Source organism: Watersipora subatra, chromosome 2, assembly GCF_963576615.1.
Source record: "Watersipora subatra chromosome 2, tzWatSuba1.1, whole genome shotgun sequence".
Lineage (NCBI taxonomy): Eukaryota > Metazoa > Bryozoa > Gymnolaemata > Cheilostomatida > Watersiporidae > Watersipora > Watersipora subatra.
In genome coordinates this window covers 31,030,091-31,081,670 of record NC_088709.1, presented here as the reverse complement: position 1 = coordinate 31,081,670, position 51,580 = coordinate 31,030,091, and the positions used below count along the sequence as shown (strand labels likewise).

General features: G+C 35.4%; 2 protein-coding genes across 2 annotated transcripts; one reads left to right on the top strand and one right to left on the bottom strand.

The window, feature by feature from the left end:
- Positions 1-8,767: 8,767 nt before the first annotated feature.
- On the top strand, positions 8,768-19,914 carry LOC137387754 (uncharacterized protein C18orf19 homolog A-like). The gene is made up of 4 exons (XM_068074259.1): positions 8,768-9,195; positions 10,820-10,999; positions 14,990-15,071; positions 19,254-19,914. Exons 1-4 carry the CDS (start codon positions 8,834-8,836, stop codon positions 19,452-19,454), a joined length of 825 nt encoding a protein of 274 aa, XP_067930360.1. The 5' UTR covers positions 8,768-8,833; the 3' UTR covers positions 19,455-19,914.
- Positions 19,915-22,081: 2,167 nt separating this feature from the next.
- LOC137388795 (ras-related protein Rab-3A-like) lies at positions 22,082-45,267 on the bottom strand. Its single transcript, XM_068075245.1, has 7 exons — positions 45,190-45,267; positions 44,331-44,397; positions 41,140-41,397; positions 31,853-31,971; positions 29,054-29,178; positions 27,480-27,608; positions 22,082-23,842 (listed from the first exon to the last, which is right to left on the bottom strand). Exons 2-7 carry the CDS (start codon positions 44,346-44,348, stop codon positions 23,778-23,780), a joined length of 714 nt encoding a protein of 237 aa, XP_067931346.1. The 5' UTR covers positions 44,349-44,397; positions 45,190-45,267; the 3' UTR covers positions 22,082-23,777.
- Positions 45,268-51,580: the final 6,313 nt, after the last annotated feature.

Sequence of the window (51,580 nt, the reverse complement as noted above, 5' to 3'; positions counted from 1 at the left end):
AACACTAAAAGTTGAAGGCCAAATGAAAAAAGTTCTATTGGCACATGCTTGATAAAGAAACCTTTTTGTACTCGTATTAGATAAACGAACTTTTAACTGGTGTTTATCTTGCATTTATTCAATGAAGATGAAGAAGACATGAATTACGTTTTATTGCGTCGTAGTAGTTTTAATTTCGTCGTGCATATCCTATTTATCTCGCCGTCTTACAAAGGCGTCATGCGCTATTCAAGTTGCATCACCATTGTTAAGACAAATCAGTTTTTAACTTGAGCCTATTTATGCATCTGGGTTATTTTCATTTGTACGATTTAGTCAGTATCAGTAATCAGTGGCAGTCAGCATCTCAATATGTGTTTGTCACGCTTTGTGTAATAATGGCGATTTTTTTGGATTTGTGTTTTGTATTGGTTTACGTAGTTGGTAGTTTCTAAAACAGTAGTTATCTGCAGAAGCTGGCAGACAAGATCTAACCCACTGATCAACCTTTGATCTGATACTACAGTATCCACGCTGCCTATTTGGTATACCTTATGCCTAACTAGGTGGTCTTGCATGATGAAGGCATTGATGGAAGTCCTGAGTTCTAATCACATTTGAAAGCTGCATGGACATCTCACAAAATATATTTTCAACACTCGTGTTATTATTTAGCGTAGTTTTCATTGGCCACCTTTTTTATAAATCAATACTATTTCTACTTGAATGTTAAATGACAAAACTATTGTTGGATTAAAAGTAGCAGATAACATTACAGATTGAAATTGTATAGTAATTTTGTTGAATTTCGCCAAATATAAGGTTTTATCACAATTCTCAAATCAGGCAAATGGGCAGAACAGTTTGTGATCTCTGCAACAAGCCGACCAAAAACAGCAGCGACGCTAGCTAGCTTAAAATTGCTTGTTTTTTTGAGGAAAATGTAGAGTAACTGACAATCTTTGTTCATGAAAGCAGTGCATGCCTTAATGGGTTTTAAAGAAAGGACTTCTGGGGAAACAGTCCCAACATCGACAAGTCCGAACCTAGACAAGTCCGAATCTCGACAGAGGTTGGTCCGAATCTCGACAAAGGTTGGTCCGAACATCGACAAAGGCTGATGCAGTTTTACGATAATTTAATCTTCAACAAATAATAAATGTCTTTTTGCAGTTCTATCCTCACTTCAAAAAATAAAAAATCAAAGCTACTCACTGAAGTTTAGATTTCAAATAAAACATTTTGCTAGCATAGCAGTCAACCATATTTATGATTGTTACTTGTTTTAGCATTCGTTCTATATTTAGGTTGGGCAAAATATTGTTATGTCTACATAAGCTGGGGAGTGCTGCATCAAATGGATCACAAGATATTTTTGCGCAAATAAATCTTTTACATATAAATCGCTCATTGACTATGAAAATAGTAGATGGTAAAATAGTAAAACTTCTGTCGAGATTGGGCCAACCGTTGTCGATATACAAACTCGTCGAGTTTCAAACCAGTCGAGGTTCGGACTATAAACCGGATTTCTGAAAATAGCTTATTTTTTTACTATTAAAGAATATTTTTTTGCTAGTGTAATCCACAAGAGAAAATGCATAAGTGGATTGATATAGTTTTGTAATCATCATTGGAGAATTAATGTAGGACACAGATATGGTCTTTTGGTTTTTATGGAATCTGACTCGGCAGGGCGTTATAATTGTCTGCTATTTTGGGAAACCAAAGCATGTAGTGCGATGACTAGTGTATTAGAATGTAGTGTATTAGAATGGTGGCCAACAGAAGTGCTTTTGTCTCGCATTTATTCATCGGTTATATGTTCAATTTTTTCAAAGTTTACCTTTTTTGTATCACAGCTAAGAGCTTGCACCGTAAGTGTTTTTATCTCCAAAACTTGTTTTAGCATCTCTAACATCAAAGTCATTGCTAAAAACAAAAATATAATATTTATATTAATATAAATGGATGTAATTTTAAAAGTAACTTTTAACAATCAATCGGGAAAACCGGTCTCCACCTCATTAATGTTAGAAAATTCTACTAATAACTTTGTCTCCTGGTAATTATGCAAGTTTTATCCAAGCATTTTATCCAATTATCTTTTAAAGGTTGACTTGCAACAAAATTCACATTACAGTTATTTGGTATCAAAAGATTCACCATGTCTTACTGTGTTGTGTTGTAGGTGCCAAATATGTGGAAATGTGATTACAAGCTCTGAAAAGCTCAAAAATGAAAAGCGGCCGTAGATTGGAATCTCTTTATTTCTCTGACGTAGCCATGAAATTTATTTATTGTCTTGTCACGTGATGTTCTCACAGGAATTGAAAGGCCAATAAAAAGCTCAATATAAAACTTATCGTAGCACTAGTTTATGACAAACACTCCGGGTTTTATCGAAGACCCCGTATCAAATATAGATGCTCGCTACTTTACAGTTTTGTTTCGGTTTGGTCTAATCGGCAAGTCGTAATCCTATCATGTGACCCAATACTTTGCAAATACTTTCTGCAGCACTTTTCGATTATCACAAGTGACCAACAGGCTCGTCATGATTATCAGACAATGATATGTACTCCTTCAAACTAAGGCTAAAAAATTAAACGAATTTTTACGGTAAGTTTTAAGATCTCACTGCTAAAAGTGACAGCATTACAATGACGATAAAATAGACGCGTAAGAACAATAGACATGGTTTTATTGAATGCGTGAAGTATATTTGTGAAAATATTTCGGCGAATAAGGTTGCATGAAAGTGTAAACAGAAACCATCTTGTAACAACTACGTTCCATTTGAGCCGTTTTGGAAAGAGAGTCCAAACTACGGCGGTCTCGTGTGGCTGCGATTAACTGTTCGTTTTTTAGCTTTTAAGAGCTTGTTATCACATTCCCACCTATTTTGCACCTATGACACAACAGAGTAGGATATGGTGAATCTTTTGATATCAAATAACTGTAATGTGAATTTCGTTGCGAGTCAACCTTTAAATAACCTGACATATATTGAATCCCCCGACTTCTAAGACCAGTCTATTTGCCAAATGTATACTAAAGATACATTGTTTCGCATTTTCAATTTTTGATGGTGTTTCAAGCTTCAAGAAATTTAAAGGACATCAGACACTTTTTGAGTATTCAATTATTCATCGCTAGCAGTTTGTCAAATCAGGAAATTAGTCTGAAGTTTCATAATAAAACAGTGAAATCCATACTCAACCGTTTTGGCAGTCAACTAATATTTTGTACAGACAAAGTGTGAACTCCAGCTCAGTATAGCACATTGGTTCAAGGTGAGGCCCGCGATACGAGGCCCAATCAGAGAGATTTGGTGCGATCAAGCCACCAATTTTGTTGGGGCCATACCAGAACTAACACAAAAGGGAATCCTAGAGTTCAAATTAAATCCCCCTACTGCAAGCCACATGGGTGGTGTATGGGAAAGGAGGATTCGAACTGCTAGGAATATATTACAATCCCTTCTGAGAAACCATGGTGGGAGGCTTGATACCAGTGGTCTCCGTACATTGATGTTCGAAGTGATGGCCGTCATCAATTCTCGCCCACTCTCTACAGTTACTGAGGAAGACACACCTCTCTGTCTCAATCAACTTCTGACCATGAAATCTGACATCATACTTCCACCTCCTAGCGAATTCATTAATAGTGATATCTACAGCCGAAAACGCTGGCGTGCAGTACAATTTATAGCAAACAATTTCTGGCATCGCTGGAAAACAGAATATATTGCACAAATGCGGGGTCACCAAAAATGGGTGACCCCTCGATCTAGCATCAGAGTTGGCTCTATAGTACTGATAAAAGACGACAACACATCACGCAATGAATGGCCGTTAGCAAAAGTTGTTGAGTATAAATGCTCGGCAGATCAAATGGTGCGTTCTGCTAAACTGTTGCTAGGTAATCACCGAGGAAAATTCTGCAAGATATCTATTCAGACCAGTCTCAAAATTAATTACAATTATCGATACCTAACTTAAAACAGAATTCATGTAAAATTGGAAAATTTGCTGAAAATAACAATGAAATTTTAGGTGGGAGTGTAGCATTTCATCAGTTATAAAATTTCGTTGACAATATTTTTTGCTTTCAATAATCAACTTGCTTGCTCATTGTTACATTTCGACCAACTCAGCCATAACCACCATACAACCACACCATGAACTAACTTGTTTATAAAACTGAATAATCTTTTCCTATAGGACCTGTTTCAACCGCTATAACAACATTTCACCAGTGGAAGCAGGTATTGCCTCTATTCAAATAATGGAGGCTGAAAATGATTTTTGGTGGTCCGAAAACTTGAAACACCTGAATACTTAATATGACATTATACTATGGATACAAGTAAAATGAATAAAAAATACTAGTACATGTACTCATGAAATGAAAGCTGCAATATTGTCTCTCTCTAAAATCAATAATATCTCTTCAAATCTATTCTCCTAATCGTCACCTAGCACATACATCGAGTTACATGACTCCATCTTTTCAATCCGCATCTCAACTCTTTATCTACTTATTACATCCATAGCTCTTGTACTTTTGAGTTTTTCATATAGAGTATATTTGCCATTGTTTTACAATTTTCTAACGTATTTCTGTTGAACCCCCTCACCACATTACTCTTCATGCTTTCCTTCACCGCACTTCTTTAGACTTCACATTGACATATGTAAACTAAATACCGCATGAACAAAATGATCACTGCAATGCTACTACCGTGCGAAACAGTTCTGATACCACTTACAAACAAAAATGAGCCATTTTACAAATCAAGGCGAGTTATAGAGTACGGAAAAGACCAACTGCATTGAAAACTTGACTTCCAATTATATCAACATACAAACTTTTTGATATCATGTGTAAAAGATGGCAAATATCAGTCTCCACATTCAAAGTAATTTTCAACAAATGGCATCGGAAGTTTTTTGTGGCATTTTAGTGTTGTAATTCTATACCTATGTTTGTAGGTTTATTTCACATGTTTTGTTTCTACTGCGCATAAATCATATAGAACAGCGTTGTACACTTCTCATTTGGTTAGCATACTAATGCGAGTGGTGGTAGTTGTAGTTCGAACAGGAGTAAAGCATTGCTTTTTTTAGCATTAAATTACAAAATTACGGAGTACATTCTTTTAAAAATAGGCGAACACTCCTAGTAGTGAATGTGAGAAATCAAAGTGCAAGTCCCACAAAGGAAAGACCGCTGAAAAAAATTAATAGTAACGAGAACGTTGATGTCAATAATATCAAATCTAAAAACAAAAGAAATAATATACGTGAATTAGAGTAATGCTGTATTTCACTTGTCACTTTACTTACATGTCCCGCCTGCTGTATCACTGAGGGATCGTTTCAATTTATCGGTCTTTTGTATAAAGCAGAAGTAAATGTATACAGTCAAACATGGATAACTCGAACTTCAAGGGACCGAGCAAAAGTGGTCGAATTATCAGAGCATTCAAGTTATCAGAGCACTGTCACAAGTCCATATATTTACTTATTTATTAGTAGATACATGTACATATACAAACTATAATATGAATCAAAAGCACAAATGGCTTGTTTCAAATTAAATGCTTCTAATGTAAAGTTTAAAACGTTTTCATGAAAAAGTATAGAGATTTTTCTATCACTTGAGATTGGTTTGTTGTTTGAGGTGATGTTATTGCCAGGACGTTTTTCAGATTGACATTGGCAAAACTTGATCGTTGTTGAAATGCTCAAAAGAAAAGACATTTTTTTCTTTTGGGGTTTACCCACGATCAATTTTGCCGTTTTTTCTTGAAGTTTATGCAGATTACCTTACTTTACCTGGGATTCGTTAAGAGCAACACTCCGAGGCAGTTCAATTAGAAGTTTTACGAGGTTTTACGGTACATTTTATATCACTCACGCTTTTTCAATAGATACTTATTGAATGTACACACGTATTCTGTGTTTAGGTCAAACGATGAATAGTTTTTTGTAGCTCAGACAACGTATACGTTTAATTACAACATTTTTTAAGACGTTCTAAACATTCAACATTCCGACGTTGATTCAACACGGAATCAACGTCGGAAAACTATTCATCACGGGCTAGCCGAGTCACGCACTCAAGGATTTTCGCCACGCACATACAAAACAACATGCGATTTTTGTTTTGTATGTGCGTGGCGAAAATTCTTGCGCGCGTGACCCGGCTAGCTCGTGCTATTCATCGTATCGCAGTATAAATCAAATTTCACCAAACTTTTAGAAAAGTCGTTGACAAAAATATTTTGCCGATGGTGGTAATAACGACGCTTATGAATTACGAAAAGATGAAGTTTACCTCTATGGCTTTGAATAAAGTGATTTTCTAAAGCGAAAACAACCGTTTCGGTAGCTGTTGGGCAAAAAAACAGTTCGAATTAACAGTGTTGAGTTCGAGTTATCTATAGCAATTTATCATTACGTGGGAACGGACCAAAGGAAATGTTCGAATTAACCATGTGTTCGAGCTATCCGTGGACGAGTTATCCATGTTTGACTGTATATAAATCTCAGTGTTTGTCTGTCGTCTGTCTGTCCAGTTATAGCGATAAAATCATAGCACCTAAAAATTGCCGTCGTACCGGAATGAAGCTCGCGACATTCAAATAGCAAGTCTACTGAAAAGCGCTTGTAACCACAAGGCTAAGACATTCTTATCATTTCCATCGCTCTTACCCTCTCACCCATATACACGTACTCTATATCTTTTCGCAATTGCGCATGCTAAATGCGCACTTTTTATTATTAATTAATATCACCTTTTGTATTTGTTTAAAATTTTTTAAAAACTATTTTTTTAACATAATTTATTTTGTAATTTTCACTTTTACATGTGCTGTTTCGATTTCAAATTTGCCGTTATGCTCATATTTCCGGTTTCGGTAAGTCTGTCAAAAGCTAAATATTTTTCAAGTGGAAAATTGTATTATCTGGAGTAGGAATTGCCTTTACATTCACTCTCCATTCTGTCAGACAAAGTATTACAAAGAAAGTCTGATATCTCATTTTTACGGTTTTACGAGTAGCGAGAGGTGCCAGTATCGCCTATCAAAACTTTTATTACATTGTGCTTCTGCTGCAACCGTAACCTTTTTACACACCGACTTTCATGAACTCATTGTTTATTTTTCTCTTAATTTATTCAAACTGCATAAAAAACGCTTTCTTCAGGTTATGAAGTTTAAAAGTTAGAATAGTAAACGCTGTATGTGTTAAATAAAAACAAGTTTTTTGCGCAAAGGGTTTTTTATTACCCGGGCATTCATCCAGTATCAATATATTATTGGCTATGATTTATTGGTTTGAAATTGGTTAAAAGAATTGAATATGTGAAGTACAGTAGACACTCAAATAACGTGAACAATCTGTTCCTGGTACGTTTTCGTCGTTATAGGGGTTTTACGTGATTCGACCAGTAAAATACATGTAAATTGCTTAATCCATTCCAGCATCTTCATAAACTCGATCCCTTGGCTCTTCGAAAAGGAAAAAAACTAGACTTGAGTTTTTAATTCAGTGACTGTACAGTAACTGTAGTATTATTGGTTTGTATTGACAAGCTGTTCTTTTTTTTATCACTTTCACTTGGTTCATGGTCCATAAATACAGAAATTTTACAATAAGTTGAAAGGAGCGCACACTTTTAATGTCAGTTTACATAGATTTTTTTCTGTGTTTCCGGACTTCAAGGTCTATTTGGCAAAAAAATTTATATCTCTAAAATAACGTAAAAAAACATGTTTACTATAATAAGAGCGATGTCTATATGTTCATCTATCCATCGAAAGGGTTCAAAGTACGTAATTATAAAATATAGATTTCAACAATAGTCCAACATGTGACATTCAAGTTAGAAGACCGACACTCAAACACCTGCACTAATAGATCACCCGAACAATGGCGCAGCTACTTATATATATCAATCTCAAAGTCTCTATGTAGTTCCGTTTGTCCAGTTATAGCTATTAAAATATTGGAATGAAGAACCCATATCGCGGATGATTTGGTCTCGGAACCTCCCATGCACCAGGCGAATGCCTTACCAATGTAACTACGTGAGATTGGTGGATTCTTTGGGCGATGTATATTACTATGTTGGTGAAAATACGCTACCGCTCTCCGTTACGATGCAACGTAACGGAGAGCCAAATTGCCACATTTCATGCTTGCTCTGCCGTGAGAGCAAGCATGAAATGTGGCAAGAGGGAAAGCGATATTTTTAATGTTACCAACAAGATTCTCGTTGCTCAATTAGATTTCGAGAATTTGCGTCGACTTGACACTTGAGGTTATATGGAATTTTTTACGTAGTACAAACCAAATACTTTGTATGAGCTATATACATTTTGTGGAGTTTATGGTGTAGAAGTTTCTACTGCATTATCGTATGTGCATAACAATAGTGAAAGGGGAGTGTTGTTGATAACCTTGTCAAGTCAGAACAGGTTTAGTTTTCCATATCCTGCTTATTCTGCGTATTCTTTGACTGCTCGGTTATCTTGTGCAAGATTGCTCATATTGCTTTGGGGACCATGATAGCATTCCACATCTATTTTTAATGTTGGAATACAAGAACTATTGGAAATATAAACAAAATTTATCAAGCCTTGTTAGTATTAATATTAACATAATCTCTCATCAGCTACCTACAATCTTCTGGTAATGCTTGATCGCAATTCAAGATCTCCGAGTGTTATGTTGTTGGTAATTGCATTGCGTCCTTTATTGGCACTTTTTTGTAGATGCTTACGGGTTGAAGAGTGAAGATCAAGGCTGGCTGATCCGTCGTATTACTCCCATTTGCTTATATGGCGCTCACCACTTTACGTTTGACAGTCAGAGCTGGCTATCAGCTCTGTGCTAGAACTTGTCCTTCGCGACTTGTAACGACTAGAACTCATTGCTGCCCAAGATACTATTATTTTTCTCAGGGACTTTTTCATCCAACTAGTCCTGTCTCTAATATTCCTGCGCAAACTTTCTTTACATCATCTCGTCTTGCTTTTTCCTCTGACACCAAGCAATCGAAAGACGAACCACAGGATGAAAAGGGTTTGACAGTTTTTCAAAGGTTCACTCAAGTCTACAAAGAATACGGAAAGACTCTGATTGCTGTTCACTGCGTTACATCTTTGCTGTGGTATGGAGGCTTTTATCTTGTGGCTCAGAGGTCAGTACAGAAAACCTTCGCAAGTTCTGCTCGTATGTGTTCTTATGCACACATGCTGTACATTTGTGTTGAATGCCTTTACGTGTATCAGAGGTATGTCTCGGTTCCCTACGCGCATCTTTGAAGAAGAACTTACTGTTTGCGATTCACAACAAAAGCTCAATATCAAAATTTTACAAACTTCTTTATCAAAGGAATGAGACTACATCCTGTTTGTTTTACTACGTGAAGATGAACTTACGAAAAATTTTAGTAGATTTTATTAGAAAGTATTGCTATTTTTCTATCATTTGCAATCGTTTTTAATGTTTAAGGTGACCTGGCTGACAGGATGTTTTAAGATAAAAATCGACAAAACTTGATTGTGGTTAAAATGCCTGGATCAAGCGAAAGTGCGATTATGATGTCTATAGTTCAATAGGGACCAATAGGAAAGAGACACATAACGCCGTAACTTGAACGCAATAGCTGATGTCAACTACAGCAACTAATATACATCATTTCGCGCAGATTTTCCTGAATGTTTTACCCACAATTAAGTTTTGTCGATTGTAATCTTGATAATCAAAAACAATCGCAAAGGATAGAAAAATACCGATACTTTCCGATAAATTCCATCAAAATTTTGTGTAAGTTCATCTTTAAGGGCTAAGTTTAAAGTTTCGACCAAAAATGTCTATTGGAGAATGGGTTATACGGTGGTCATTCATTAGTGTGAGGCCTAGTCCTGACCTTGGAGTTATCTTTTACATGGCTCTTTTAATCATATGACAAATACCGTACTCTTTCGAAAACTCGCAAACTAATTCAACAGAGCGCTTTTAGATTACACCGAGAATGTTTATTATAAAGCAAACACTCCGTTATGACAGCTTTAAATCATTGAGGTCTTGATAAAGATCTCAGACCATGGCTTTTGCTGATGCACCACAACACGCTTGCTAATCCACTGTCAATACAACCTGCATGACTCGGCTGTTGGGTATCATTGTGTTTTCCAATCAAGGGAAACACTATTGATTTCTTCTAAAATTGTGACGGTGATGGAATTCGAACATTACACATATTCTCAACTTGGAACCCTTAGTTTCTAAACCCACTACTCCCGAGGGTTTGACTATCTTTCAGTTTGAAACTATCCACCATTTTGCGGTGATTTAAGATGTTACGAATTTTTGAACTTGTCGTTAATGTGACTATTTGTTGCGCCATGTATGGCAGTCATGTCTCCAAGTACGACATTGGTTTGAAAAATATTCTGTTGTTTTAATAAGTAGCATTCTTGCTTAGCACTCATTTTTGTTGCTGCCATACTCAGTGAAAATGAGTTTTTATTTTTGCTTATCTAAAGCATATTGCTTCCTTTCACCTAAAATCTTTTTTTAAGTACTTTCTTTGAGCAATAGTCTAATGATACAGTCCTCATTTTACTCGCAACATCTATAATGTTCATAGGAAAATATGTATGGTACGATTTCAGCTTTACATTTTTTTATCTGGATGTCCGTGGCGGTGACATGATGCCGGGATTTGAGCTGTTTACATTTATGTGAGAGTTGTTTTGAATGTGTGTTTTGCTATTTTGTGAAAGCCTAGCCTGTGGTTCAATGCCCTGCTATTTCAGCGGTATTGACTTACTGCCCTTTCTGGTAAAGATGGGCGCTAGTGAAGCAATACAGTCTAAATACTCAGCTGCGGGAGACTATGTGGTAGCGTACATTCTCTATGAAATAGCGAAACCCGTAAGGTACATCTCTACTCTCGCACTTACTCGTCAGGCTGTGGTCTACATGCGACGGATGGGGTGAGTCCATTTATCCTGTTAGCTGTAGTTTACTTCATTGTAATTGAAACAGGAAAGAAAACAATAATGATACTCTTTGCCATAATATTAGCTGTCTGTATGAAGTCATGAATAGATGTTGGGAAAAGTATAGAATTGTATGGGGTTTGAACTTGCAACACGGGGTTTGGATGCCCTGGATGGACTGCGCCAATTGACCATTTTGCGTGATCTTGGAATAACTGTTCAGATACTTGACGATCTATCACAGCACACTGGACTACCAGGGTACTAGTGATGACAATACAAACCTATAATGTCTTACTCTAGAAATCGATCAAATTTTGTGATGATCGGCTATTGGCCATAAACAATTTTTAAAAGTTAAAAGTCAATTCACTTTTAAGTTTTTGAACTGGAAAAGCAAAGTTATCTTTGCCTATCAAGTATCTTGATTAATAACAATATATCAAATCCTGCATGAACTGTTTCCATATTTGTCAAACTTTTGGATGGGCCGCTAACAGCTTTGGTAACCATATCAATTATAATGGCTAGAAATTCCACTGTCATACAGCCCACGACCAAAGTGATATTGGAAAAAAGAAAGGGTACTGATGGTTGAAAAATGCAATATTAACAGTCAAATGGCACTGCAGTGCAATAGGATAACTGCAATGGTAGCTGTAATGTACTGGGTGTGGGTGTTATTATATACAACAAATAGCAATAATGAAAGAAAAATATTATGTTTATATCTCTCCCCCTGCAATAGGAGAAATGCAATATTGGCCAATATTAGAAGTAAAATGCACTGATATTATTAGAATAACCAATATTATTAATATAGTAATGATATAAAACCAATGCACAATTTTGTTTACATTTCAAAACGTCATAGCTAGCAATATCAAGAAGTTGTGATATTTATATAGATTTTTAGAAAATCTGTACTACGTAGCCTAGTCATTGTTCTGTAGTCATCCAAACTTATAATTAAATATTGTAATAACTTCATAAAAATCGTTAGAAAAAAATATCATCGTCGTTTCCTTTACTTACACTGCGTTGGACATCAGTTAGAATACCAAAGTACTCAAAAGTGTCTAAAATGTCAGTTACTTTGAAATCGGCAAAAATGAAACGATTTCAGTACTCCTGCGTTAATTACAGAAACCTTCGGCAATTCGACAATGCTATAGACTGGTGAAATGTGCACGTTATTTTTTCGTGAAATGCGCATGACTTAATCGTTCTATTCTCTGTCGCTCGGCGTTTTAATTTCCGGTCTTAACTTTGATAAAAGTGAGGCTTAGCACGTTTTAATAACGATTTTTGGCCAAATAAATCTGTCTATTTATGTATAATCTGATCAGATGGGTTAGTTTTAGGAATTTGCGGTAACCTTTCAAAGGCTTGGTAACATATTTAAATAGGTTTATTTGCGTTTTGTATCATTATTATACTTAAACGACTTTACAGAAAAATAGTTAAATTTGTTGATAAGATTTCGTTACAAGGGATTGGTGACAGCTGTTAACGGATAATTTTTCGGGAGTTGTGTGCTCATGTGCATTTATCATAAATCTCCCAACCAATCGCTCCGCTCGTGTTTGATCGTGGGATTACAGGAAAGCTTATAAATTGATGTAAGGTTTTTCAAGGGTTTAAAGGATTTTAAAAGGTTTTAAAACGTTTCTACCAAATTGAAACTGATGGTCTAGTTTCTAAGATTTGGCTGCTCTAGTAAAACGGCTTCCAGCACACGATATGATTATCACAAACCCTAAATGGACAGCATTTCATTACAATTAGTTTTACATAATGTAGTCATAATAGTTGAATGAAGGCACAAATTTGAAACTTTTGCTTTGTGTGCGTGTGTATTATTATGCTTGAGCATGCCTGTGTGTGTAGACAACTCTGATGTTTGCGGTTTGCTATTACTGTAGTAACTGATACAAATATCAATTTTAGCTGAAGTCATACTATTTAAAATGTTTATGAAGTCATCAAAATAAAGGTAGTCATCACATAACTAGTATTTCTATAGTTGTTATTATTAGTTGTAGTCAATTAGACACGCTATGTTAGTTTTTTTAGGTTAAAACTGCTCATACGCAGCTCATGTGCACGGTCATATGCTGGAATAAATATCTCTAAAATAATTCATTGCAGTTTATTTAATTTGTACCACAGCCTGTAAGCGCATGAGAATCACAGTCTGTAAGTGTATGGGAATCACAGTCTGTAAGCATATGAGAATCACAGTTTGTAAGCGTATGAGAATCACAGTTTGTAAGCGTATGAGAATCACAGTCTGTAAGCGTATTAGAATCAGTCTGTAAGTGTATGAGAATTTGCTAATAAAAATTTTGGGCAGTTACACAGCGTTAAAACAAATATGTTGTATAAATTTTATAAAAAATAAATGTAAAAAAGAACTGTATTAGCAACGTAATAGTATATATAGTTTTCTATTGTTATTTTATGTTAGGAAAGTGTAGGCTTGATGTTGTGTACCTTTAAAGCAGAGATGGTGGGCATAACTTGCTTAAACGTACACTAGAAGTGTTCAACCCTATTTATTATTTCGACATATTTTGTAATAAAGCTTCAGCCTCATTTTCACTGTCATAAGCAGCACTTCCAACAATTTGAATGTTGGAGATGCTGGTGAGTACCTTGCTGGTGGAATTACATCTGTTCTAACTTTATTATATTAAGTTAGAGCAATTCGAGGTTGGACTATGGTACTATCGTATATACTCGTATTCACTACATTGCCATTACATCATGGGAGTTGTCCTTCCTGTGAAGAAGTGCTTAGGTGCGCTTTAGCTGAGTACTCAGAGACGATCCCATGTGGTCCATAGTCTAAACTTGAAGATAGTTGACATACTTTAGCTGTGCTAGTTTTATAAGTCAAGTGATGAATGAGTGGGTACAGCATGACATTGCATACCAATTTTGTTACTTATTTTCATTAAAATTCTCACTACGCTCATTGATTTGATTTTAACTACTTACATTTAACCATTTATTAGTTATTTGCACTTCTAGTGTTATCATTCTTGAAACAGGTTTTTGATGTTGGACAGTTATGGGCAACTGTGTCGCAATTTGAAAACAGTTCATAATTTAGAAAATACATCACTAGTATCAGTTGTAATCTTAGCTTATTTCCTTTTCCGTGATCTACAGAACCTACAGAACATGCTTTCCATGTAGTAACCGTTTTAAGAGAATTCTTCTACAAGCTCTAAAATCTTAGCTTTTTGGCCTGATTAGGGCCTACAGTTGTTTGTGGGATGCTATGAAGGACGAGTGTTTAATGCAGAGAGACAGGAAATGTCAATCGTTTAGAAATATTGCAGTCTTCCATGATGATATTTCCTTGCGTTGCCTTGTTCAATATTGTATATTTGGTTAAAGGAATTTGTTGTGTTTGCGAAAGTTAGCTACCAATTGTTATTTTCAGTTTGTATCATATAACACAAAAGTTTTATATTACATTATTTAAAAAGTTATGCGCTATATTTATAATCAAGTATGGCATTCGCTGGAAAACTGTAACACCAGTTAGTTGGAATTATTTTCTACAGGGTAGAATTGGTATGAGTTGCTTCAGAGTTTAGTATTTACGAGCTCTTCACAAGATCCCTCAATCCTTTTGTTTAATGTTCAGTTAGAAAATGGCTAATCTTAGTAGCTATAGACTATTTATACTGACTTGACAATGATTGGGTACTTAGACGCTGGCAATGATTATGAGAAGAAACTCCATGCATTGTCATGGACAGTGGCAACAGCTTCAAATTTCTCTAAATTATTTCTTTTTTGCAGTTGTCTTCCTAATACATGTAGATATCAAATTCACCACTACAGAGCTTCCACTTTCAAGAGTGAAATGCATTCAATGTCGCATTGAAATTTAGTTGTAAGCATTCATTATTGCTACAAGATCATTGATTGAAGTGAACTTTGGAATAATCTTTCCATGTTTTGTAGGTACCTTCCCCCTATTAAACCTGAAAACAAGCTGAGGAATTTGGCTAAGGATGGTCGTGATAATCTAAAGGACAAGTATCAGGTAGTGCACTGACATGGTAGATATTGCTTGTTAAGTTGCAACACTTACCAGATGCAAAGTTAGAGGTCTTGCCGTATTGCTAGATCTCTATGAATCTAGGATGCTATAAATCGACATTCATGTCAGGCCTAAAAACTTTAATTATTTGTACTTTAAAAATAAAATGCTTTCATAATCTTTTAATATAGGGGCTTACAAGCCCAAGTGGGGCTACAGCATTCATTTAGCCTTTCAAATGAGCTTGGTTAAAACAACTTAGGTTATAATATTGTCATATGTCATATTATATATTATAGATAGCAAAATGATAAGTTAAAAATTGTATCATTGCCATATATGCTCTAGTGGTAATGCATTGTAGCATTGGCATACGTATTGGAGTTTCGTCGTATCTGACAAAGCTATAATGTGCATCAATGTGTTATCATGTACACCACAACGCTAACGTATATGCGTATGACAATACTACAATATGTATCACAATGCTAAAATGCCCATAAAGCCACTATGTAGTATTTGTTGATGAAATTGGAGAGTGGTCAACCAGCAGTGGCTCTAGATTGAGTGCTATGCTGGTGATATGGCCGTTGGCAGTCAATAGACAACTAGAATATTCAAATCCACCATAGTCTAGGCTGTTTATTTTTTGTTGGCAGCAACAGAACAATTTGCATCTGTGAAACATTTCCTATTTTGCTGACTAGCCAGCCTAGATGTGTATCCCATAGCACTGGGTGTGTTGGGGTAGTCATATTCATAACTAGTTCATTGTGCCATTGTGCCAGATATTAATCATTCTTGGAACACTTGGAAACGTGACATTTCATCTTGGTATTGTGTAAGTTACTGTAAAACCTGTATTTGAATGCCGCCTCCATTTGACCGTCACTATTTACCATTCGTGATCTTTATGAACCCATAATAGCAAGTGATCAGTAGAAAAGTGTCCACAACATCGTACTAATAATGACTCGGATTCATCGATAACAATTAAATCTTTCATTGTTTCTGTTCGTATCAAAGTCCATTTTTCGACTCAAATGCTTTTTAGCTTTTCGTTAAAACTTTGGGAGCAGCACCATAGAAATATTTAATAACTGTATCAGGCTAATAGTAGTTTCTATTTTCAAAACGGTCTTGCTACTTTGATGTATATGAAACAGGTTTTGCGCATTCACAGTGGAATTTGTGCTACTACGTATTTTGAGGCTAAAATCTGAGGCTGTTTTGATTACACACGTTTTTCTTTATTCGTGCAAGAAGTGTATACATGTATTCTAAAGTGCATATTGCGTAAAAGTTTTGCCTTGCTAAACATTTGTTTGGACGCTACTATCGACTAGCTCACCTGTGCAGAAGAGGAGTTGAGGTCAGAAGACACTGTGGAAGGTATTGAACAGCCAGAAGAATATGGAATAGCTCCTAACGAAAACAATCAGAATCGTAGCTGGCTGAGTAAACGATGCCAATATGTTTATTTTAAAAATGTTAATTTTGGTTTTAAAATTTTAATTTTTTTTGGAATTTATCATAAATATGGTTTATTAATGTCAATTGTTTTTAAATATATATCTGTAGCATTTGATCGATTATAGGTCTACATTTGCAGTTTTATGGCATATTATTTGATAGCTTCATTGCAGTAATATGAACTCAGCTTACAATGGATCGACGCTCATAACTCCTTTTCTATTGCACATAAAAAGCCAATTTTTGCTGCAAACTGTAGAAAACATAAAAATGAGTGCATTGAGATTTCATGCAATCTTGTTAAATATATTTATCAAATGAAAGTGAGCCTTCAAATTTAGAATGAAATAAAAGACTTGAAAGCTTCAACAAATTGCATTGTAGGCTATAAGATCGTAGTAGGCTAATTGCAAGTAATAGATATCAACTGGTAGAGGTATCAGCTTTTATGTGCATATTTATTAAGAGATCTACGAAAAGTTGGAGGTTAGTTAGCAAATTTCTTGTGTCCAACAACGTTAATGTCATACCGCCTGAAGAAGAGCGTAAAATATAGGTGACATTAGATTCGCCTGTGAAATGGTTCAATTTTTTTTCTCAACGTTCGGATGCGGCGTTCAACAAATACAACCCCACTCTTTATTTGAACACCACTTCCAATAAAGCGCTACTTCTAAGGGAAGGGTTGAAATAGAGTGCCATGGCATTCAGATAAAGGTTTTACGGTAATAACCTTTCAGTCAGTGTAAGGCGCTGTCCTAGCCTTATGATATCATAGAGTCATACAGCTGTTGCTGCTGTTGTAGCAGCATTCTTGCCTTGCTATAACAACCTTGGGGATTTGTTGGTTGATTAGTTTTGAAATTGCAATTTGTTTTATTAGTTCTCCGAACAAAACAACTCTGTTGGCTTGAACATTAATTTACCATCCGTCGTCATTTAGGTCAATGCTACATATATATGAATTAATTCAGTTCCATAGCTGACGGGTAGGTTACAGGTTATATTTAAATCGCCGTGTCAGCCTTTTTCCGCGGAGTTACAATTTTACCTGTCAATGGATTTGATTTCGTTTGGATAGAATTTTGATTCCATTTTTTCCATATTAGCTGAAGTTTGTTTCCATTAGGCCATGCACTTATGAGTCATCGCTGATGTCAGCATACGTCTTCTTCATTGATTTGAGCTTAAAGTATAACATCGCTTGTACAGTGAAGCTTCACATACAGATTTCACTCATTTCGGCACTTTTGTAGTGTTAAAACTGTCATATGACGGATCAGTCATAACCATGAGAATCACTGTATGTCATTTAATTATTTCAACAACACAAAAACCTATCATAACTAATTAATAAGTATTGCAGACATTTGCGCTTACCAATAAATCAGGTGAACTCTGTTGGAGAGATGTAACGAATGAAATTATCAAAGGAGCAATCAATAATGTGATGGTGAACTGGAGGCGAATCGTAGTGTAGGCTCGGTGAAACGTAAGAATAAAATGTAGAGGTGGGGATAGAGATGTGCAGAGTAGCTCACTTCATTTCATAATTATATCATTAATTTTGATAATTTTCAAGTTTTTATGTTTTTTATTTCTAACTTAAACTTCTTTTTTTCACTTAATAAAATGCGAATGTCATATATTTGCTATTATGTCAGAGGTGGACTGAAATTAAATTGCACATTGTACATAGGAAGGTTTGTATGTTGGAGCAATGCGAAGTAGGGTTCCAGCTGTATTTGCACGAGTGCTACTGTCATTACTTCTTTCTTTTCCATAATAGAGAAACAATTATAGGAGTAACGTGTAAATCAGTTCAAATGTTTTACCAAATACAAACAGTTGCAAGGTACACTATAGAGGTCATGACCTTCATCCCATCACTTCTCGTTGGTTATTCTATCAAACAAGTGGCATGTCATTGCGTGTACACATAGTGAAGGTTTAGCGCTGGCTATATGTCTTGTTGACACAAATAGCTCAGGTTTTGCACAGAAATTTTTTTATCTAGAGCTATCTTATAATAAGGGCATTTGTGTTTCGCCTATCCAACGCTTTTTTGTAAGTTTAGGCAACAGTGCAGTGAGCAGGTTGCTGAAGTTGAACCTCAGTTTATGTGCATTGCTGACTCAGAGGCACAAAATTAAGCATTGTCTTCTCTTTTATTCTAAACAGCTACAGGGATGTAGTTGTGCTGTTCAGTGTACTCATATGAATCCTTGCCTTGGATAAAGTTGCGAAAATCATTCAAATAGTATTCCTGATAAGCGGGTCACAAACTGACTTTCACTCCATCTAGAGAAATTGATTGGGAAGTCTATCACAGTCCATAATTTATCCCAGACTTTATTCCTTCTGCTCAAAAAATCTCCACTGCTTCTTTTGTCAGAGAATGTGAAATGCCAAGCTAACGTGTCAGGTTGCATAGCCCGACATCGCTTGTAACTAACGCAATCAACTTCTACTCATAGCTTTGACAATCAACTTTTGGCCTTGTAATTGTTATCATTTTTTAATAGGTTTTTTAATTAATATTTTAATTTCATAAGGTGATTGGAGTTGTCCATGTCGATATTGTAGTTGAGTCATTTGACACTTGACGGCGGAGAATGGTTGTCGTACAGCCAGATGTTAAAGCGTAAATGATGTGATAATTGTGTCCACCTGCTACAAGGTGTCTGACCTTGTGCATATTTTCGCTTTCAGGAACAGAAAGATGACATGAAGGAGCGATATGCCAAGACCAAGGAGGTATACCGGGCAAGACTCACTACGTATAGCAAGAGGCGTACAAACCGAAAGCATTTCTATCGAACTCAAAATTCACATTTGCATAAGCCGAATGCAGGCTATCGACATCCTAAAAAGCACTCTGAAAGCCTGCGTAGCAAGTCTTCGACAAAGTAACTGCTCATTCTTTTTATTCCATGATTTTGCTTGATTTACGCAGTCGTTAATGCTCACAAGTCTACATTCAGGACTGTTGATGATATTTTATGTTACTTTTTCAAGATGGAGTAATCTATTTTGTAATCAGGAGGCGATTAATGAGCCTGTGTTTGCATGCTTTTATGTATTGCTGTATGATTAGTTCAGTAGTCGTAACTAAGTTCTTGTAATTATAGAAAGGAAGCAATTTATATACTATCCGCTGGCAATGATGCACATTTCTGATATTCTTTTTTCTCATTTCCAAAACATTTTCACGCACTTTAGGTTAAAAACGACTTGAGTTAAGCGTACCAATTTACAGTGTTCGACATTTCAGATACTTTGGCAGCGGCATTGCAATTACGTAATTAGAAATGATTTTTTTATTTAAACTAAAATAGATGAAGATGTCAAAGATACAATGCTGGGGTGTTGGTATGGCTCGATGTAGTTATTAGTAATTATAAATTTGTTATTACATGTAGCCTCTGGCTGCTAAATGAAATGTCTGTAGCATTCATTTGTGATTAGAATTATGGTGCTGGGAAATTTCAAACAAATTAGTATAATGATGAGTCATCTGAAACTATAATGGGTTGTTAGTAAAGAATACGCTCATCAACTAGTTCATCAGCCTGCAGATAAATTTTATTTTTAACGGCTTCTGACGCGCCTACGCTAGAAAAGGATTATAAGTGATGATTTGGTCGAGATGATGGTCGCAACATTGGCGACTAGGCTGGCTGGCCCCTCTGCGCTCCAGCGTGGATGAAGAGGATGGCTAGCCATCTTGCAAGACTAAAAAACAAAATCTGGTAAGGAGCTCCTCTGCTAGCCAACAACTAGCTAGCTAGTTAAAGATGGTGTCTCAATAAAAACACCTAATGGACGTCTATGGCAAACCACTGTTGAAATCTGCCAAGAAAGTCTTGGTTGTAGGAAGCAGGGAAAAACCTTGATCGCCTACGTTCTCGCAGGACATGGTACATAAAGAGATGGTTAGGAGGTGCATAAGGATAGACTGGAAAAGTAATCTACTAAAAACCCAATTGATGAGCTAATAAAAAAATGTAGGGCTAGCCATAGGAATAGACCTCAACATGTTGTGCGTGGGTCAGGCATCCTAGACACATTGGCCACAGCTGCTCTTTGGAAAAGTCAGAAGCCAGTGTATGAACATTTATTATAATAGATGGTCGAACATTTGTCTGCCCCGGAAGGTCTTTGAACTTTTCTTGCAAGAACGTCATCAAACGTGAACTCGACTTAAACATTGACACCAATTTGTGAGCTGAGCAAAAGGAAGTTCTCAAGACTTCTTTGCCATTCTTGTTTTGTAATTAATGCACAGATTGTTTTTAATAATTGGGCATATATATTAATTAACTAGCTAAATGCCCAGCGTTGTACCGGCAATACAAAATATTTTAAACAAAAATTATTTTTACTCAACATATACATTTACCGCTCTAAATTTTAAATGAAGATGTTGTGTTTATTTCTGTGTAATTTATAGAGTGCCAGCTGTAGTGCCTACTACAGATCATTACGGATTGCAAGTCTTGTTAAACATGAGTTTAAGCAATTTTCTTTGCACATGGGCATGCAATTCTCTTCTGGTATGGCTTCGCGCATAACGCTAGCTGCAGTGTTAAGCGTGAAGCCATGAAATATTGGCATGTGTAATACGTATGTGGCCAATTTATTCCATAGTGTAGTAAGTTGGACAGAGTAGTGTATTGGATAAATGTGTTTGCAGAACTGGATTTTCTGAGTGGAACTTCAGTGCACAGTGAATTTCTCATTACATTTACTAAACTTTATCAATACAACTGGACACACAGCTAGACAGAATACAGATAAACGTTGAGATTCATATATATAGATACAGTATGTTAATTCAGTACATTATTTTATATTTCGCTGCAGTCGATCACAAAATGACAACTTGATACACTACAAGTAGAGCCAACAAATATATATAAAACATATTTTACTAAAATAGAATCACGATACAGATTATTTCTTGCTGGTGCTTTCATCAGGCGTCAGAGGATGTCACCAGCAAAAAACGAATAGTAACCAAATCCATTCTAGTCAAGTTTGTTTTACTTATTGTATATATATATATATAACATATATATGTATAAATGTGTGCAACCGATATTGCAACATTGTGTTTGTGCTGTACTTGACGGAAATATCCATTCTCACGCTTACAATTTTGCAAACAAGTTTGCTTTTTCGTAAGTTAATTGAGAATGTGTACGTCAGGAAGGTCAAGGTTAGCTAAAGCTAATAATATCCAAAACATCTTTGGTTTTGCTGTGCAGTAGTGATATTCTTTATACACAAAAAATACTAATAGGCTAGTGCTTTTGTCATACAAATTTACTGCCGAGACTTCATTGAACATGTGGCAGCTCAAGAACTGCTGCCTTGAACATGCGACTGCTATTTTCACATCATCAAGCCATTTTCAAATATGTATCATTATCATTAGATTGTCAGTGATATTGGAGTGATGAATACTGCATCAGCCTCCCAGAAACAATACAACTGTAATAGCCTACTGGAAGACTTACAGAAAGGGTTTTTGAAGGTATGCCAATAGTTGTATTTTTATTAGAGCCAATAAATTAACAGCAAATCATAGTTTATAAAAAATACCTCTCAAAATCACACAGAATACGCTAACTAAACTTAAAAACAATATAGAATCAGTGAAGAGATACGCTATGATAAACACATAGACTTCTATAATCCATCTAATGGGTATTGCTCATCCATAAAAGAGAAACATTTTTGACAGAAAACTATCAACCAGATTACTGCCAAGGTTATTATGTACCGCCTCTGTACTAGAACTAGCTTAAAACCAATTGATTTCACATTGCATTTTTCTGATTACAAACAATTAGCAAGTGTGATCTTCAGGCAGTTGTGAAATGGTATAAAAGTTGACGCAAGATTAAAAACTAAGGGAAATCATTAACCCTGAAAAGAATTGGCCAGAAGGCACACGGTCCTATTAAAACAACTTAACACTATGTTTTCAGTATGCAGTTAAACCGCACATCTGAGTCATCTGCAAAATAGAAGCGACAAAAACCAGCGAGTCGACGAGCTTTGCTACTCGCAAATTGTTATCGTATGTTTTATGGTTGAGGAAGATGAAAATGACACTCGCGAATGATGCGGAAGAAAACACCACGCTAGCTATTCCATTTTAAAGATTTTCCACACTTCAATTGTTACTATTTCGAAGGCATGCTGCGAAGACAGGAGTGCGCCACTATGATCTCCGACATAGAATTCCTTATTTTTTTAACAAAGAGCTCATTTTAATCCACAGACAAGTGAATGTCCATTGAAACACATATTGCATGGTAACTCAAAGAGTACACAACTCCAAATACGCAACAACTGCACAATGGAAACAGTGTTTGTTACATGTAGCTGAATGTGAATATAAAGAGATAATTGGCGGTCACCAAGTCACCTTAAATAGAGGTAAAAATAGAAACTTGCAGTCATATTGAAATCGCTGTCAGTTTAACAATAAAATGAAACTGACAGTAAGTATACAATCAACAACTTACTTAAAAAGGAATTGCTATTAAAATACTAAAAACCGAATATCTTTACAAAAATACCAAAAAAACAATAATGAATGTGCCAAAGTTGTCAAAACTGAATGAAATGCCATGATATGATGCCATGATATGGTTACAAAAATTCCCATGCAAAATATGAGTAAATTCAGAAGAATGTAATAGACTCGCATCCGGTGGCGGCAGCAATGCATAAATACGCTTACTATCTCTTGCAAAAAGTTATTCATGGTTCGGACTTGGTCAAATTCTGGTAATAATGTCGTTATTGAACAATTACTACTGAGTTCTATCAAAATCTTAAAATGAGTAAAAGACAAGCGCAAATTGAACTCCTGATTGGCCTGATCAGGTCTTCTAAATCACTGAATCTGGGATTGATATTCTCAATGATAGTAACCATTACTAAAACTATCCAAATAGAGCATTGATGTCTGCCAGTCGGCCAAATCATAGATTTGATCCTTTACTGCGCACCTTTAAACTGGAGAGAACAGTGGAACTTCCACCATCCTCAAACTGCTGTATCGTAACACGCTGAGACGACCGAGCATGAGTATTTGATAATCCAATTAGTCGCAAAGCTGATATGAGGTGAGAAAGAGGAATGATGATTGTCAAATATGTACATTCGAGTGACATGCAGTGGGTAGATAAAAGATGAATGGAAAAATCGAGACCTTTGCTATCCTCCGAGGCAGCCACTGCCACATCGATTGCTCATACTTTGACTCGCACCAAGATTTGCATCTAAAAGCACACAAGAGATCTCATGAAATCGTGATGTGTCTGATATAATGCATGGAACACAACTAAGGTTATGGTGTCATGACAGCAAGAAAATGAAGATGTTTAGACAACAACATACCTACTTTTTGTTAAAAAAACGATGAGCTATATGTTAAAAAACGATGCAATACTGATCAATTTTCATGAAACGAAGCATAAGACTGTAATTGCATGACCTACTACCCAGTGAGAACAATTTACTAATGCAGCGATATGCTGTGACATCACGTCTTGTCATATGATTGTGACATTTCCATGAAATGGCAACCAGCTATGTCATTTCGTTATACCATTTTATTTTAGCTGGCAACTTTTTGTCTTGAAACCGCTGGCCAGCGATTCATTCACAATACAATTTTTACTATAATAAGAGCTGTGTATGTCCGCCCCGATCAGGATTAGACAATAGGATAAACCATCACGTTCAAATGGTTCAATGAAATTCCAACTTTCAACGTTTTACTTCGTAGACCGACACTCTAACACCTGTGCCAATAAACAACCTACCATAGATTCCTGAATAGTATTTCTAAATAATTGTGCACTTAAGTATTATCTGTGCTTTATTGGCATACCTGACGATCTCTCATGACATACTATACTTCCAGTGTCCTTGTATATGTGATAACTAACAGGCAATAAAATATACTAAGGCCACTTCAATTGGCTGAAACTATAATGACAGTTTGAGTCAATTTGAATACGTGATTACCAGGAGGATCATTTGAGCTTCTAGGTTATCGTTGCAACATATTGTTGGAAACATAAATAATATGAATCCATTAGGTTACATGCTGCTCATTTTAGCGGATACGGATGCTATTATCCCTGGTCAATGTCGTTGAATGGTGATTAAACCACGAGACAAAAAATAAACAAAAAAAATTAAATTAAAACTATGGCTATTGGAAGAAAAAGTTATTTTGGCATAATGTTGTTCTATAATACAGATTGCAAGTTGTTGGTCATATTAAATTTGTCACATTAAGTCGGTAGAAGGCCTGTGCAGCTGATAAAAAATATGAAATCCATGATAAACTCGCAGCAAGGTTATCAATAGCCTAAGCAGCTCAGCAATGAGATGTATATCTTGCCTAGTTTTACAGTACACCACTTACAGGACCCTAGTCAAGCCCTCCCTACTAGTGATACGTACAATCCTGCTAGGTAGGTATAGCCAATGACACTGGCATGATGCCAAGTTGAACCCTGTGTACGGGTCTTACCCATAGACCTACATGTATTAACTATGGAGATACATACACAGTGTATATTAACTATAGACCTATTAACTATATAATTAATAGGTCTACGGTCTTACCACACTTGAGTCTGTAAGCAGTGGATGTACTTTTACTTTAAAAAAGTAACATTGAATTTCAGACATACGCAACTGTGTCCATCATGTATATATTCGATGGTAAAGCAATCAACAATATTCGCAAATTTATACTAATGTCATTGTCTGACGCGAAAGAGCTGTTCTCTCAGAGGACAGAGCAAAATTTAGCCCTTGCACGCATCCAAATTGGCTTTAGGTGATTCATTTAAGACATTGCAAACCCTCCCTGTTATCGCGTATGACATGGCCAGCGAGGAAGATATGTGCAGAGGGAATATATGCATCAAGTTATCATATTATCGAACAGCCACTCAAGTCACTGACAAATGTTCATCATTGTCCTGATAGTAAATACAGCTGACTATCCACTCAATCAAACTAACATATATTAATGCTCGAACTAATGTATCAATATCTCATTTCTTTTGCTGAAGCTTTTTCTAAAACTGCGTAATATAATTATCTTAGTGTAGGAGTCTAAAAGAATCCTACACTAAAATAATCAGGAGTACATATGCTATCAGACTGCATCTTTCAAGTAAGACATGCAACGAAACAGAAATCTATTACCTTCTACTGTCTATTATTCCCTATACCGTACTTTTCGAACTATTAGCCACTATTTTTTTCTGATGATTTGAGCCATGCGGCTTATATAAGGGTGCGGCTAATCTGTGGCTTTTTCTTTCACCGCTAGGGCGCTTTAACCAGAATCTCCAATTAGTGCACCTCTAGCGGTGAACGAAAAAGAAAATACGAAACAATGCCTAACGATACTGTTCCGTTAGGCACTAAGTTAAAAAGCATCCGTTAATACGAAACTGCTGTTCGGCAATGTTCCGTTTTAAACAGCAAAGTTGCTGCCGTGTTAAAAAGCAATCCTGAGTTCTGCGGCCTATACAAAGGTGCGGCTTATGTATTGTTTTATTATCGTTTTTTGGAAAATAAAGCAGATGAGGCTTATATAGGGGTGCGGTTTGTAGTCCGAAAAGTACAGCAATTACTTTTTCAATAGTTCAAAGTTTATCCCGATTTGACGTTTAGTTTTAAATTTATTAGGCTTGTTTAAATATCACATTCATAATATGTTGAAAATTTAAAAACAGCTCATTTTCACAAAGTTTGTTATATAGATTCATGTGCATGCGTAGTAAAAGGACAGACCAAGGGAGGCAAATCACAGTAATTATATGTTTTACCATATGACATTTGTTAAGTCTCATTCCATACCTCCTCTAAAATGAATGTCACGCGACAACCAAATTGAAGTTTTTAAATAGGCCAAATTTTAACTGATCTACTAATTTTCAGACAAGAGGTCAAATAAGTCTGAAATAAAAAAAAGTTTTCCATTAGTAAACAATACCAGTGGAAGAACAGAGCAAAAATAGCCTTCACTATTATTATATCTATAGCTGATTAGCTTTGTCATCTTAATAAAGTAACACAACTCCTGGAATTTTTTGCATTACTTTGGAGAGATTGTATTTTTAGCAAATAAATGATGTGAAGTAAGGAAATAACAACATAATTACTATTTTTTAAGGTTTAATTGTGTCCGGCTGAACCGAGTTGAGTGTGACTGACGCTATTCAAACTAAAACCTTCTGGTCTAAGATGCAGTCGTCTCTTTCCTAATCAAACTCAACACTGGAACTGTCAGCTCAGTTAACATTCATATGATCTTTATGCCTACAGATCTAAGATACCAACATGAAGCAAACATTCCAATGATGAATTTGACTAAAAAGATTAACCACTGTTCATAACCACAATTTTCATATTTGTAACTCTTTTAAAATATTACCCTTTGTAAAACGTAGGACTGAGATATTTGTTGATTAGTCTAAAACACTCTCCAATATCGATCATTTTTAAATGCTATCACTAACATCTCATTCCGAAAGTTGATCACCATCAACTTCATAACAAATGAAGTCACGGAAACAGGGTTTCAAGATAGGTAGTAAAACATCATTCTCTGACATCAGGACAAAGTCTGGGCATAATCGTGTCAATTTTCCGGGTTGAATTCTGCAAACAATTTTTTTTAACATGTTTGATTTATTTAATTGTATCGGCCTAATTGGGTCTAATTTTTGTTGATCTTTGCTGGCGCATTGTTGGTTCATAACTACATTTTTTGATCTGCTAACGCTAATGTAGCGACCTTTTAGTCTATCAAAGTTGTATAATGGACACTGGATTTATTACAAGCAAACAGCAACGAAAAAAGGAAGGAGTTGCGATACCTACTTGTATTCCGTGACCCTAGCTCCCCTTCTACCTGCTCATCCATCCTCTTGCATATCATATCCACAAGCCGGTCAAACACCTGGCTTACATTTATGTTATCTTTGGCTGAAGTCTCAAAGAACTCGAGTCCTGCAAATATTAGCCAGAAGATACTGATTAAAAATTTAATCCTAACATAGCCTTAGTAACTAAATAAAGGTTAACTGACAGTACAAAATATTATTGCATTAGCAGTAGCAGTTAAAATTACAGATGTGGTTTGAATTAATATTTTTCTGTAATTTTGACTCAATAGCAGGTTACATCAGCATTTTCTTTCCAGTCATAAAAATGGACAGAAAATTGGAAATAATTGCAAAATATTGACGGGAAACAGCTGCAACGCTATATATAATTAAATTCATTCGTTTTTGAAATATATTATCTCAAAATTATTGGTTAAAAATTCTTATTCATGAAAGCAGGTTATAGGTTTTAAGCGGACGACTTCTCCACAACAGCGAACTTCTACAGACGCTTTTTTAAATTTCCATGTAGTATGAAGAAAGAATTTCCTGCTGACTCACTCCATAAGATGTATCCACAAGGCAATCGTAGCCATTCTATAACCACCACTTAAAAATTAATGCGAGACATTTCAATACGACGCAGACTTTTTGGGTATTCCTGACATTCGCTCTGACCTTGTGTTATAATAATTTACTATGTCGGGAGACCCTAACGCCAAAATATTATGACTAGATGGGAAAAATGTAGAATGATGGCCAACAGAAGCGCTTTTAATTGTCAGCATTTACATCGTAATTCGTATGTCCATGTTTTGCTGATCAAATACTCGTCTGTCACAGCTTGGAGCTCACATTACGATCATATTTGTCTCAAGTGTTTTTTGTTCTTCTAATATCAAAACCATTGCTTAAAACAACATATATATCATTACGATATTATTATAAATGAAAGCTGTTTAAAACTGTGGGTAGTAAACTTTTAATCAAGAGACTATCCATAAAAATGCCTGAACTTCAAATTTGCAGAAGTTTCGAATTTGCTGAATTTGAAATTCGCTGAATTCACTGAAACATCGAGAAGGGATGGGATCCGCTCAAGAATAAAGAACAGAAGTAAGTGTTCAATCAAGTAAGAGTAGTACAGTTCAAGTCCACCGAGAGCTAAAGTCACAAGCGAGTGACTTTAAAAGATGCCAGCGGCCAAGTCTATGCATTTTATAAAAAATTGTTATGGATCAATATTAGCTTGAATCAATAGTAATTAATCATAAAACCAACAAGCGTGTGACACGCAGGTCAATAACAAAAGAGAAATACTTTGATCATGGTTGTGCAGTTGGCTATCAACCTAGATAATTTGAACAATTTAATGTTCTGAGCACTTCATTATTTGCAGGTTATTTTTTGTTGTCTGAGGCCTTTGAAATTCTCCGATCAAGAGAGCCTAAAATTTGTCCCAAAAACAATCTTATCACATACAATATTACGGTTATGTTGTCCCACTCATCCCATTTGAAGCATGGAAACACAGTGATTGTACGAGATTAAAGGAAATGAACATCTCACCTAATTGATTGGCCAGCTGATAGCCTCTCTCCTTAGTTACCACCCGTTCCTCAGCAAGATCACACTTATTACCTATGAGTAAGACCTGTGGGCTCTCCCATGAGTACGTGCTTATCTGAGTACACCTGACAAGAATATAGGAGTTGCGTCACCCTGACCGTACCATTAGCTGGCAGGATATTCCCGAAGGGTATAATGATCAAAAGATCTCTACTGGCCTAACAATGACACTTTCTTGTAAAAAAAAGCTGCCAGGCGACGACCATAGCAAGAGCAGTGCATATATAACGAGAAAGTCATAAAACTATTCACAGGAGTTCACGCTCATATGAGTTGTAAAGTTGAGACATTTGCTTTACTTAAAGGTTGATTTGCAACAAAATTCACATTACAGTTATTTGGTCTCAAAAGATTCACCATGTTTTACTCTGTTGTATTGTAGGTGCCAAATATGTAGAAATGTGATTACAAGCTCTTAAAAGCTCAAAAACGAAAAGCAGCCGTAGATTGGAATCTCTTTATTTCAATGACGTAGCCACCAAATTTGGTTATCGTCTTGTCACGTATGTTTTCACGTGAATTGAAAGGCCAATACAAAGCGCAATATAAAACTTCTCGTAGTACTAGTTTATGACAAACACGTTGGGTTTTACCGAAGACCTCGTATCAAATATAGATGCTCGCTACTTTACAGTTTGGTTTCGGCCTGGTCTAATCGGCAAGTCGTAATCTGATCATGTGACCCAATACTTCGCAAATAATTCTTGCAGCACTTTTCGATTATCACAGGTGACCAACAGGCTTGTCATGATTATCAGACAATGATATGTACTCCTTCGAGCTAAGGTTAAAAAGTTTAACGATTTTTTACGGTAAGTTATAAGATATCAGTGCTAAAAGTGACAGCATTACAATGACGATAAAACAGACGCGTAAGAACAATATACATAGTTTTATTGAATGCGTGAAGTATATTTGTGAAAAGATTTCGACGAATAAGGTCGCAAGAAAGTGTAAACAGAAACCATCTCTCACAACTACATCACATTTGAGCCGTTTTGGAAAGGGAATCCAAACTATGGCGGTCTCGTGTGGCTGCGATTTTCTGTTCGTTTTTGAGCTTTTAAGAGCTTGTAATCACCTTTCCACATATTTTGCACCTGCAACACAACAGAGTAAAACATGGTGAATCTTTTCATATCAAACAACGGTAATGTGAATTTTGTTGCACGTCAACCTTTAAGGGCAATCCCGACTCTGATTAGAATCAACTTTGCATAAGTGAAGGTCCGAATTAGCCATTTATGTTCAAAACCAGAACTTAAATTTTCATCGTGAATATTGGTAGCTTTTATTGGCGAAATATTCGGCTGCTTTACCGGCATACTGCAACTACTGGCTAAGTCATGCCTCAAAATACAAAGTTAATCCGTTCTGATACTTCTTGCATTCGTTGAAACCATTGCACGTTGCAACAGATATCTCTATAAAAGTATGTTACCATTATGGTTTATGTGATTAAATATACAGTTCAGAAACTTAATATAAACACTCAACCTAATTGCATATAACTTAAAATGCATCATATAATGTCTTGTAAGAAATTAAATACAACTGAAAATTGATTATCTATCCAGCTAACTAAAATGATTTCATTTTCATGAAAATGAGTTTTCATCGAAGCATTTTCTTTCGTCAGAGGCATTTGTAGAAACTTATCGGAGATAGACTACTATTGATAAGGAAGATGAATACTATTACAAAGATATTAATGGATTTATTGTTGTCGCACTTAAGAATAACTAAGAAACTAAAAACTAAAGTGTGTCTATAATATAGACACAGATATAGACCGGACAGGATATAGACTCTATATCCTGTCCGGTCTATATCAGCAGCAATATTGCTGATAACTCGAAAGTCATTAAAACTTACTGTTAATCGAATCCCTTTTTTACCAAATTCATAATAAACTTATGAGAACAGCCCATCCAAAATATATTCTTACCTGCCCTAGAAATATGAAAATTGCTGGTTTTCTTTATTTTTTGCTATATATAGGGAGTGAAGCATAGGCAACAGTAAAAATGTACAGTTGGCAGCATTTAAAAGCATCATCATGCTAAGGACAGATGGAGGGCAAACATAAAATTAATTTTAATACGAAATAAAATCTGGAAGTACTACGGAGTTAGGTTTGCAAAACTTTCCCTTCAATAAGTAGCTAAACGCTTCCTATAAATATGTTGAAAGATTTTGACCTGACCTCAGCCACTGTTCCCAATGCGCGGATGGTGCAGATTTGAAGCTGTGCACACATTGAGTTGCCATCCGATAAGTGTTTTAATAAACATTCGCATATCGCGGATTATCGTGAGCGCATTGTTAAAAAAAGAAAAGGAATTATATGCAAAAGTTCATAGCAGCGCACTCCTTTCTCACTCATCAGCAGATACTCAAATCAAAATGACCAAAGTGTGAAAAATGTTTTAAATGGAGTAGCTGGAGCAGCATTTTCTTGTGTAGCTTTCGCAAGTGCCATTTCCATGTCTCGCAAGAATGAAATAATTGATAAAAATTTGCGAGTAACCAAACTCGCATGACTAGCGGATTTTTACCATTTCTACCTTGCGAATGGCACAAACTCATTGATAACCGCATCATAAAAACATATTGTAGTATATCAGCTAAGACAGCACGCTGCCTGCGATTTCTTCATTACTAATCTAAACAATTAGCTATGTTGAATGATGGATTCTGGAATAATCAAGAACACTTGAAGGGCATCGGAAGCCTTACCAATCCTGAGTGGCATTGAACGACTCTTCACTAGTAATGTCATACATGATGAGAAATCCCATGGCTCCTCTATAGTATGCAGTGGTTATTGTTCTATAGCGCTCCTGTCCAGCTGTGTCCTGCCATAAACAGCTATACATATATCAATAACCCCTATTATACATGTAGGCCTATTGTGGTTGACACTAGGGCTGGTATGGCAAAGCAAAATGTTATTTTACTGGCTGGTTTAGGGCTTTTTTTACCACAATATGTTCCATAAAGCCGTCAAAAAACAAATACATATATACTTTATTGCAATAATTTCATTTCAAACATAAATGTTTTTCAAATAATACCATACAACAATCTTAAAACAGGACAAAAGAAAAAAGGGCATCAGTTAGCATCTAACATCAAATAAATGGTTTGAGATAAAGTATTTCAAATACCTTTCTCTGCTAAGCAAAAGGACAGGTAGATCGATGTTTGTTACAGCCGCTAGAAATCATATTTTCAAATCATCTAAATTCTAATCAATTTTTCCCATTCACCGCAATTTAAATGATGTTAATCCATTCCAAAACTAAAAATGCGTTTTACAAACAATATATACAATTTTGCATCCTAAACGTATAATGAAAATGCAGGTGATATATAAAACACTTTAAATTTAGGCTATCATAAATACTCTGTCAACTGAGACTAACCTGAATAATGTACTGTCATTTTTATAGCAGCTCAACCCCAACCTCACTGACTCAGCCCAGCATTACACAGATAAAAAAAAGCTTGTGTTTTATTGTAATAAAATATGTAAATAATTTGATATTAAAAGATGCTAAACTCTTAATAAATCTGTTAATACACTACACAACACTAAATACAGTTCATATTTCATGAATCACAATGAAAACATTTGCATACAATGGATGAATACGCCTACTGAAGCAGACGAGAGAACGGCAGTTAGTAACCGAGTGCTATGGCTGAGTTTCAGCCGCTGATCTCAGCTGAGAAGAGTTAAACCATAACTGTCACGAACAACCTTTATCGTATATACTAGGTAAATCAGACACGCTGATTCCGATTTTGTAATCAAAATAAAGATTAGGCCACTAAATTTCAGAGTAATGAAGGATTTTTTATAGCGTCTTAATATCGGTCTCGAAAACAACACGATCAGCATAACAAGCTCCGCCCATAAATACGTGACGTAACCTAGCTTTTTAGGAACGGAGGTTACGTAGGTATGTTTAGACCGATTTAGAATAATAGAGATGGGTGCTTTAAAATCCATTAATATCTAAATTCAGCCTTAAAAATCATATCAGTCTTTTCAGAAAGGTAGATGAGCTATTTAGCATTGCATATTTAAAAAGCGCAATAACAACGCTAGCTTGTGATAAAACCGCGCTTTTTGAGCTAATTTTTCACGGCGTCCAGCCCATTTAAACGCCATGTAGCAAGCTGCGAGCAATTTTAAATAGTTTATATCCCTTTCATAAAAAACTGAAATTATTTTACAGGCTGGATTTAGATAATAATGGGTTTTAAGACACCCATCTCTATTATTCTAAATCGGACTAAACATTCCGAACTTCCGTTTCTGAAAAAGCTAGGTTTCGTCCCATATTTATGGGCGGAGCTTGTAATGGCGATTGTGTTGTTTTCGAAACGGACATTGAAACGCTTTAAAAAAGCCTAAATGACTTTGAAGGTTAGTGGACTAATCTTTATTTTGAGTACAAAATCGGAATCAGCGGGTCTGATTTACCTAGTAAATACGATAAAAGTTGTTCGTGACAGTTATGGTTTAAGTGAGTTGTGAATGTTTGTTTGGCATCTGAGGCAGTCCAGGGAGGGTCATTAAAAATTAGGAAACCAAATTGCTCAAGATTGCTCCACAGACTGAGGCTTGACTGTATTATTATCTAGACAAGACATGGCTGCGAAGGTGAATGTTTGATGACACCAAAGCTGAGTGAACACTCAAGCATATTTGTTGGTTTTGTTCACAATACTGCGTGAATACTTGCTCTTAATAAAACCCGCATGTAGTCCTCTATGGAAATCCATCCTATCTTAAACTATTCGTTTGTTCATGAATCGCAGTGGTGGAACAGACGTGATGTTTAAAAATAAAACAAATGTGTACAGCGATAAAATAATTAGCCAATGGGAAATAAGAGATGTAAAAGTGTGATAAACAAATGCCAACAAGTTAGGCTTACCACTGGTGTAATTAAATGTAAAAGTTCAAGCAATTGATGAACACAAAGGTTCCTGCACGCCATACGTCTAAGTGACATACGGTCTGTACGTCAAACCGTATGTCACTTGCAATAAGCATTATATTTCGTACTTGTTATTGCTCTCTTAAAAAAACATTATTTGGACAATGTCGTAAATGAAACTACATTAGTTTGGCAATATGCTTCACTTTTCAACAAGGATTTTGTTGTGAGAAGAACAAAAAAACAGTTTTAGATGTAAAAACACTTGCGGTGCAGGCTCAAAGCTCTGGAATAAAGAGTTCATTTTTTAGGCAGAACAAAACGTATGTATGGTATATGATGTCAATGCTGCCGATTAGCCGATGATGAACGACGAGGCAAAAAGCCATTCTGTTGGTCATTATTCTAATACATTCTCCTCATGTAGTCACCACGCTACATATTTTGAATACCCAACGAGGCCAGGTCGTTAATTATAACGCAAGGTCGAAGGAGATGCCACAAATACCAAAAAAGTTTGCACTCCATTTATACATCCCATATTATACCAATCAGTTTGTGCTATCTTAAAGGGTATATTAGCAAATTATTCCACGTGACAAATAAGAAATTGAAAAACTGTCGGTAAAAACTTTCTAATCTCGAAAGTCATCTGTTTAAACCTATGAATGCTCTGCTCATGGATAATCAACTTGAACAGTGTTTAGATAGCCTAGTTCAAAAAACTAGTGATTTTAATATAATTATACAGAGTTGCAGATGTTTCCAGTCGATATTTCGCTAAGATCAAGAACTTTTTGTCCAATTTCCTTATATGAAAATTTTGATAAAACATGAAAAGTACAGATAGATATTATAGAAACACTCATCTGTAATGTGAACAAGACTATAGAGAGGATGGCTAATAGTATATCATGTAGCAGATGAGGCTTATCTTAGATATTATGAGAACAAATGGCTTTTATGAATGTGTACCCTGCGACTTCACTGATAAACAATGGCCACATGTATTAAGCTCCCTATCTACACTGCGCATAAAACTTGAGCTGCAAAATTTACTTTATAAAAGTTGTGGGGGGATAATAACTGGAAATGATGAGCAATGCATAAAAAAGATGGGCAGACTGTTTACCTACGATAAAATACAAATTATAATATTAATAATATAATAAAAATAATGCGTAATAAAACATCCTTAGGTAAGAATGGAAGCAGTATCTACTAAACTAAACTGGTCAAGGTGACTAGAGATGTGCTGTCATATTCCTAATGCCAGGGGTAGACAAATCTGGTACACATGAAGCATTTGGATTCTTGTCCCATAATCCGACAATTTCAAGAGAAATACTCTAGAATGTGTATCAGGATCTGTTGAAAGTAGGCATGAGACAATGTACCAAGAAAAAACTGTGGCCCAACATCTTTGCAAATTTTGAATTATTTATAAGCTAAGATAATCAATGCTTGTCTTATAACAAATGCACTCAGTGTTTGCTAAAATGGTCGTTATTGGACTCGTTTGCAGATCGTGATAGAGTAATTACCTTGTCGCAGCATTTCAATAAAATGGCCCGCAGAGGATAATTCAAAAGTTTTTTAACACCAATCGCTTGCACTACTGCCCAGTACACAACCCCAATCAGCAGCATATATATATTTTATTGCATATACTCCTCTTGGGAATGAGTATAGAAGCTAAAAGCACCCTTATGACAGTTTTTTGTATTGTCAATGCTGATTTGTACAAGCATAGAGTATGCTTAGTGTAATCTGCAAAGCTTACAAGAATTAATAAAGGCGCTGTTTATAATCATGGAATCGGAGAAAGTTCAATAGATGTACAGCAGTGATCATAATAACAGGGTCACTATAAAATATACACATGATTTGTTATCAATTAATAGTTTCTTTCGTGTTTATTAGATTAAATCTGGCGATAAACACATCAATAGAACGGTAAGGATGTTCTATACATGAATATTATTAAATATCAAATTGTATTTGTTTTTCAGGTTGGTTTTGATATGACAGAGGTATACATCCATTATGAACAAATTAAACATAAACTATAGGTTTATATTCATTGACAAAATTTAACATGATTGTTGAACATTCATATAGCCTACACGTAATTAGACTAAAGTCATCGGTAACCTTTAGAGTACAGAGTTCAGTAGCCCCTTAACGTTTAGTTGCCCGGCCTTTATTTTCAATTGCAGGATAGGGCAAAATGGGTGCCCAATAAATATATATATTATATTTGTAGAACACTTTTGGTGACAAATGAAGTGTCTACAAAACTTGCTTATAATCAAATATGTAGGCCTATAGTAGGCCTATGTGTGGCCTGAGACAGAGAAAACGAGTTCAAGCCATTAATGACAAGGGACATGAAAAAAATGACTAGGTGGTCCCATAATTATGATCAGCGCATTATGTTGAACTTTTGACAAGCCTGGATACTGATATATGGACTCAGGAGAGACAAAAGTGACCAAAACAAAGATTGTGCTGTAGCACTCAAACACAACCTTCAAGCATAATGCTGAGATAGGCAAACAATGCTAGGAGCAATTGTTCAATGTTCAGCCATTGCCAATGTACTTCCTACGCTAATGGCTTTTTTCCTTTCATTAAAGGGAAAGCAGAAATTTAGCCCTAATGGCGGTTCAATCAATTCTAATTATTTATTTTGTTATGAACAAACGTGAAAAGACACTCGTAATATCGGTCTAAATTGAGTTCATTAAAACATCAATATATAGTTACAAAAGTCTAATCAGCCAAGGAGATGGAGAGTTTAGGGAATGTGTGAGTTAATTGAGGCCTAGCAGGGTGAGTAAGAGAAAGTAAGTTAATTGAGGCCTAGCAGGATGGGTAAGAGACAGTAAGTTAATTGAGGCCTAGTAGGGTGAGTAAGGGAAAGTAAGTTAATTGAGGCATAACAGGGTGAGTAAGAGAAAGTAAGTTAATTGAGGCCTAACAGGGTGAGTAAGAGAAAGTGAGTTAATTGAGGCCTAGCAGGATGAGTAAGAGACAGTAAGTTAATTGAGGCCTAGTAGGGTGAGTAAGAGAAGGTAAGTTAATTAAGGCATAACAGGGTGAGTAAGAGAAAGTAAGTTAATTGAGGCCTAACAGGGTGAGTAAGAGAAAGTTAATTGAGGCCTAGCAGGGTGAGTGAGAAAGAGAAAGTAAGTTAATTGAGGCCTAGCAGGGTGAGTAAGAGAAAGTTAATTGAGGCCTAGCAGGGTGAGTAAGAGAAAGTAAGTTAATTGTGACCTGTGAGAGTTGTGAGGGAGGGAAAGCAGCAATGAGACCCATCGAGTGATGGTGATCAGTGGCATGACTGATCATTAAACAATAGCCAAAGACTGACATGCGTCAGCAACAATGGATAAAAATTGAGGTGATACAATTGTAAACAGGCCTGTAACTGTTACAACGCAATCTTAACGATTTTTTTAAATTAAGGGTAACGAAATACGGACCGAAGACCTTGCGAAAAATATAGCCGTATGACCATAAATAAACAGAAATTACAACTAAAGATTTTAGGGAACAGTATCTTTACTATCACCGCGTTTCCATGTTTCTAATAAGTTTGGAGTTGCTTCCACTCCAAAGCTTAGAAATGATAAAATCCAAACCCGTTCGATGCCATTTCACTTTTGCTAAATTTTTGCGAAGGAACTCGCAGTGAGAGTACTTGGACATCATAGACACGCCCAATGCTGATGGATATGAATCACTAATACTCGGCTAAGCTCTCCCCAGTGAAGGTAAAAAAATTTCAGAATACAACCACTCAGTTCCCTGGTACAGAAATGTTCTACTGCTACTCACAACTATTTCTGCTTGACTTTTTGTCTTTGCTTTAACATTTACCTTTCGAAGATGAGTTGCTCATATCAGGACGTCAAAATTATTCTTTTTGGTGCAACTAGTTGACTACGCATGAATTGAAAAGTGACCATGACCCTAAAAAGAGTCTAATTTAACATGTGTTGTTTTGAAGGATACATAGTGAATCTTGGAAAAATCTATATACTGCGAACCATTGAAACGGTAGGGTGCGAATTTGTCTGCAGCCAGCAACTCCGAACCCATTCAAAGCATGGAAACACAAAGTATAATGAAAGCTGTGTGTGTCTGTATGATGCCTTGATTGGTGGTTGGAAAAACATTGCATTGTACAAGATTTGAACTCCAAGAACGCGGTACGACTAAAGTGGTACTAAGTCATACATGTTAATAGACCAGCACTGTTAAACCAAGGCTAATCATCTACCTTCTAGCACATTTGGAGTAGTGGGTTTTTCTACTCACTACACTTTATTGACAATCTCTCATGACACTCGATGCAGTCAGGGTACTAGCTTTTATACAAGATAAAATTAAAAGATAAAAGTACTACATTTTAGGAATGCTGGAACTACTGCTAATGACCTTGACACAGCTCTCATGATTGCTACAGTTATTACTTTAGCCTTCATCAGCTTTTACAATGGGATGCCATGGAATGAATTAACAAGTATTTATTTTAACTACCAAGGACCAACTGTCAAATATCACAAAAATTTTACCTTCTCACACGAGCAACCCTAAAAAAGCGACCGAATTATGGCAATGTACAACGTAACTGAATGCCATAACACATTCATGAGGTTTTGTCAGCTACGACATCAAAATGGGACATTTACCAGATCAAGAAAAGCTTTGAACTGATTGTTACTCATCGTTTGTGCTAGGAGCGTGTTGCGTGCAACAATCTGACACTGTATGTATTCCTAATCTCCACACGCAATAATAAACTAGGAGTGAGCGACTGTCTCTCCTTTTGACATTCAATAAAGCAGATACGAAGCTTTATGATGAACAGACGACATCTACACTAATAGTCTTCAAGTCCTTGCTATTAACTATTCCATGAAACCCTTAGCGATGCCTTGAGCAAACATGCAAAGATGTTGATAAAACTGGAGCCTGTCATATTGTACACTGAATGGTGGTTGCTCTTAGTTAGATAGAGGATAGGATGTTGCATGTATGGTACCAGCTAAGTATACCGTATATAGACCTATACAGTATTATATTTATGAGAGGAGCAAACAACACATTAAACAAAACTAAACACAAAGTCAGGTTCCTGCCAAATGCTTTTCTGAGCTTCCATGAGACACCTTTTCACAAAAGCTCAGGTAACATTCAGATAACATGATATGAAATCTCTTAACTCTTTCCCAACGGAAAGCCCTCTTAATGGTTCGCCTTGGCGCCAATACAAAATCGTTGATCACTGAGATAACAGATCAGCTCAAAATTATGTCACGATGAATTTAGGATATTGTTGGTGAAGTTCAGTTATCATTTGTTAAAAAAGAACCAACTAGTTGTCATTTTACTCAGAATTCACAGCATAATATCGCAGCTTCTAATATTTTTACTTTTTGTTCAGGATATAAAAAAGGAAAAATTGTTAACAGCAGCCTAAACGGATTTGTTGCAAATAAAAGTAAAAATTTGACTCACTAACAGTTAACTGTCCAATCAAACATTACCTTTGATCGCACCTGACTAAACCAAACTGAGCATGGCTAAGATTATGCAGCTGCCAGTATTTTGTTTGTTTACAGGCTGTTCTAACGCAGATAATTCGGCAACTTCTATGAGCAGCAGCTTTTGACGCTGAATGCTTCAGTCCGGTTGCCCTGCGGCCACCTTTTCAGGTCAATCAACTGCCTATCTCTGATTAGTGTGAATCTTAAGTTATAAATAGGAGTAGAGAAATAATCTCAACCTTAATATAATTGCATCACGTATACAAACAAAAATGAGTCAATGTCAGGCTTCTTGGCATACAAATAGACAACCAATCATTTACATTGGTTATCAAGTATCCTATGTCGACTTTACTATTTTAAAAACTAAAGGATTAACTCATGCTCTAGTTCAGCTCTAAAAATAGGTGTGAAACCAAAAGGACTATTGTCTTTAATCAGAATAGTAGTGATGATTTTGTCACACATTGTTCCAAGCTGGTAAACCTTTGTATCAAAGTATGATAAACAAAAATTAAAAGGCTTTCGAATATAGTTTTATATTTATGCTACCTGATATGGACAGTTATGATCAGTGTCTAACTGTTCTTAATGCTGATGAGCTAACTGTGTTCTTACATATTTGCTGTCTAAAATACTCAGATCGTATCTCCAATCCGTCTAGCCATCCATTACATTTCTACTTCCCCAAAAGATCAGCTACACCTCATACCAGACATCAACCCAGAGCCAATCCACATTATAGAAGAGTGTTATGGATAAAGAACTTTGTCGTCTGATACCCATAATTTTAATTTACTATTCTTTATTGTATTTCTGATTTATTTTTTGTCGCATGATCTAATTTGCTTTGACCAGCATTGATCGGTGATAATAATGTTCACATCTATCTATCTATATATCTATCTATCTATCCATCTATCTATCTATTTATCTATCTATCTATCTAGTGTCTGAGGATTGTGCTACGTTAGCAAGATGAAGGTGACATAAGGGAGAGGCTAGCTTTACGGTGAATATTTTAGGAGACATAGAAGAGACAATACATGCAGACACAGAATTATTTTTTTGACCTTACTTTTGTTGACAAACTTACTTTGAAATTGAAACAGATTTACAACAATTGTATTTTCGAAAGTTATACATTTATTTCATTAATCTAGGCTCGACTGATGGATAATTTAAAATTGAACTTTTTTGCTGAAAGGATAAGCTGAGTTTTTCATGTCTAATAAAACTGGAAAGAATCATTGAAATGATCGAGTAATGAGTGACTTTATCGGGTGCTATTCAGTGAATATAAGAAGCATTACAATGAAGACGTCAGCAACAGTAAGCAGTCATGATGTTTAGTTTCAATCCGAGCGGATAGAAACCAAGGAAGCAACCCACTTAGCTAAATATCTGCCACGTACGTCTCTAACGAATAAATTTGGTCTATAGGTCTAGCTAGTTATATGTCTAAAGCAACATAATATCACAAAGCTAGGCGCTGCTTTCTTTCTCTACTCACCCATATCTGCAGCTTTATCCTTCTGTTTTTATGACAGACTGTTTTGACCTTGAAATCGATGCCAACAGTGCTGACGAAGGCTGATGTAAAAGTGTCATCCGCATATCTGAAGAGGAAGCTGGTTTTTCCGACACTGGAATTCCCGATTATTAGCAGCTTAAACATGTAGTCAAAGTTTTGGTCAGCAGCATCCTCCTTCCTCCATCGATAGTCGGAGAAGCTACTAGGAGGCTTTGTAGTGATTGCGCCATTCCCCGTCTACGATCATCATACCATGATAGTAGTTTTTTATCGGAAGCAAATCATGAGTATCTTGGATGTTTCAGAACAAAGATATTAGTTGGCTATGTATAACACTTACGCAATTTTTTATATTACGAAAATTACTGTTCTAATGCGATGTCTGCTTGACAGATTTTATACTAGATATTACCCGAGTTAAAATTAGTAGCATGTGCTCGCTAACAACAGTAAAGTTAAATAATAAATATGCAGACAATAAAATGTTGACGAACACTGGCGATAGGAGCGATTGACAACTTTGTATCTAGCTGATCTTCACGTTAAAAAGCTTAGGACATTGGATTGACAGCATCTTTGACTTTTTGTAAGACAGTTATAAAATCTTAAAACAACTTCTGCTCAGTAATTTTCACTCTTAAAACTCTTTGCAAGATGTAGAAAGCTCTTGACAAAGTTACATTGAAGTAATTTCGATTGATTGCATATAATAATATACAATCAAATCACTAAAAATTTCCTTATCAGTGTTGGGTAAAAGCCGTTCGCTGTGTAAAAGACAATTATAACAATTGCTGTTAAACAATATCTAACTCCTCCAATGACCTTGCGCATTAAATTAAGCGGAACTGCAACTCTCAAGACTTGGTTGAACCAGAAGAGTTCCACCAAGTCAAATCCCGTGGGAAAAGGCAATAATAATATAACTGGGCACATTATATATATTCGAAATCAATAACACATATATGCCACCAGTATGGCACCTACTAAGCTGACTAAATCTTGTTGAGCAAAAAGGGTTACCGTAAAATCTCTATTTGAGCACCACTTTTATTTGAACGCCACTTTTATTTGAACGCCACTTTTATTTGAACGCCACTTCTATTTAACTGATACTATTTGACATTCTTAATCTTCACGAACCCATAATAGTAAGTCATCAGTACAAAAGTGTCAAAAAAACTGTACTAATAATGACTCAATTACATCAATAACAACGAAGTTGTTAGTAGTTTCTGTTGATATTGAAGTCCCTCTTCCAACTCGTTAGGTATTTTCAAAAAACCAAGTCTCAAGGTTTTTCTGTTAGAAACTTTGATTGCAACCCCATAGAAATAACTAGTAACTGTATCAAGCTAATAGTAGTTCCTTTGTGATGCTGTCTTGATACTTCGATGTATGTGGAAAAGGTTTTCACATTTACCATGAAAAGGTGCTACTACATATTTTGAGGCTAACAGTTTGAGGTTATTTCAATTATGCGCGGTTTCTCTTTATTCTAGAAGTTTTTATTCAAAATAGCATTGTGTAAAAAGTTTTGGTGCGATAAAAGACTGTTTGGACGTTAAAATCGACTAGCTCAGCTGAGCAGAAGATAAGTTGAGGTCAGATGACACTGTCGAAGGTATTGAACAGCCAGAAAAATCTGAAATGGTTTCAAAAGAAAGCAGCAATCAAAACCTAACTGGCCAAGCAAGCGACGCTAATATTTTCATTTTAAAAATGATAATATTTGTTTTGTAATGTTAATTTTCTTTGTTGCATTTATGATTCTTATGGTTTGTTTATGTAACTTGTTCTTGAATATGTATTTGTAGCACTTGATAGACTATTATTATAAAGCTTATAAATTTGCATATGTAAAGCTTATTATTTGATAGCATGATTGCGATAATCTGAACTCAGCTCAGAATGGATCGACGCTCTTAACTCCTGTTCTATTACACAGAAAAAGCCAGTTTTGGCTGTGAACCGTAACCACATATCGATGAGTACAATGAACCTTTATGCAACTTTTTTAAATACAGTTATAAATGAAAACATGCCTTCAAATTTAAAATGAAATAAAAAACTCAAAAGCTCTAACAAATTGCAACACAGGCTATAAGATCACCGTTAGTTAATTGCAAGCGATAGATATCTATCTACTGGTACAGACGTGTAACAGCTTCTTCGTGCATATATTATTTGAAAAGTCTATGATAAGTTGGAAGTTAGTAAATTTCGTGCTTCTAAAGGGTTTGAGGTCACACGCTCAAAGGAGAGTGCAAAATATGGCGACATTCGATTCGCCCGTGAATGAGTTAAATTTATCGTCTCAACATACTGTCAAGGTGTTTGAAAAATACAAAGGCGCCCTTTATTTTAAGTTCACCTCTAATAAAGAGCCACGCTAAGAAAAGGGTTGAAAAATAGAGCGCCATGACATTGAAATAAAGGTTTTATGGTACATTTCAAATCTATAATTCACATAATCAGTCATATTTTAGACCAGCTAAAAGTTCGGTCAAGTTTATACCACACAAGCCTGTACAAGCCTGAATCAAAATCACTAATCTATATAAGACGGTCTTGAAGTGGCACCAGCTGTTGAGGCTGGAGTAATCTGCACATCGTTGGACTGTCTTTTTACTTTCAATTTCACGATTTTTTTCATCCATTTGAGCCACACCCTGCCTGCTAACTGGAATTTGCACCATGAATAGCCAAGCTATTGTGAACATGTAGTCTTCATCAACGATTTTATGACATATTTTTTCGCAATTGTCTTTTTGAAAAAAAAATTCTATTTAAATTCAAATCCCAGAGACTTGACACTTTTACCATGACTACTACAGCTCAAAACAAGACTCATAAAACCATAACAAAACTAAATTTCCCATAACTTATGAAATAATTAACTTCACCGATTTACAAGACTTTGGGTAATGATGGGTATGAGCAAATATAATACGACAAGCATGCATTACAAGCACATATTCGTTACAAGTAATGGCTTGATGTGTGCAGAAAATTAAGAAAAGCTGAAATAGCAATATAACATCAGAAAAAATCTAAACCATACTCAAACTTTCCAATAGTACTAAAAACGCATCGAAAAGGGAAACGTCTTTTTACCCAGTCTATTCATGTTTCCACATGATAATAGTTCTAGCAAAGTGACACCATACCTGGATGATAGCTGACATCTTCTATCCGGTTAGTGATCACCAGTATTCTGCCAAGCTCTATTTATGACTATAAACAAAATCAATAGACAGGTTATTGCATGTAGAATCAATAAGATGAGCCTCAGAAGGATGTTGTGCTTGATAATATTACAGATTATACTAAAGTGGTCCTTGTACATGGTGTACACCATGTCACAATAGCCGTCTTACATTCGAAATATCACTGAACTTCAAGATGTGAAGTAGTCGATAAATTCGCCTATCAGTCACAGGAAAGCTGACGATACAACAAATATAAAAGCTTAGTGAAATGAGCAGTTATTAACCAAAAGTTTATCTTTTATTCAGAAGATGTAGCCTGACCACTGAAATGAATTCTAACAACCATCTGGATGAAGTTATGTCAACTCAGAACTTTAAGGTCTATTATAAAAGCAAATACCATCTAATTATAGCTTTCAAAATGAGATGTTGATGTAGCCACACGCAAAAAGCAATGATCCGTAAGCTGTTTTTTATCTTCTTAGAATAACTTGCTCCAACTTGCATAAGCTATGTCAGCACGAACACGTTAGTTTTTTTAAATCGCTGAAATATTTAAAAACGATGAAACTACTGCAACAAGCTCTTTTAAACTATTAACTGATTTGCTGAAATATCATGTTGGAAAACGAAATAGCAAAAGCTCATCATTGTTAAAAAAGAAACTAACTTTAAAAACAACCCATTGAGAACATAAACGCGCAAATTTTTATCAGCAGGAACATTCAACTGCAAAACTGAACGCCATAACTTTTAAATACAATATTTGGTGTCAAAACAAGTAGCTGCTGAAATTAGTATACATGTACATGCATGCTGGTTGTGGAAGCGTTCAGGCATGCGACCTTTACAGATTGTTGTTTGGAGCCGCAGCCTCTCTGCAACTATTAAACGACAGTCCATCAATTCGTTGGCGATGTCAATGTTTTTAGTTAATATATAGAGCGATATACGTCTTAAGAGTACGTGCGTTAACCTTAACGAGCCGAAAACATTTAGACTTTAGTTGAGATCCTCATTAGCCAATCCAATTGTTTACACTTGTTTTCTAGTGTATACAAATTTTCTATCGTGATCTGTAATTCTTCAGCTCGACTGAATCGTACTTTTTAATTTGTTGCTGTTAGCCTTGACACTTCTGCTTCAGAAAAATCTGATGATCAATGTTTTTGAATAAAATTATATCATGTAAGAATGCAAGTTACAAGAGCTTTACGGGTGGTTAAAAATATATTCGTTGGGCAAAATAAACAACGCACTAATTTTTATAAACACCGTCGTCCGTTTTGGTCTGTTAGTATAACCCATCTTGACAAATGTTGTGAGTAGAAAAATTTGGTATGGAATTGTTTGTGATATCATCTTTTTAAAACATCTATACCGGAACATCGACGTACAGGTATGATAATAGGGTTACAACTTCAGTTTAGAAGTTGTCTTTTTATTTGTACATTCTCCGCCTCGGTTGCACACAACTCCAGTTTATGCTTTGTCGTACATTAGTTTTAATTCTCATATTGTTTCATGAGAGAACCTAATTGAATTTGTTATTAAATTAATTTATTGGATTGAATAAAGACTTTAGAGACCATCAAGAACAGTTTCAGCACCAAATAAGCATTTAAACTTCTTAGACCTCAAGGGCACTAGTCGGCCTACACATACATGGAACAAATCTTAAGGTTAACTTGCAATAAAATTCACATTACAGTTATTTGGTATCAAAAGATTCACCATGTCTTACTCTGTTGTGTTGTAGGTGCCAAATATGAGGAAATGTGATTACAAGCTCTTAAAAGCTCAAAAAAGAAAAGCCGCCGTAGATTGGAATCTCTTTATTTCGATGACGTAGCCATGAAATATGGTTATTGTCTTGTCACATGATGTTCTCATGTGAATTGAAAGGCCAATAAAAAGCTCAATGTAAAACTTATCGTAGTACTAGTTTATGACAAACACTTCGGGTTTTACTGAAGACCCCGTATCAAATATAGATGCTCGCTACTTCACAGTTTTGTTTCGGTTTGGTCTAATTAGCAAGTTGTAATCTAATCATGTCACCCAATACTTCGCAAATAATTTCTGCAGCACTTTTCGATTATCACAAGTGACCAACAGGCTTGTCATGATTATCAGACAATGATATGTACTCCTTCAAGCTAATGCTAAAAAATTAAACGAATTTTTACGGTAAGTTATAAGATATCACTGCTAAAAGTGACAGCATTACGATGATGATAAAACAGACGCGTAAGACCAATTGACATAGTTTTATTGAATGCGTGAAGTATATTTATGAAAGTATTTCGACGAATAAGGTTGCATGAAAGTGTAAACAGAAACCATCTCTCACAACTACATCACATTTGAGCGGTTTTGGAAAGGGAATCCAAACTACGGCGGTCTCGTGTGCCGGCGATTTTCTGTTCGTTTTTTAGCTTTTAAGAGCTTGTAATCACCTTTTCACATATTTGGCACCTACAACACAACAGAGTAAAACATGGTGAATCTTTTCATATCAAATAACTGTAATGTGAATTTTGTTGCAAGTCAACCTTTAAAGTATTGCTATTTGGTCATTCATTTTGCTTTAAATATGTCAGCGTGTTAAGTTTAGGTGGCAGGTACCATGAGAAAGATATTTATTCTATACTGCCAATACTGGTGTGATGTTAGGCATCTGTAAAAGCCATGTTTTACAATCATTATCTTGTGTTATAGTTGGAGGCTACATGTATTAGATTTGGTCAAAACAATTGTCTGCAACAATTGCTCTCTCATTTGACATGCACATGATGTTGGTACAACAATGAGAATTGATTTTGAGAAATTTTGAAACACTTGAATTGAATTGAGAAATTACAGATATCTGTATAATGAACAGAAGTAGGCTACATGTACTTGTATATATATAGACCTTTATTTAATTTTTACCAATTTCTCAAATCACATAAAACTTGTTCAGCTTTCGCAATTGTTTAACATTAACTAATAATAAGAAACAGTAATAACTAAAAGAAGGGCAAAATGTGTAATCATTCTTGGGGAAACACGTTAACTTTTAGCATTTACAAAACAAAGCCTACAAGATTATATTGAACAGGCTTTAATATGTTTAGACCAAAATTTCATTCTAACCTCATTCTAAATTTCAAAAATGACAAGTCACACCTTTACCTGCAGAATTATATAATTTTTTTGCGTGCAATCAACTGATTCAGCTTAAATAATTAAGGCTTCTGAGGTCTGCCAATGGTATGCATATATTTCTTATAAGAGTAACCTTTACCATCACAATGAAAAAACTCCACGTCTAGATAATGAAAAAACTCAAATCTCTCTATAAACTAAAAATGAAGTTAAACATTTCTTTCTACAAAATTATGTATATGCAAAATAAAATGTCTCATCTTCGATAAACATGCAGTTTAATTCTACATGTATATGTTACATTTTGTTAAGTTATTTTGCAGACACAAAGTGAATGCAAAAGCTGACTAAAGCTGTTAGTCTCTGTGTTAATCTTTGCATTAAGAGCACCTGACCTATGCATAAGTTATGCTAATGCTAACTGTTGCATGGAATAGTCTTGAAGTTCTTTTGTTTACTTGTTTTAGTTTTTGAATTGCTTGGTTCTATATACATGTAATTTTACTAGATCCAGCTTTTAAACCGAATCTTAGAAAACCTGACGTGACTTGATACAGTCGAAATGAATAGAAAACTGATAAGTTTGTATGCATAATGCAGCAACTGCGAGCCTCTTTTTTGAAGCATGGGCACCAACATGCAAATATGAAAAGGTCAACATTCAAGTTAACATCCACTCTCATCATCTGCATTGGCTTAAATACCTCTAACCTATATTTTTATAATATAAAGTTAATCAACTAATATTGTAAACAAAACTTCCAAAACTGGTGTTAATTTTCTTATTGGGCATCACTATTGGTCTTTTCAAATGGTCACATGACATTAACCAAAAATGCTGTAGATTACTGCGTAAACCTACTCTTATTGGTTCTTTGAACACCTGCTAACTATTTTAGATTGTAGCTAACAAAGCTCCCTGCTAGCAGAAGTATCAGTTTCTATGTGTCTCAGCATGACTCACAAAAAAGAGTAAACTATGCACTGTTTTTACCTAGATATTGATTCCATTCACTTTTTTATCAGGGATAATTTTTCAGATATACTTGAATGTGGTATTTTACTGACACATTTATTCAACCCTTGCTTGAAAATATTCAGTCTAATTCAAGCTTCAGATGGCTTTCAGCTCACTACGAGAAAAAAATATTTTGTCGCAATGCTTTTGAAGGGAGCTGCAATCTGGCTTAACCAGAGTAGGCGTACCACTAATAGGCCTCTCCAAGCAAAGACTGGAAAAATGTTGTGCTGAGAATGGTTCTCTTTTGTATTTGTTCTAAATAAGTTTTAAGAAATAGTATTTTTTTTATTTTAGAAAAAATATCATTTGTAAAAACAACAGTTGTTCCCTATTGAATTCTAAAAAGTAGATTTAATGATTGAATAATAGTTCCTTTAGATTACACTACAAGAGCAATAACAATCTCTATGATTAATATCTCTATGACAAAAAATAAAGTGAAACAAAGGAAATCAGTCATCGATAGGTTGGACTGAAACTTAACTAAAGACACTAAATATACATGCATGTGTATACATACCAGCATATTCAATTCCACCGATTTTAGAACTATCTGCAATTTCTCATAAGTTCACATTTTCTTAACGGCATCATGTGCAAGCTGCAGCTCTTTTGTTTATAAGGCAGTTTTTTTACAAATGTCGGGATCTTTTCATTCATAATCCGGATTGAACGGCGTTACCGTAAAATAACTAGGGTGTACCAGATGAGCTCAATGTCTTTCACAAAGCATTCCTAAAATTCATTAGAGGCTCACTCCTTGTGAAATGTTTCTAGTAGCTTGGTCAAGAAACTTGTAGTTTCAGCGGCCTCAAATATCATGTTGCAGCATTATTTATTTTGGCTGTTGCTCAATACAGTTGACCGAACGCGCTAATACTTATCATAATGTTTGTAGCTTGGAGTTCTAGCAAGCATGATGTGATCTTCTGTGTAGCTATACTTAAAATAACTTCCGAAAGCCAAATGATCTTCCGTCCAACTTTGATGTCGTTATGTTGTGTTTACAGTGACTCTAGAGTCAAATTGTCAGTCACCGCTGTGTAAAATTTGTGTGAACTTTTGTTTTTGACAAAGCAATTCCCAGTATACTGTGTCCGACCCTGTTCTAAACATTGCAAGTTTGCTAATTTTTGCGTACACACACAGTTATTTTTCTCATAGTTCTGTTCTACAGTGCTAGATTATTATTATAAAAAAGTGCTTCATGCCTTGGCCAGAATATTTAAAGATAAATTTAATAAAAGTAGCAAATTTAAAGATAACGATGTGTTTAAATACATGATAGTATGATGGTACCTTATAAAATTTCTGCGTTTCAAATTGTACTACCCTATTATCTCAGTCTTGATTTCTTAATTTGCACAAGTTTCATATCATATCTCTATAGCATATAGACCAGGGGTCTGCAACCTTTTCCGCTCAAAGAGCCATTTGGACCAGTTTTCCGCAGGGAAGAACGCAGTGGGAGCCATAAACCCATTTTGATATTTTAAATTTAAAAAAAACTGCATGTAACACTTTTGCTTAGCTTTTAATGCTTTTATACCAGGTTACACCATTAAACAAAAAGGTGTGGCATGTATAATGATTTTAACTGCTGAGAAAACAAAATTAAACTTTTGCAAAGAACAATAAAATAGCTAATAATAACTTGAGCGTAACGTGAAAATGTTATGTTGTTTTTAAGGTCACTTTCAAGACAAATTGCATCTTCGGGTTTAATTCAGTCCTTCTTTTAACAAAATGCCGAACGTAAATTCTAACTGCAGCAAAGGTGCTATGTTTCTTCTGTGTGCTGTTATTTGGCGCGTACAGTGAGTAAGCTGTCAATCTGAATAATAAAAGACAATTTATTCAAACAATGACAAAATATGAATATATGCAAAATAGCCTATTTTCTGCACAATTTCAGTCTTATTTTTAAAACCCGTGAACAGATGCTCAGAAATCTTAATGAATGATTCTTTTATATATTCTTCGTCGGGAACGGCTTTCCATGCTTGACTATTTCTTGAGCGGCCACAAAACTAGCATATGTAGTTGAATTTGCGGACTTCACCTACTTCTTGAAATTATTTTTGCTCAAATTAGCCTTGCGTATCAGTTCCGAAATGGCTTTTTTCTCTCTCAGCTCCCTCTGGATATTTTTGAGCAAAGGCTGCGTGTTTATTCTAAAAATGTCTTGCGACATTTGACTTTTTGTTTGCAAATTTCTCATTACATATTAAGCAAGCTGTTGAACCAGTCTCATCGGCGATGAAAGCAAACAAGTCAACCTATGTAGGATTAAATGTTCTAATTTTCTCTGTCACTTTTCTTTTCTTAGTATTCGCCATAGTTTGCCTACCTGGGGTAAAAAAATCAAGAAGTGTCGTGCCGTCTGGTGTAATTTTGATGGTTTTATTGGCGCATAAATAATGACGCACAACAAGTGACAATGTTTTATTTATCATCATAATTACAATTTTTGAATTATACTACAAAATCTAGTGATAAAACTTCTATTTTTTTATTAATTACTTGGAATATAGTAAAAAAGAGTCAGAGGGAGCCGCAGCAAAAGGATGAAAGAGCCGCATGCGGCTCCGGAGCCGCGGGTTGCTGGCCCCTGATATAGACAAACCTATGAAATAAACTTCTTTATGGCCCGTCGGTTTATCTTAATAGTTTATCAGAAATCATTTAATCTTACACGTAGCTTCAAAGGGGTTTTAAGTAATGCATTTTGTTTTCTATTTGTCTATCCAAATTTTGGAAGTATTTGCTAGTATGATTTTGAACAGTGGAACAAATTAAACAAAACACACTGCATTCTTATTAACATCTCTGCTCCAAGATATGAATGTCTTGACATACAAAACCAACGCCTAAACAGGTTAAAAATGAACTTACACTAAACTAGTAGATTTTATTTGAATTTCTCAATATTTTTTATCATTTGCAATTGTTTTTGACGTTTGAGGTGATCTGATTGCCAGGATGTTTCAAGATTAAAATTGACAAAACTTGCTCATGGTTAAAATGCTTGGAATAA

Bases quoted from the DNA above. Each gene is read 5' to 3' on its own strand.
- LOC137387754 (XM_068074259.1), top strand. From the start codon at position 8,834: ATGGCGCTCACCACTTTACGTTTGACAGTCAGAGCTGGCTATCAGCTC. The intron at 9,196-10,819 runs GTCAGTACAGAA...CTGCTATTTCAG, and splicing joins TTTTATCTTGTGGCTCAGAG to CGGTATTGACTTACTGCCCT. The intron at 11,000-14,989 runs GTGAGTCCATTT...CATGTTTTGTAG, and splicing joins GTCTACATGCGACGGATGGG to GTACCTTCCCCCTATTAAAC.
- LOC137388795 (XM_068075245.1), bottom strand. The intron at 31,972-41,139 runs GTGAGTAGAGAA...TGTTTATGGCAG, and splicing joins GGATAAAGCTGCAGATATGG to GACACAGCTGGACAGGAGCG. The intron at 23,843-27,479 runs GTAGGTATCGCA...GTGTGCTTTTAG, and splicing joins GCTAGGGTCACGGAATACAA to ATGCAAATCTTGGTGCGAGT.